The following is a 66958-nucleotide window of genomic DNA, read 5'->3' as shown; positions in this document are numbered from 1 at the left end:
TTATTTGTTACGTTGAGTGTCACACTTATTACTTCTGGTCATACGCCGAAGACTAGGCCGATCAGTGTCATACTTAATTGTTACTTCTGCTCATACGTTGAAAGCGCGGCCCACTCTGAACAGCCTTGAAAAACGCCAGAGGGAAACGGGCGCGTAGACCTCTATAAACACGCGGATTTACAATGTTGGAAATTGCTGGGGTTCGTATACGCTGCGCAAAAAACCTTACTTAGAATTAAAATTAAGCAACGTAATCACAGTAAAATAAATGTGATAAATCTTAAAAGATACCCCTGTTAAATTTCTATTTATAATAGTTATCTAAGAAATAACTGAGATTTTAATTAATTGCTTAATAAAACAAATTTAAGTGCAGAAAAATTTAAATCAGTGAAATTAAGCTATCAACATTAAATTTAAATTTTTAATTACGAATTTAATTAAAGAAATTATACACGTGTATACTTGGAATTTGACTATGTTTTATGTTGGCCTGGTTGATTACCATAGCAGATAATTTCGCTCGCGACGGCGGCCAGCCAAAGATTATTATTATTGTTATTAATTATGGAATAAAATGTACAAAATAATCTACGCTTAATAGTAAAAATATGAAAATATTTTCAAGAGATATTTGGTCAAAGTTTTCTCATTGGTTCAAAGAAAGTCACTTGAAAGCCAAATTGAGTTTTCCTTACGTTTGTTTGAAAATGCGATTACCCAAACCAGAACAACATTTAAAGAATCAAGAAAGTATTTAGAGTATTGAGAAGGTATGATTCCACTTGTTTAAAAAAGCAAGGGTACTAGTTAGTCGTAACTGAAAATTGCAATTTAAATTTGAAACAGCAACGCCATCTGATGAAATATAGAAAGTCTAGAATATCTTTCTTGACGCAATAATAAATAATTTACCAACTATTTTGCTACTTAATTAAATTAATTAAATCGTTATATTCCGCTTTTATTAGAGTTGGATAAGCTAAATTAATAGTTAATTTGAGATATTTTATAACTTATTATACAAAAATAGTCTAAAAATAAAATTAAAATGTTCGAACATCAGATACTACAATTGTGGGAGGAGTTTAGGTAGTAGATCATGCTAACGAGACTGGTTACGTTCTCGGTAACCTAAATACGTTCTTGAGAGTAGCAAAATCATTTTACACACGAACGAATAGCTCTGAACATTTTCATCTAAACGTAATTTACCAAGGAATATACAAAAAAAGTAAAGATATTAAGTACGTTTATAAAAACGAGTACGGTGAACGGCTGTATAGGGTAAAATGAAATATACGTTTCATTGTACGGGCTTATTATCTTCCACGAACGGCAGCTGATTTTTTGGGGAAAAACGTAAAAATCATTCAGAGAAAAGGACTACTAAATCTACAAGTTTAATTTATCTCAGCTTCTACTCCATGAAGTAAACAACATTATCGAATTTTTGTAAGTTCCTCTGCCAAAATCTTTTTGGCAGAGGAACTTGCGCTACGATTCACAAATTATAATTTTCACGGGGAAATTGACAAATTTCTTCGAAGTAGGTGTAGAATTGTTTTCATCCAATAACTACTTATTCTTTTTTTAAATAAGATTAGTATTAATACTTATTTTAATATGAATATTAATTAATTAATCATTATCATTATTCATTAACATTAGAATTAATAATTAATTATTTATTGTTATTAAAATTAAAATTAATAATTAATTAATTATTATCATTAACATTAAAATTAATAATTCATTAATTATTAGCATTAACATTAAAATAATTATTTATTTATTAGTATTAATAAACTGATTATTAATATGAACATTAACTAACTAATTATTAATATGCATATAACTTAACTAATTATTAATATGAATATTAAATAACTTATTATTTATATTAATATTAATTAACTAATTATTATTATTAATATTAACTAACCAATTATTAATATGAATATTAATTAACTAATTATTAATATTAATATTAAATAACTAATTATTAATATTAATATTAAATAACTAATTATTAATATTAACATTAACATTAGAATTAATAATAAACTAATAAATTGATTAGTTAACACTATCATTCATTTTATTTTTAATTCATCAGTGGCGCACCCAGGGCAGGGGCACTTTTATGGTAAACATTGGCCTCGAGCACAAATGTGTTGAAGTATTCCAATAAAATCCGGTCTTACCCTATCGTTTTTATCGGGTAACACTGTCAGTTGCTGACGTCACGGTATTTCTTTGATCGACCAACGATGGTAAAAAGCAAACTTCATATTGTCAATTTCGTTTACCCTTAATTACATGTTTTCAAACTTTTCAGTTGAAAGTTTAAAACCTTTATTTCAGCCGTTCGATTTCAACACATTCCAAACCTATTCCAGTCTTTTTAAGAAAGATACCGTGTGTCAATTGAAAGGTTTGGAGGGTCCTCCTGACACAATACTTGGATAACTAATTTCGTAAAATTCAGGTATTTTAACAAAATATTTTTCTTACGATAAATTACTTTTTATTTTAACCTATGATTTCACATCATTATAAATATTTTCTGCAATTAAACTGGTAATTAGCGTTTAATCTCATATACAAGAAAATCGTGTCTTATTAAACTGCCATTATAAAATAAAATTAGCTATTAAAGAGATTAAGCTTGCTCACTAAAACGTAACGTAGAAGGCGGATAATTTTTAAAATATTTTTCAATTTTAATGTTAAACATAACAACTAAATAATCATTCGTGTCTTGGCCTAACAATACATTAATAATAGTTGATATTGTACTAATGAATTTATTAAGTAATACATTCATAATTTTTATAAAAAAGGAATTTACGAGCAAAATGTATATATTTATATTATCCTAATAAATTATTTAAACCATTTAATTTGGATTGGCTTCCATTAGGATTAGATTTAATCTATTTTAGCTGGATTCAATTTGATTAATTTAATTAGGATTGCACTTAATCCATTTAAGTTGGATTCGATTTAATTCATTTAATCAGAATTGCACTTACGAGGTGATTATCACCGATTTGGTTGAAACTAGGTGGGTATGTAGACCTCATGGTAACATGAAATTTCACCAAGGGAAAAGTTGCAATGGGCATTAGTTTTGCAATGGCAACCGAAAATGTTTTTCACAACACAGTGTGTAAATTTTCTCATTGAAAATAACATGGGAATCTGAGCACTTCTAAGGGTACCCCCCCCCCCCCCTGTGAAAAATTTCAAAAAAATTTAAAATTTCAAAACCAAAAAAAAAATAGATCAAAATTGACAAATGAAATGAATTTTATGATATTTTGATGAATTTTGGTCAATTTGATCAAAATATGTAAAAATTGATCAGATTGTTATTTGCAATGAGATAATATACATACTGTGTTGTCAAAAACATTTTCGGTTGCCATGGTGAAACTAATGCCTATTGCAATTTTTCCCTTGGTGAAATTTCATGTTACCATAAGGTCTATACATAACCAAATAGTTTCAACAAAATCGGTGATAATCACCTAGGGTAGTCTCTTCGTTAGTACATTTAATTATTATTTAACTAAACTTATCACACAACGCACCTGATGATGCTACCGAACTGCAGAGAAAGTAGTCGTGTCTAATTATTTTTAATGAAATATTTTTAAATCTCACTATGTAATAGTAGTCGTTTTCTTTAATTTCTCTATATTTCAATGCAAAGGGTAGTTTTACCATATCAATTAACATTAATTTATAAAAAAATAATATTATAAATAAATTTATAAAAAAAATTATATTATACATAAATTTATCAAAACAATTATATTATATATAAATTTATTAAAAATATATTGTATTAAAAATAATTTATTAAAAATATATTGTATTAAAAATAATTTATTAAAAATATATTTTATTAAAAAATAAAATAATTAAAAATATATTGTATTTAAAATAATTTATTAACAAAATTATATTATAATCAAAAAATAAATTTATAAACAAAATTATATTATACTAAAAAATAAGTTTATAAACAAAATAATATTATACAAAAGAGTTAATTTATTAACAAAATTATATTATACCAAAAAGTTAATTTATTAACAATATTATATTAAACCAAAAAGTTAATTTATTAACAATATTATATTAAACCAAAAAGTTAATTTATTAACAATATTATATTAAACCAAAAAGTTAATTTATTAACAATATTATATTAGACCAAAAAGTTAAATTATTAACAATATTATATTAAACCAAAAAGTTAATTTATTAACAATATTATATTAAACCAAAAAGTTAATTTATTAACAATATTATATTAAACCAAAACGTTAATTTATTAACAATATTATATTAAACCAAAAAGTTAATTTATTAACAATATTATATTAAACCAAAAAGTTAATTTATTAACAATATTATATTAAACCAAAAAGTTAATTTATTAACAATATTATATTATACCAAAAAGTTAATTTATTAACAATATTATATTAAACCAAAAAGTTAATTTATTAACAATATTATATTAAACCAAAAAGTTAATTTATTAACAATATTATATTATACCAAAAAGGTTTTTTAATATATTATACTAATAAATATATTTATTATTATTAAATTACAAATTATCTGAGGTTAGTCGCCCGAAAGCTACGTAGTGTATTTTCTCTAAAAACCCGGGACAAATTTCGAGGAGGTTTATCAAAATTACGTCTTAATTTGATGGTGTAATTGAGCATGTGGGCGACGACCAAGCTTTTTAAAAGAAAGATAAGCGGCAAGTGGGAACTCCAAACCCATTTATAAATCACGACTGCTGACAAGATAAACTGTCAAGTTGAAACGTTCCGATGCAGTTAAGCGTTATATACCAATCGCCAACGTAACTTGACTACAATTGATAAAACTTTACAAGCGAATCATTTCAACGTAATGTATAGCCGAAACTCGACGGAAAAATGTGATCCAATGATTCAATGCAAATCCGATAGAGGGGGATGAAACCTCAAAACTATTCCCTCCCCCCACCCATCTTCTCGTTCTTAAGAAAAGCAAGCCTCAGTGCCAAAATATAGTAACTCCCAAATGATATGTAGGAAATCAATCAAATTTTGGACTAGTTATATCAAAAGTTTGGGAATTCAGTGGCGTAGTCCAGGAATATTTATGGGTATGGACCTCCTTTGAACTATTTCAATGATTGACGAATCGACTACGTTTTTTATTTCAAAGTTTGAATATTTCAAAAGTTTCTACATTGTTTACCTCATAATTTTATGCGAAATTGTTTTATTACAAATATTGTATAAATGTATGTTTATAGCAATATATCAAATTTCTAAATGATATAATCTCATTTGTTAACTATCTAGTATATTTGGTTAAGAAACTAGTATACTTTGTTAACAATCTAGTGTATTTGGTTAACAATCTAGTATATTTGGTTAAGAATCTAGTATATTTGGCTATCAATCTAGTATATTTTGTTAAAAATCTAGTATATTTGATTAACAATCTAGTATATATTATTTTCTTAATAATTGATAAAATTATTTTCTTAATAATAGATAATTTTTTTTTTAAAATCGACAATCATTTTCTTAAAAATCGACAATCATTTTCTATAAAAATTGATAATATTTAATGAATACTGTATATTTAAAGTTATTTCTTGCAAATATGGTCTCTCGAATTTCGCCCTGATATTTCTTCTTTATTTAATTTGAACTTCAATAAAACTGTTCCCATGTTTATCTCAATTTTAAAATAAGAATGAGAATAAGAAAAAATATACTTTCTTAATAATAATAATTTTCTGAAAAAATACAGATGATTAATTTCTTAAGAAAATAAGAAATAATTTTCTAAAAATATAGATAACTTTTTTTAAGAGGTTATTTCTTTCCAAAAAAAATGGTACTTCGAAGTACGGTTTATATTAAAGTTACAATATTTTCCCATTTTGACTGCCTACCCAGCCAAACAGCTTCTTCGCCTTCACGAAGAGCCTGGAGCGATTGTCTTATCGTACGGCTATATCGTTAAACGGAGGAATTAGTGATTATAGACCCAGAAAGAGAACCGAAGTTCGGCAGGAAAACCCCTTTCGGAGACGGTAAAAAACTCATCAAACTCCCAATTTCCCCCTTCTCCCAAACAGAGCACGTCATGTTTCTCTCTTACTCCAATCAAATTCCCCCCCTTCGTTTCTTACCCCCCGTCTCAAACAAGATGGCAGCCTACCGGCGCGGTTGCCTAGCAACGACCAGTCACGAGAGTCTCGTCGAAAGAGGCGGTCTAGTTGGTCCCGGAGACTATAAATAAGTTTACTCTGCGGCGGAAACGAACAGAACTCTTTGACGGAGCACGACAATAGCGCGGTTTATCCGAGACATTTGATCGTTTAAGTTGAAAATAGTTAGCGTCGAACCAAAGTCGAAATCATGGGTCGAGTTAGAAAATTTAGAGCCATTTTCGGAATCGACGAATTGACGAGTAATTCGTCGTTGTGGAAAGCGATGCTGGCCGAATACATCGGGACGGCGTTGTTGGTGTTGGTCGCTTGCGGCTCTTGCACGGGCTGGGGCGAAGAGGGCAAGGCGACCATCGTGCAGATCGCCCTGTCTTTCGGACTCATAGTGGGCACCATCGTGCAAGCCATCTGCCACATCAGCGGGGGACACATCAACCCAGCGGTCACGGCGGGCATGCTGGTGACCGGAAACGTCTCGGTCATCAGGGCAATCTTCTACATCGTCAGTCAATGCGTCGGAGGCATCACCGGCGCTGCCCTGTTGAAGGCCTTGACGCCGGCGGACATCCAGAACAATCTGGGGGCCACCGAATTGGGCAAGGACATGACACCCATCCAAGGCTGCGGAGTCGAGGTTCTAATCACCTTCATTCTGGTCTTCACCGTTTTCGCCGTGTGCGATTGCAACAGGTTGGACGTCCGAGGGTCCGCGCCCCTGGCCATTGGTCTTTCCGTCGGTGCTTGCCATCTTTTCGCGGTGAGTGCTTTTCGTAATAACAGTAGCGCCTTTTTAAGTCCTATTGTGGTTTAATTTACGACAATGCTTTCAATGGGAGGGTAACGTGGCTTATAAATAGGGGTGTCTAGGGATATTGTTCAGCCTAGGGAACAGACTGGATGGGTAGGAGTCGGGAAAATGGTGTTGGATTCATTTGCAAATGGTATAGCTTAAACTGAGACTTTAGAATATGATACCTTCTATACGCCTATATTAAAAGGTGCGTGAAAATAAATGCCCAACCACCCGGCAAAATTTGAATTTATATATAAGGCCAATAAGAAACTGCTATTTCGTTACAAGTCGTCTGAAACGCGGATGATTTTAAGCCGAAAACACGAAAATTCGCTTCCATATAACTTCAAATTTCGAGGGTGGTTCGACATTTTAACCAACCTTTTAATATAAACGTATTGTCTGGTGCAGGGCAGATTTAATGAAAAAATTATAAATATTAGCTTAGCAAACGTCTAGACAAAAATTTGTTTATGAGGGCGATTTATTTAAATTTAAAACATCATTTGATTTAAATCAAATTGAACAGTTTATTCTTGGACGTTCGAGTTTTCATTAAAAACTAATATTTATTTGTAATAAACATAACGTCATTTATTATTTCAATTATTTAATATTTTTTAAATTAAAATATTAGTTTATCGCGGTTTAATTTCGTCTTTCTGATCAAACCAATTTTAAATCATTTTAATGGACAATTTAGCCATATTGTTTATGTTCACAAACGCTACACTTCGGCTATCTAAAATATCTTATAAATATGAAAAGATATTCATAAATAAGAATGTTAAGTGAATACCACTTTAAGTAAAGGAAATGTTTGAATAATTACTACAACATTTAAAATATTATTTTGATAAAATTTATCGTATTGATAAATTATCATAATTAGGAAACAAAATCAGCTATTGAATTTCATTTGAAGAACCCTTAAAAACTTTTCCATAAAAATGTCTATAGAAAAACTAAGAAATTTTAATGGCTATAGAAAAATGACCAACATTTCTACAGATTCTATAAACATTAAGGTCATTTGTTCCTACAGTATTCCGATTCCAGTTTGTAGAATTTAAAAAATATATTGCTATTTTTAGACAGCATGTCGATAGCATTTCAAAAGAAAATTAGTATTTTTTTCTATAGCATTCCGATTACAGTTCTATAATGTGTCTATAGAAATTATTTTTTTTTCTATAATATACCTATTACAGCTTTACACATTAAAAAAAAATAGTTTTTTCTATAGAATTTCGATTACAGGTCTATAGATAATTTGGACATATTTTTAAATATTATTCCGATAACAGTACCATAGAATTTTATAGAAATATTCCTTAAGGCAACAAAGATAAAGATAATTATAATTATAATACAACGATACAGTTAAAACTGTTATGGACTCCCTTATTAAAAGAGAAACAATTTTGTTTTGGGAAAGGTAGTAATTTACCTGATTTTTTAAAAAAAAAGGAGGATAGGGGAGTACGTTTCTCACATCCGGTGAATTGGTTACGACTCGCCGGAATTAGAAAGCTCGGCTTCTTAATCACCCCGAGAATATTTTGCCTACTCATTCAACCGCGATCGGCTCAATGAGGATAAAAATGAAGTAACAACCGGTATCTCAATTTTCCCTCAATTGGCCACGTACCTTATGGCGTGTAAGAAAAAGGGGCCGAAGAATATGTAAACACTATTAATGTCCGCTTATAGTTTATGGGGAAATGGACTGAACGAATTGCCAGGTTTTTGACCCTGATATTACGCCATCTATCGGTAAATCTGGCGATGCGCTAAGTGGACAAAAATGTCTTCGTAATTACGAAGTATAACCATAAGTCTATAATTGCGTTCCATAAGTGCAGGGTCAGCTTACTTTATGATTTTTTCGTTTAAACGTGGTAAAATGTTCTTTATTTCAATGGGTGTTTCCATAAAATAAAATAAACAAAATGAAAAGTATAAAATATTTTTCTCCGCGTCACGAGCTTAAGCTTTTCAGTACTGTATTGGCACGCGCGTTTCGCACGTGGACTTCAAATTCCGAAATCATTATCGACTGCAGCACGTGCTCTCTATCATTACACGTGACCTCCCGTATTTTATAGAAACACTATGGCTCTTTCGTAGGCACACCAGGCACAATGTCCTGGACATTGTGCCTGGTGTGGCTTGTACATCCGACCCTGCGAAAGTATGTCATTTCGTTAAAATAATTACTAATAAATTTTTGTGGGTTGAGGTAGAAATGACGTAATACCCAAAAAGATGAGAAAATAATCGAAACATAAATAAATAATTATTAATAATTATTAATAATCTGCACGCGCTAAACTATGACAACGAGGCAAAAAACGCCTATTAGACTTCATGACGTAGTAATAAATTAATATGCCCAAGATACAAAAGTAAAACCTTTTCGTGTTTTTAAATGATTAAATATTCATGTAAAAAATTTTACCGCCCTAAATTTACCCACTGATAAAAATCTTTTATTTCTTCGAAAAATGCAAGAAGGGGGATGGGAAAGGGGGAAGCAGCCTGTTGCGTGAAAATAGGAATCGTATTTTCCCCCGAAAAGTTAAACGAAATAAAAATTGATAATAAGGAGAGGCGAGACAGCACCGTAATTAAATTTCTATACAAAAACTGGAGTTTATATTTGAGCCATGCCATCAGGAGCGTCCAAACGGATTAAATTAAATTTATAACGCTGGGAGGCGCTTGCTTTGAGATTACACAAAATTTAAATAAATGGGAGCTCTTCTGACGGTGGAGTAATTAGTAAGATTAGTAGGTTCATTATGAGGCCACTTGGTGTAACGAAAAAAGTAATTAAAACTTTCTAATCTGGGCATAATTGATTAGCTACGTCGCCAACGCTTTTAGTATAGAATCTGTAATATGAGATAGTTTTATTTATTAATTTTTATATAATTCTTAGATGGTGATAATCGTTCTTAATTATGACTTTAGTTAGGGTTTGACTCTGGTACAATCAGTGCCGGATTTAGGTGTTCGTAGGCTCTAGACACTTAGCTCTAGATTGGCTAGCATCTAGAGCTGTCTATCTTTCGTAAGCCCTAGGCACTGTGCCTAAAGTGCCTAATGGTAAATCCGGGATTATCCGGCACTGGGTACAATAGGCCATAAAGATTGTTAGACGTAGGAAAGTAGTTAGTGTCAATGAAATATTACTAATTGGAAATTTTCAGTTTTCGTTTTAAGTGAAATTAAATAAAATGAAGTGAAATGAAGTGAAAATCGCAAGGTCACATTTCTACCTTTTGACATAGCCGCATTCTTTTCTAAATTTATCGTGGAATTTTCTTATAGGTTATTTTAAAACACGTATTATAATTATATTAAAATTAAGAAAAGGCACATAAATAATTAAAATTATCTAAATAATGTTTTTATCTTTAACTAAAAATTTAAATTAACTTATTGTTTTAGATTCTGCGAAATAAAGGTTAATTCTTGTCCAAAATTTAAAAACAATTCTAAAATGGAAGATTTTTTTTGTTAAACAATTTACGTTATCATCAATTCTGCATAGAAAATATAAACCAGAATTAGTAACTCTTCCGATTTAATGTCTCGTGGTTGTTTGGGCCTACGCCTTAAGCCTGTTCTATTGAAATATAAATACTGGAAATACCCCCTAGAAACCCTTAGCTTTTTGAACTTCGATATACATTTTACGACATTGTTAAAGCTACAGTTGCAATTCCTCTTGTTTATTTTCTATGAATTTGGCCATGAGGTAGCCACGTACGAAAAAAAAAACATATCAGTTTTCCCACCTAGCGAAATCCTACATTCTTTCTGTCGTTAATAAACTATTAAATAAAATAGCTTCGAAGTTTCGACATCGTAAAAAGGAATGTTATTTGAATTTTCGCCCAGTTTGTCGTGATATCGACCAGTGGCAGGCGCAAACACGTTGACATTTCAAAATGTCCAGAAGGCCGAATGCGACTAGTATTTACCCCCAAACTACTCTCGAAATGGCTCATTTTCCTTCAGGAATATAATTACATTCTATAAAAACTCGTTGGCCAAAAATGGTTGGGCCTCTATAAACGCGAAAAAAATGCTTTTTTTGATATGAAAAACTTTCTATCGTTAAAATTTTCGTGAGAGCAAAAATGTTTCGATGTTAGCGGAGAATGTGTAGATATATATTTTCGTGATTTCCGGTAGATATTCTCGGCATACATACCTGCATACATTCTTGGTAAGAGCTATAAAATAAACTGAAAAATCCACGTAAGGAAAACCTTTCATTGGTTGCAATTAAAGAAATTTATTTTCACGTTTCTCTCTACGCGTATTGACCCACTTAAGCTCTCTAATTTAATTGAAAACGTGTACATGTACGTCGAGAAAAGCTCTAAACGTTTAAACTCAATCCAACAAATCTAACGTCGAATTGAAATGAGTTTAGTTAGGCTGACAGGTGTTAGCGTATTTCGGACATCTGGTGCCGGTGAAGAGAATTTTCACAAACTATAATCAATATTCTAATATTACGTATTAATAACGACTGAAAATTTTCAATCTATTCTAACCGCAGTAATATTTCATTATTATTTTTTTAAATATTATCCATTTGATATGATATCTGGTATCAAAGGTACATTTTTAAAATCTAATAAATTATCAAAGTTATCTTCATAAGGACTGAAAAAACAAATTATTTATTTTAAAGGGAGTATGTTAAAGGTGGATCAACTAGTTACGTTAAAAACAAGGCGTAGCGCTTGTTACTAGTCAATTTGTTTATTTAGTTCATACTCCCTTTAACCAACCCAGAATTATTTTATTAATTGATATCATACAATTTTAAAATTTCGTTATCAAAAATTTAAACTAATAATCAGCTAGGCTAATACCCAAAGCAACATCTTAGGCCCAAGCCATTTAGCGAATTTTAATTCCATTAATTCAGGTGGCCGGGTTACAATACGTATTAGGGTGGTGACAAGCCCTTCATGCCACACGAGCCAACAGCTCCCTACACTGTCTCACTATCACCGTTAACCTCAGGGGTGTAGGAACGTTCTAGAAGTTGGAGGGGGCAAAGGGAAACGAAAAGGGGTCTGGAGAATGGTTTTGAATTTTTAATGGGATGTAGCTTCTCCGAATGCATGTGTACTGTTTACTACTATGTAAATTGGCAGAAAAAGACTGAAATTTAAACACAGTTGAGGTTCTAAAAACTGTATATGCTTTTAAAATGATAATTTGAGTCTTTTGAAAATTTCAACTGACCAAAATGTTGGAGGGGGCAATAACATTAGTTGCCCCTCCCAGCAAAGTTCTAGGGAGGGACATTGCCCCCCCCCCTGCCCCTCCCGGTTCCTACGCCCCTGGTTAACCTCAACAAGTTGTTATGGAAAGGGGAAACCGAATAACTGAATTACTCTCCAAAATAATGACAAACCAATATTCTACAATGAATAAAAATTGTTTTTCTAAAGATCGTCGTAGAATTTAAAAACAAACGTGGTATTAGTATTTTGCAAATAGGCCTCGCAACTTCAATGTATGCGTATATGAGTCCCCCGTGGCCCACAGCGCCGCAGTTAATCAGAGCTCTTACGTAATTCAAGTCTGGGCTGCTCCTGCTCCAGAGGAAATGGACGGAACGGGGTTCCCAGGAGGCTTATGGGCGCGTTTTCAATGGATGTCACCTTGCCCTCAAATTTGATAGAGTGGAGCAGCGCTGTTAATCAATTGTGGGTCATTCCTACTAATCCCGTACGCTCCAGATCAAATACTTAATAGATATTAAAATCCTCTTTAAACATGGCGCAAAAGACTTTTCAAAATCATAAAATTGTAGAAAAAACCTTAAAATACTTTAAAAACTACTAAAAAGATTGTTAAAAAAGAAAAACAAAGGTTTGAAAATTTCTTTACTTTATTTATGGAAATTTGAATCCTATTAAGATTTTTAAAATTCAAATCGGAGGGCTTGAAAATTTCTCAAATTTGTGGACGGAATTCTAAATCCTAAAGCAGATTTTTAAATCTAAATCCGAGGACTTGATAATGTATCTACTTTGCGGACAGCATTTTGAATCCTAATGCCCTTCCCTCTTAAGATATTTTAAGATTTTCAAGTACATTTCAAAATATTAATATATCCTTAAAAATACAAAAATCTAGGTACCAAATTTACAAAAACAACCATAATTCTATAATATTGTTTCATATGTTTGTCACTTTGGGGAATATTTTACTGAGATCTAGTAACGGAGTGACGTCATCGCAAGATGAAAATCTCCCCCTGGCGAGGCGCTGTCAAAGGCTACGTGTGACGCGTTAGCAAGCGGACGCAAAACGGCGACGAAGCTTGTAATGCAGTCTGTCTCGTGAAGAATAGGAAGTGTCACACTTATGTAACAATATTATACACTTATGGTTTAACTGATTTATCCGACACTTTGGTTTTTATATTCTGTAGTTTGACGTGAAACCCCCAACGCTTTAACATATCTAATACTATTCCATTCAAATTCCTGGCGCTGTAAAACAAATGTAACAAAAACCGAAATACGCCAACCATTGCGTATCTTGTTTTCCAAAATATAACAACGCATTCGTAAACACTATAATGTTATATAACCACTCCAGGATATCGACCAGCTCGGTTCTTAGAGAGAGAGCAAAGCTGCAAGTTTCTTGTATGTTTTTGTTGATCGTGTGTTTCCATATCACGTTTATTGGGGAAATACTGCTTCTAAATAACCGTCTTGCTACCAAACACGTCGTTTCGTTTTGGCCTGCTATCCTCCTTCTGGTTGTCCGGTTACTTACTGACCAGATTCTAACGATTTTATGTCCGTGGTAAGTACTTTTACTTGGAAAGCTCCTGTTTTGTATCAACCGCCGATAAAGCAACCCAAAAAGTTTTTCAGTGGAAAAAACGAATACTGTACATATACAGAGAATATATATACTACACCTGATTTTAAGGGATTAGTACAACGAGAGACGATTAGCCTTTGATAGTAGTATTAGGTGGGATTTCATTCGTATAATAGAAGTTTTTATTTAGCTCACTCCAAGTTTCCAGCCCATATTAAAGTTGGCTGACAAACGTAGTACTAAAATCTGAGAGAAGAGAACTTGCTGGAGAAAAGAAGTTTTAACGATTAATGGTTCTTAGGAAGCAATTAGTTTCGGGGGATTTACAGTTATCTGCTTCTTACATAAAACAGAGGGTATAACACCAATGCCGATAAGAACCGTTTCACCAGTAATGGAGATTAGGTTTAAATGGTTTCAGATGACGAATTTTAAGTTTATTATCGAATATGATAGGAATGACTAATAAAAATTATTAATATTAAAGAAATATTAGCAATATTAAACTAATATTAGTAATATTAAACTAATATTAGAAATATTAAACTAATATTAGTAATTTTAAACTAATAATAGTAATAATAAACTAACATTACTAACATTAAACTACTATTTGTAATATTAAACTAATATTTGTAAAATTAAACTAATACTAGTAATAATAAACTAATATTAGTAATATTAAAGTAATATTTGAAATATCAGGACTATAGCCCTGGTAATATTAAACTTAATAATATTACTAATATTAATTTACATTGTAATTAAATACCTGAAATAAGAATTTCTCAGACTGTTAAATAATTTTAAACGTTTGGTTTTAGAATTTGAGGTAAAATTAGGATCCATTAAAAAGACCTAAAGACTTATCGAAAGATTCCTTGAAAATTTTTATCACAAACCACACATAACTGTTTGATAAAGAATTTATCATAAAATTTACAATTACTATATCATAGAAGACGCAAATATTTAGTTTCAGCTGATAGAGAAATCTTTAAAAAAATCCGGCCCTGAGTCAATGAAGTATGCGAAAGAAATTAAATACAAGAAAAACCCACACACGGTTTTAAGAAACTTGACTAGCCACAATGAAATGTAGAAAAATTCCCACCGCATAAATGACATTAGCATCTGAGAGCGCAATTCAATAACTTCGTCCGATTTTCATGGTTGACTTATTTAAATCAAGCGATTTAAAAAAACATTGCTTTAAATCATATACATTGAAAATGTCCAAAAGAGTTTTTGTAACAATAAAAATTCGTATCGAAGTAGTAACATATTTTTTATGTTGCTGGTTCAAATAATGAATAAATCAGTTGGAAAAAGGAAATAAATAATAAAAAATAAATAAAAAATATATAGATACATATTATTTTAAAAATACAATATATTTTTTATATAAAAATTAAAAAATGAAAATGAATTTATGAACAAATTCCCACCAAAAGGTTTTCCCAAACAAAAAATCACCTTCAATAGTTTTCTAAAGATTAATAAAACCGTGAATAAGGTCAGACTATCTCGGACCACTAAGCAATTGCCTCGGACCACTGAACAAAGGTCCTTGAATAAATATAAAAATATATATCGAAGTTATTTCCCGTTAATATTACGTAACCGGATATTTTGGGCAACCAAAAACAAACTGGTCAAAACTTGACCACAGAAATCTGTCTTGTGGATTTCGGTTTTGCAAATTGTTTCCGAAGCTTAATAGTTTTCGAGATTAGCAATAATTGATGACTAGGAAATGACGGACGAAGTAAGGGAAATTCCGCAATATGCATATTCAAAATTTGCCTTTGATAGAGCCGTCTTATCTCTGGCGCCTATGAAAGATTGAGTTCACGTCCGCCACTTTAGGGCTTAGTCTAGAAAAGTTTAAAGTTTCCCCTTTTCTCTATAAACTGTCATTATATGTGTATAGTCATTGGGTTGCTTTTTAGAGGATATTATTTTGAATGGATATTAATTCTTCTTTGATATTTATCGATTCTTAGAAACTTCTTAAAACTATAATCATTATCGAAGAGGTAAATATACATTGTCCAAATATGGAGCTTTGATTCAAAGACCAAACGGGAATTTACCCAAAGTATATTTTGGGGATATTTTTATATAATGATAAGTTAGTGTTATTTCGATTTTAAATTTAAAACTTATTGACGACACTGTAATTCCTTTGAGCTCTTATTTGAATTGACGAGTTGAAATTATAAGGTACACTTTTTTGAAGCTCAGGTTTTCACGGGAATCATTTAGTGTTGGGTCAATGTACGATTTGGTTATGTTCTAATTTTAGAAATTGGTTAAAGCCACTCTTATTAATAATTCTTTTACATTTTATTATTATTTTGACATTGAAGTTACTTGAAATAGTATTCGTGGTTTAATGTGAATTGTAAGTTATTTAGGTCGTAATTTTCTGGTATCTGAAGAGAATCAGTTAGTTATTTCCACTCACACCGCAATCTGATCTCAATTTGTTTTTGATTCATTATCCAAACTAATCGATCTGAACTTATTCGTTATCAATAATAGATTCAGTTAGATATATAATAAATAATAATAATCAGCTAGGCTAATGCCCAAGGCACCACCTTAGGCCCAAGTCATCTAGTGACTTATTAAGTCTTTAAACAGGTGGCCGGGTTACATTGCGTAGGAGGGTGGTAGCAAGCCCTACATGCCACGCGAGCCAACAGCTCCCTAAACTAACTATTACCGTTAACCTCAACAAGTTTTTATGGAAGGGGAAAAAATCGTAAAACCCCTTTAATCAGTGGGGAGAGAACTTGCAAACTCAACGCGGAAGGAGTAGTTCCGAGTTCTCACTCAGTGCCACAAGCTGGGATCGAACCCGGCTCCTCTCGCTGCGAGGCGAAAGCGCTAACCACTCCGCCACCCCAATTATATACATGTTAACTGACTAATAAATTGAGTATTTAAATAATCTTGCAAGTAAATCAAAATAAACAATAATTTAAATATTAAAAGGACTTTAATAATTAAAATATGTAAAATCGATAACTGTGAGGCATTTTTAACCATATCAACTTATCTGAGAATATCTGGGGTTAAAAGCGGATAATCTGATGTCTGATCTGTAATCTGGAAGCACAAATTGAGAGGTAGTACACGTGGAAACTTGTTTTAGGTTAAAAACTTCATTCATAACTGTGCCTTAAAATAACGTAGGAGACCTAGTAAGGTCTTATTCAAAATAGCGCGTACAAAATGTACTAGCAATTTTGATCATTAACTTTAAATTATTTTGAAGTTATGGTTGAGAATAATATTATAGAAATATTATGATTTTAAATGACTAGATACTTCAATTGAAGTATTTCGTCTTTTAAAATCCTATTATTTCTAAAATACTAGATATTTTACCATTCTTAACCTGCAACTGACAAGGAGAGTACCCGAGGGGTTTATTGCCGATTTTGTTCAAAGTCGGGCGTAATGTAGACCTATATGAGATATAAAATTTCCAAAAGGAGACTTTGCACTACCCATTCGATTTGCCATGCCAACCGAAAATGTTTTTGATCACTTAAAACAATAAAATTCCATTTTATCGGTTTCACAGGGTCCTAGCTACGAATTGTTTTTTTTTTAAATCACGAAATCGGTAATTTGGACCACAATTAGGTAAATGCCATCAAGTTTGGGTAAATCGGAACATTTTTGATGTAAAATGGTTACAATTTTTTAATAAAATCTAATTTTTGTTTTAAGTGGTCCAAAACATTTTCGGTTGCCATGGCAAATCGATTGAGTAGTCCAAAGTCTCCTTTTGGGAAATTTCATATATCTCATATTATGCCCGACTTTGAAGAAAATCGCCAATAAACACCTCGGGTACTCTCCTTGTGAGTATAGTACGCTTATTATAAAACTAAGAATTAGAACAAAAGAGAGTTTTATAGACCTCTGATATTACGTCGTACATATTTCCCGAAGTATTTCGGCAAACTCTCGGTGTAAAGACTATATAGAAGGCAATTCGGGCAAGCACGTCATTAAAAGACGGGTGGCGGCCTCACACGGCGACACTATTTATTAATTAGGGTCAAACCGGGGAAAGACGGAGGCTGGAATTTAATTTACACCTCTTTGATTATATAATACCGCAACCACCAGAAGCGTCCGCCCCCGACAAAGACGCGTGAATATTCAAATTAGAATCCACAACGTTTAGATTAAATATGATGAAGTTCCCCCCTTCCACTTTGTAATTATCGACGAGGAAAAAGGGTAGAACGGCAGCTATTCGATAAATCGAAGGCTACGACACCGACGGCCGTTGTATAAATAAATCGTTTACATTCAGACATTCAGAGTTACGTTTCGACAAAAATTGCGTAACAATAGAGGCTATTTATTATATTGTTTTAATAGCTTCGAAATAACGATAAATTCGAAGGAATGTGTCCTACAGAAACCATTTAAAAGAAGGGACATTTTGGATCTTTGTCAAAAATTTCTAAAGCTCCCACCTCATTGTTCAGACGATAATAGCACAGGTTGTATGCGAAATTGTTTACCTTTGACGACAATTAAAAATGAGCTACACACTATATCAAATATTATGGGAATTTCTTAAAGGGAATATAACCTTTTTTAACTTTTTTTTATGTTAACAATTTTGGCGGGAAATCACTAACCAGCGCCAAAAATATCTGAAGCCATAGAAGGGAGCGGGAAATGGTCGAAGTGTTGGTGTTCCACACCAAAAAACCTGAGGTTATATTCCCTTTAAGTTATCGATTGATTTAAAATTAATTTTTGTATTAAACGTAGCTTTCACGTGACGTCATAATTCTATAATGTTAACCCCATTTCTTACAATACGCTTGACTTTTAGCTATGATCAAACTAATCACAGAAAAATAAATTTGTTTTAAATCATGGTTTTTAATTTTTTACGTGATAATGTAAATTAATATTAAACTTCTTCTTAAGATTTCTTTAAATTGATAAATCAATTATTTTGGTCATTTTAAATTTATTCCCTTTAAGTTCATTAAATAATCCGAATTTTAATTGCTACGTAAACAATTTTGGACATTTTAAAATAAATTCCTTGAAATACGTTAAATATTCTTTATTTTTACAGAATATATTTTGCTCTTAGTCAGTTAAGCTAAGGTACCACGATCGAGCAACTTTTAATACCCTTAAACAGATGGCCGGGTTACAATGCGTAAGAGAGTGGTGGCAAGACCTTCATGCCACGCGAGCCAACAGCTCCCTACACTCACTATATTACCGTTAATCTCTACAATTTTTAAAATTATTCAAAATAACTCCATTGAAACAAGCTCATGATATCAAAAGAAGATAATTAGTTAGAAAGATACATAGATTTCATCCAATGATATTAATTAAATCAAATTAATTTAAAATATATTTTTCTCAAAATTTTCTCGAAATTAAAATTTTGAAATTCCCGCAAAATAAAATCGCTCAAAGGTTTAGCAGGAACAAACAATGGCGAAGCTGAATCAATCTGAGTAATAAAGCGCGGGTCGGTGACACTCTTACATACATCAAATACATAACAATCGTAGTCATTAACTTCCCGCCCTACCCTGGTCCTTCTCCTTACAAATCAACCATTTAATAAGGGCAGTCGAAAGCAGACCCGTTGTCTAAAAAAAATGGCATGGTGTGTTTTTGGCAATTACTATTTGATAATGGAATATAGGGGACCAATCTCTATCTCTGGGACAGATGTGCGCGACAGACAGGGGAAAAAACCCTTTTTACTCGTAGCGCTGCCAAGATAGAACGTCTTCAGAGGCTCCTAGAAGCCGATCAAAGGGACTACTTAACTTGAAAGTATGACCTGGATGAGATAAAGTCGATTTCGTCGCTCGCGGCCGTGGATTAATAACTACCCGAATTTCGTCAAGTTAACTTGGTACCGCTGTAAAAGCCTTACGAAATTCCCCGAACAGAGCGATGCTTAACCTCTTTACTTCATCCTTTTTCCAACTGTGAACCCTGAAATTAGCGAGGTTAAGCGTGGTGTTGTAGAAGATTTAATGGTATCTTCAAAACGTCTAGCCTTGCCGTTCCCGTTCGTAATGACGTTGGGTACTTAACCTCGATATTTTATTAGAATTTACGATTGTTGTTATAGCAATGAATAAAATGGGGTAATTTTGTTTCGCTGTGATTTGGTTTAAATTGGACAAACGTTTGATTGCTACGAATATGTTAAACTTTTATCAATGAAACAATTCAGATACGTTTCTTTGCTGTATAGCATTTGGTGTAATTATGTAAATTGCCTTTTGAAAAACATAAATAAAACATTTATGTTTAGATAAGCACCTCGGAAATAGTTTAGTTTGCACAAAAAAATGATTTAATTTAAAATAATATTAAAAAAAATAATAATATGTGTTTTTGTCGTTTTGACTAAGATCAAAGTGTAGTATAACCAAAATAGATAACTCTGTTTTTGTTAATATTTTCTAAATCGAATAACAATTTTTTCATCCTTGAAATTTAATAAGCTTGTTATTCCAAGATCAAGATTCGCCTCATACATACTTTATCGATTCAATATTCATATCGCGGATTCAACAAAAGCCTAGTGTACATTTTTCGCGATTACATGATTAGTCAAATGATAATTTATCCGCGCAAAACGGGGCCCCTGGGGCAACCGTAACATCGGTCTATAATCCACGTGACAAGATGATTTAATAGACACGTTTCAATGTAAAAGCAGTCCTCGTTGAACAAAGCCTGCGGTGTTTGCGAGACCGGCGTCAAAATTACAATTATTTCAAACGCGAAAAATGAAAATGATGTTTAGAAAAAGGGGTGTGACAGATCCCTGCATCCTCCTTTTCATAAAAATTGCCGTTTTTCCCTTTGGCTATCACGATCCGGAAAGTCCCGCTCTATCAGCATAAGTAAAATATTACCCATAAGTATGAAACTTCTTATTTTCAAACGCTAATTGTAATAATGATAGCCTGTTTCTCCCGTTTGTCTGTATATCGATTACGCGAAGATTACGCCGAGATAACACGAAGATTACGCCGAGATAACGCTAAGATTACATCGAGGTAACGCTAAGATTACGCCGAGATAACACGAAGATTACGCCGAGATAACGCTAAGATTACATCGAGGTAACGCTAAGATTACGCCGAGATAACACGAAGATTACGCCAAGATAACGCTAAGATTACATCGAGGTAACGCTAAGATTACGTCGAGGTAACGCTAAAATAACGCTAAGATAACGCCGAGATAACGCGAAGATTACGTCGAGATAGCAGAAAGATTACGCCGAGATAACACGAAACCTGGGATTCACCAATGGCCATTTAAATTATTACATGGCTGATGAGTAAATAGTATACCTCTAGTCTTTCGAACTATGCTCAGTAACGATGGCCGATATATATCTTCCGTTATCGTTTTTTAACGGAGCAGCCATGCTTATTAACAATCGCAACTCTTTTAAAAAATAAAATAACGCTTTGGCAAAATAAGGATTAATTGTGAAATCGGGAAATAAAATTGACTATTTATCGCATTTACACTAACATGGTAGAAATTTAGCCAACGAACCTCACAATCACGCCGCAACCGAAATCCTCAGTGTCACACTTACGCTTATTATTTTACTTATGGCTTAGATGATACAGTCTATTTTCAACGTACGCCGAAAGAACATTCAACAGAGATTTGCAAAACAAAACGTCGGGTTTTCAGATTATGAACGACTATTTCAAAAGATTACATGACATTTAGAAAAATTTGGTTTAAAATTTTCAGATCTTTTCCGATATTGTATTCGTTTCTTTAGATGTAATTTTGTTAGAATTGATTTTCGATTATATTCAATTATTCATGGTTTGGAACGCAGGTGTATTCAGGGTCAAACCTTCGGCTTTTAGAAAAGAATAAAAATACAACCGATAAACATAATTTAGAGAAAAAATATATGTTCAACTTACTAAACTGGAAAATTTAATTATACTTTTTTTAACTTAATTTGATAAATAATTAAATTAAATCAAATAAGTTCGGAAAATTATCGTTATAATTTCTTGTACAATTACATTTTTGTAGAAATTGTTAGTTTCGGAACTTTTTTACTTTTTTATTAATATTATCAGATGTAACATAATAACGATAAGTATGTCAATTAGCAAAAATTATTGGTCGTAATTATTTTATGGCGCAATCGTGGGATAGTTCCCAGCCTTCCGGCTATTTTGTAAAAATCAAAAATGACAAAAAAATATCGATTTGTCAAAAAGGGCAAAGTGCATGTGGAGAAGGGTCGGATATCGAAATATCAAACTAACGATTGTGTAAGTTCAATTTTAAGTAGTGGCCGTCAAATCATAAACTAAATGCTTAAGCGGACCTGTTTACTCTTTTAGTGCCCAAGACATAAATTGGCACCATCGACCGTATGTCGAAGCATTTCATTAAATTCACTGACGTCGGCATTACAGACCGCCACGATTTTGAATTTGACCAATTCTATCGATAGTTTGATATTTCGATTTTCGGTAGCAGCCTCTTCTGCACACATAATTTTTGACTGATCATGATTTTTTGGTCATTTTTTATTATTACAGAATAAAAATTAGCTTTAAAACAATAGGAAATTTATGTATTATTATTATGTTATTTATTATTCTTTTTTTTTATACTTTTTGGTATACTTGCTCTAAATTCCGTGCTTAACTTTTGATATCATTGGCATTACTCCAAAATGGGTGAATCAACATATTTAAAATTTCAGACCCTATAGGTTTAACAGAGGCTAAGAATAATTGGCGCTAGTTACGTTAAAAACCACCGTAGCTTGGGTTGGCAGATGCTTTTTGATTTAGTCCATACTCCCTTTAAATGATTCTTTATTTGGTCTTTGGAGTCTACGTCTTATAGGGACTTGGCAGCATGACGTATATAATACGTCACCCATGCTTTTTCCAATTGGAAAAAAGATTACCAGCATGGCGGCCATAGCCAAAGGTACCGCGTGACGTCAAACTGCTTAAATATAGTATACCAAACAAATCATTGAAAATAACATTACCGCGCTCCTAGAATATTTTAAAATCAGGGAAAATAACGCGATTTTACCCAAAATTTTAATCATTTTGAACAAAATGACAAAAATTAAAGTACCATTAACCGAATTTTGGAGGTAAACACATTAAAAGTAGATGGCGTGTTGGTAATCGCGCTCACGTCCCGAGTGACGACATTGATTGGGGGTTGTTTACGTTAAAAATTCGAGTGTCGCGGGTCACAGACACAGATGTCAATAAATCGATTCGGCAAAAGACTCCGCGAGTCTGCAGAAATGCATTAAAAATAAAAAACGTGACGTTTACGAAATTCGATCTGATAAAGCTCGCTTTCACAGATTCCTGAAATAATACATGATCTGAAACATTACCATGATCTGAAACAATACATGATCTGAAACATTACCATGATCTGAAACAATACATGATCTGAAACATTACCATGATCTGAAACAATACATGATCTGAAACATTACCATGATCTGAAACAATACATGATCTGAAACATTACCATGATCTGAAACAATACATGATCTGAAACAATTCATGATCTGAAACATTACCATGATCTGAAACAATACCATGATCTGAAACCATACATGATCTGAAACATTACCATGATCTGAAACAATACCATGATCTGAAACAATACAATGATCTGAAACAATACCATGATCTGAAACAATACATGATCTTACGTAATACTATACGTTGATGATTATGAAATGGTAAAAAGTTCATGAATCTGACGAAAAAATAGGTATTGTGAAAATGGTACTTTATTAAAAATTAAAATTTTATTTTATTATCAAAAGAAAGTTTAATTTTAAATTGTGGGAAATATTACCAAATTCTGCTTGATAAAATCGACAACAGGATTAAAAATCTCATAAAACATTTGGAAATGAAATAATTACCAAAATAAAATTTCAGAAAATATTCAGAAAAATAAATTTTTTGTACATTTTTCAAATTTATTTTTGATATAATTTTTAAAAAAAGTTCAAAATTCTATTTGACAAAACTTTATAAAATATTTCGAAATTGTAATCGTTAAAATAAAAAAAAAATCAGAAAATGTACGAAGATAAAATAAATATTCAACAAAACTATTTTAAATTTAAATTATAGCATTTATAAACCTTAATTATGGAGATCAACACGAATATAAAATATGATATTACATAACGCGGAGAGTTACAATTGTTTCTAAGCATTAATAAACATGACAAAATTATCGACTGTTCCCAAAAAATCCATAAAAAGATTCGGGTTTTCATGCCAACGTTAAAAAAGAATTTGTTGGCTCATCTGTGTTTCGATTGATTATTTTGACGAAAAACTCGATAAAAAATACGTTTCGAAGGTCGTTTTGTTTTGGAAATAACTTACTACCTCGTGGCCTGAAGGTATCAAATGAAATACGGAAAATTTACGAAGAAAGAAAAATGATAAATAATAGTTTGCACGTGCTTAACCCGCAAATAATTAACTCAATAATAAGCCAAGACATGCCAAGATTTTGTAGGTATTTGGTCTCTGTTAATAATACGGAATTTGTATTCCAAGTTGATATCGAAATTAGAGGCAATGCTACCAGGAAAATTATTGGACAATGTCCCAAAACATTATCGATTTTAGGAAAATAAATTACTATTGCACGCTTGTAAATTTGAATTTGGTCGAAATATTGGGGTTAAAATGGTCAAACTGTTTTATTAGACTTAAATAAAGTTAAGCCTGTTTGAAAAAACCTTCACTAAAACGAAATTCCATTATTAATAGTTAAAATTTTAACTAGTTTTAGCTAAATTCTAAAAAGATCTATTATATCGTAATCGCAAACCGAATTATCAAAAGAATAATACACAAGTTTATACTGTAGGCAGTGGAAATTATCGCACTGAATACAAATTGGATAAAAATTATCGACGTTTACAATAATTATCGTACGTCTGGCAACTATGTCCGAGAATATAATAATGCAAATTGGGCGCCGAATAAAAGACAATGGGTCTTTGCGTGAGGAAAAAACCAAGCGTGGCTTGGGAGATATTAAGAATAAAAGAGTGAATAATGTTGTTATTTAATTCTTTGCAAGACTTCATCTTAATTTTATTATTTTACTTTAATCATGCAATTGTTTCCGGTGAAGAGCACGCTTTCGTTAAATTATTTCCAGACACGCTCGTGCATAATCGAAATTATAACGTACAAATTAATGCAAGTTTAACTGTAATTTTTTTCGCCAAGGCTGAAGAATGGACCTTATTAATTTAGCATTAAATTAGGGGATCTTAAAATTCATTTTGCACGTGAAAATACGCCGCCATGTTAGGGTATAAAAGCGGGTAAATAAGTCTGGTATACCTCACAGCCTTCACGGTAAGCGCTTCCTATTGTAATTTCACATTATTCTCAAAACTGGAAAAATATAATGCTACTTTAAATTATGGAGAAAACGTCTAAAATTAAATCTATTATTAATATTTTTCTTAGTTAGGCAAAACTGTATTTATTTATACTTAGGGACAACGATTTTTAGCCTGGCTCAAAGGTCAATCAAATCAGCACGGTATATCTTTGAGTTCCTACAAATTAACCATATATTAGGGTTGACGCTCATAAATTAGAAGTAAAACATTAATTTTAAATTCTGATGCAATTAATCGCCGTTACCTATAAGTATTTAATTTTACCTAAGCCTTGGTTCAATTGTAAAAAGCTACCAAAATGAAATTTCTGAAGTATAATTACCCGCGAGAAACACACAGCGCCAAGTTAATTTATGGCGTATTAGTTAGTGTATAGTCTATGTTCATAGTCTCTTAGATAATTATAATAATAACTCGCATAAACAAAGACAGGATCGTTAATACGGAGAGTATCGCTTTAAAATTCAATATCACTAAGTGAGTCTACCGAATAAGTAAACAAAGAACATCCAAAAATTGTGTTCTACAATGGCAGATTATAAAACCTTTTACGTTTTCCATAACAGAGGACCTGCCGAAAATGGCCCTAGCCAATTTGGGAGAGTAGCGCTTACGTTACAATGCAACAATTTGCCTAATGACTTCATTTTTGTTACGAAAACCGTCATGAAACCATTCTGCTAATCGCCAGTAGAGCCGAGTACCCCAGTCGAATTCTTCCTTTAGCCTGTACTTCCAATTAGTGGGCCTCGGAAGACAATAGACCCTGCTGTGTATATAATACGGCTATTATTAAATATGTTCCGGTTAATTTTTAAATGTACGAGACATTCAAAGACGACCAGGAAGTGTAGGGATATGAGCATGAACAATATAAGACCTATAAGATATGTCGGGAATAAACCTTAATTTCTACTGCTATCGATGGCTTTTAATTATGCCTTAATTTTATTTATATATAGGTTATTCTTATATTGAACTTTTCCAAAAAAATATTCGCTCGTGTGAATAACTTAAGGAAAAACTATCAGATTTAACTTTAAGTTCTGGCAAGAATGGTAAGAATTCTTGTCTAGTCTTGCAAGAACAATAGCTCCTCTTTTTTTTTCGGGAATTGTTAAAAATATCTATCTCCTAGTGACTCAGGTTTAAAAAGAGGTTCTTTGCAAAACATTTTAAGAATTATTGCGGTTTTTCTTACAAGAACGCTTAAATAATTTGTAAAAATTGACTCTCTAGCCTCTAAAACATAATTCTTACGTCACCTAGCTTATTAGTTATTTCACTAGAATGGATCTGCTTTGAAAAAGTTCTAGGCTAATACCCTTGACACCACCCTCAAGTAATTTAGCAACTTTTAATGCAATTGTTTCAGCTGGCCGAGTTTCAAGAATGGTTAAAAATGTCTACTACGCTTTTAAAGATTATATATTCTAAGCAGAAAAATTATCTGCTAAACGTAACTAACGCCAGTTACCACAAGCTTCTGTTAAACCTGGTGAAATTCAATGATTAACCATAAATAGAGTTTAGTTTATACTCCCTTTAAATATTGTCTTACAAGAATTCCAACTGCCTTTAAGAACCCACGATGCAACAGTTTCTAGCTATAAACGAAACCTCACTAGTTATGCCACCTACGCCAAAACGTGATAAACCATTTAACTTTCTTCGACATATTAAAAAGGCGAAAAAGAATATAATAACCATAATTATGACATTAGCCTCGTTTTTTTCCAGACGGAAACCGCGATTATAAACTACGGGACATTAAATTATCCTTCGAGAAGGTGTCAATTACTTTTTAGGGCCACCATCATTTGAAAGTCGTCTTTAAAACAACGTTAGCAAAGGGTGACAAGGTTGGTTTTATATTGTAGCTTCTAATTAAGCGATAAGTCTAATTAGGAAACCCCCGTGTATAATTTTAACCCTTGGCCAACTTTTGCAACTTTTATATTTTTAAATCGCGAAATTAAAGACACGCGTAAGAACCATAACCTCCGTCACGCAATTACTAAATTATGCTTATTTAAAAAAATATTATCGCTGAACCTGAAAACGGAACACTAGCCCTTTATCTTAATTACTTTAATTATATGATAAACATACTTTTGGCCAAAAATTTATTTATTTATGTACAGACTTTATGGCAAACTGTTGATCCCAGACTAGTGTCGTGTCTGTTTAAAATTTCATTAAATTTAAGAATTAGGTTTCAAACTTTCCCGGTAGTCTTAATTTCGAAATATTTTATAAAATTGTATCAAGAAGAATTTCGAAAAACTTTCCCAAATTTCATCAAGTAGAAATTTTAAATAGTTTCTTAAATTTTATTGGGAAAAGTTCGATAAATTTTCTGAAATTGTACTTAATTTTTATTTAATTTCGAAATGTTTACTGATTTTTAAATTTTATTCTCAATTTTATCAAGGCGAATTTTAAGTTTTTACGAAAAAGCCCCCCCCCCATTTTTGGGTATTACATGAGTTAACTTCAACAACAAACCACTAACAATGTAAGTGGCTCCGAAAATGTCCGAAGCCATTGGAGGGAGCGGCCGATATTTGAATCCTTTAGTTGGCAACAGAAATATTAGAGGTTATATGAATGCTTTGAACATTTGAGGTTTATATGCGACAAACTAAATTGATATCAGAGCCACCTACCGTTAGAAAATAGTGTTTTGGGCAAAATGTTAACGACATAATGTAAATACAGACATTTATACTTAAACCTAATATAATTAAATGCTAAATTACAATTTAAACAAAAATAGGGTTAATAGCTGTTCTATAGTCAGTTGCAACCTTAGAAAGAAATTTTAGTACATTTTAAAAATATATACATGCTTAATTGGGAAATTTGGAATTTTGTCTGTTGAAGTTACTAGTATCAATGTTATCTAAATTTGGTTAGTTAATGTTAACTGTATTATTTAAAAGCTATTTGCCCTTTCGGAGGTTGCAACCGAGTATAAGCAGAAAAACACTTTCGTACCTAATTTCTAAAAGCAGACGTTTAAGAGAACATAAACTTAGAAAAAAAGAATAAAATGAAAACCCATGTAAACTTCAACGGCCGTTTACGCTGTTTAGTCGCTCGCTGGGTTTTTGAAGTACAGTTTGACACAACGCCAAAGAGCGGTATCCTTTGTTCTTCTTCCCCGATTGCGCTTAGCTCAGCTAGACTGTGATATAAGCTTTTTAGGCAACCATAGGTAGTGCCGAAGAACGTATTTAGCTTAGTGAGAACGTACTAGTCTCCCTTTTTTGCCCGCTCAAACGGTCACTTTCCATTTCTCTCAATTGCATAGCGCGCCATCTAGTATACGTTGTTAGAACATTCTCTTTTAATTTTTTACAACTAATCTATAATTAGTTTTGGAAAAGATTAATTAAAGTATATATTTAGATCTGGCAACTTTAATTAGAAGTTGTATTTTATGATATCATTTTTAAATTAATCAAAAATAAAATAACAGTAGATTATCAATTATTGCGTCAATAAAACATTTTAAAACAACACTGGCCGACAGATGGCGTTACTGATTCAATTTGAATTCCGATTTTCAGTCAGGCCTAGCTTGTACTTAATTTTGTAAACGTCGACTCGTACGTTCTCGGTAACATAAAACCGTTCTTGATAGGACTTGGTGCAAAATAAATTCAAGAGAACCTTTTATTTTCTCGCTCCATAAAAGATTGGCTCAAAAGAAATGGGGAATTTTAGGACTGTAGCCTCCGAATTCCTTCAAATAAAGCTGGCAGAAAATAGATCTTTTGGCCTGAAACTCTCACGCGCAGGTTCCTTCTAAACACGGTAGGTGTACGTAGGTAAAGCACTTACCGTTCTGACGTCGGAGATAGTTATTACGCCCACGGTGACGTATTTCAGACCTATTCAGGACCACTTTTGAAACTGTTTTGTATTTAAATAATTTTGCAATTTGAATAGTGTTGTAAGTCGGAAAATTTTCCGGAAAATGACCGAGGCCTTTTTTCCGGAAAATTTTCCGTATTTAAAAGTAGGTTTTAATTCCATGATTAGTCTAATATATTGTTTGCAAATTTAAATAAAGCGGAATTTTCTCCTAATTTTTTCGAATCTAAAAGTAAAACTAAACCTCTAGACTAGCTTTAAACTGATTAACAATGTAACACTATTAATGTTTTGTAGTATGTTTACTGTTATTAGACATTTTATATCGATAAAAAGTTTAAAAAATTAAAAGCCCTTAAAAAGTAAATTATGTTTCAATTTTTTATTTTTCCGGAACATTTTCTGGAAAATTAACAACACTAAATTTGAATTTATAGATTCTTGTACGTATTTATTGCATTTTGTTATGAGAGACTAAAGGTGCAGGGCCGGTTAGAACAGGTGCGGGCCCTGGATAAAACAATATTTCTTAATTTTTTTAAATTTCCCTGTGCAGTGGCGCCAAATATTTTAAAAAGCTAAAGGCAAGAGCGGCCAGAGCTGCAAAAGTTGGTGTTCCACACCAAATACCTAGGGTTATATTCCCTTTAAGTGTCTTTGAATTAAATGAAGTTAAGACATGATGCAATTTGGGGTTTCTACATGTTTGAACTTGTAACAGTTTCATAAAATAAAAGTTTCTGATGAAAGACCAGGGTTCACGGTTCATTGTAAGGTTAAGAACAAATGAAAAATGTCAAGATTTTCTGGCTAATCACGACTGTCATAAAATGAAAATATCTTATTTTCCTAAAAGAAATATCAAAATGGGACCAAATAGAAAATTAATCATTTTTCTTTTTTTAATTTAAACCCTTTTAATAATAATTTATTTAATGATGTAAAGAATATGAAAAAAAAATAAACTTAAACGGTCAATTAGTTTCAGATGATTTAATCGGCGTGTTAAAAAGCTTGAAATAAATATAATTTCTACAACGAAAAAACAACTTAATCGTAAACTCTACGGTTATAACACGGGTTTCAATTTATTTTTATGGTATTCAATGTCAACATAGCTACACATTACGCTGCCATACAAAACCTTGGACGCCTTAAAAAGTATATAAAAGTGTGGTCATGATTTTTATTTTATTTTCACGACTTTTGAAGGCTTACAAAAGAAGCTCAACGGCGCGTGTCTCAAAATCGCCATGAAAGGGAAATGCAAAATAACAAAAAAAAGGAGACGATAAATGACTAGCCTTTAACTTGCCAAACCACATCGAGAACATAGAACAGTTATTTTCACAGTTTTTTAGGTCTATTTTGAGCTTTTTAACGCTCGCCAATAAACGTTTAAAATCTTATTTGAGTGTTTTAGGGAAACACCTTGTCCGTAACGCTTTTGAATAGACACGGAATTGGACAAACTCTAATTTAGAGATAGGAAATGGCGGGTGAAACCCCGTAAAAAGACACAAAAAGCCTATAATTTAAGGCTTCAAATAAGAATGACAAACGTAATGACACTATTTGCTTCCTTTGTTTCCCTGATGACGTCTATTTTATTTAAATAAGAAGTTGATGTTTTCGCCACTTATACTCGGGTAGTTCTAAATTTAGAAATCACAGCCGACTTGAACGCATGATGACGTTACTAAAGAGACATTTGTTAAAAAGGCCTTGAAGAGTAACAATAGGTTAAATTACTCGTGATCAAATATCATTCTGGGAAATATTTCTTTGAAGTCGATTACGTGACAGGTATATCTCATGACGTCACCTCGTCAATTATCAAACTGGTCCTTCTGGTCAGAGAGTCACTACATGCAGTTTCATGGAATATTTTGTGTTAATTATCTGAACTTACAAACAATGCATTTATCCCCTCGTTTTTAAGTAAATTAATAGGTTCAAGCAATTGATAAAACTGGTTCATGCAATTAATAAAACTGCTTCATGCAATTAATAAAACTGCTTCATGCAATTATAAAACTGGTTCGAGCAATCATAAAACTGGTTAATAAAACTCGGGAAAGCAATTAACAAACTGGTTCAATAAATTAAAAATAGCATAAACAAATAGTAAAATTTTAAAAAACCAATGAACAAACTGATCCAATCAATTAAAAATAGCATAAACAAACAGTAAAATTTGTAAAAACCAATGAACAAACTGATCCAATCAATTAATAAAACTGGATGAAACAATTAACAAACTGGTTCAATCAATTAATAAAATAAGTAAAACCATAAAACTGGATAAAATAATTAAAAACTGGTGCAATCAATTAATAACAATTAGTAAAACCATAAAACTGGATAAAACAATTAACAAATTCGTGCAATAAATTAATAAAAATTAGTAAAACCATAAAACTGGATAAAACAAATAACAAACTGGTGCAATCAATTAATAAAAATTAGTAAAACCATAAAACTGGATAAAACAAATAACAAACTGGTAAAATCAATTAATAACAAACTGGTAAAATCAATTAATAAAAATCAGTAAAACCATAAAACTGGTACAACAATTAACTGATTTACTAATGAATAAATTGATAAATTAAGAATAAACTGATAATTAAAGAAAAAACTGATAAATAATGAATAAACTGACAAATAAAGAATGAACTGAAAAATAATGAATAAACTGTTAAATAATGAATAAACTGATAAATTATGAATTAACTGATAAATAATGAATTAACTGATAAATAACGAATAAACTGATAAATATTGAACAAACTGATAAATAATGAATTAACTGATAAATAACGAATAAACTGATAAATATTGAACAAACTGATAAATAATGAATAAATTGGTAAATAAAGAATAAACTGATAAATAAAGAATAAACTGATAAATAATGAATAAACTGATAAATAATGAATAAACTGATGAATAATGAATACACTGATAAAAAGCAATGAATAAACTGGGCCATGAAATTAAATAACTGACTTGTTGATTCATAAATTATAATTTAAAATGATGAGAAATCGAAATATATATTTGTTACGTAGAATCTAAATGCCCTCTATCGTTGAAAACTTCGCTCAGTAAACTTATGGTGAAACGCGAGTAGCGTGGCCAATAGAAACGCGGTGTCATTTTGAAGAAGCGCGAATCCAACAGCATACATCCTGTTTGTATAAATTGAAAAATTGACTCGATTTGAGGACGAAGTCCGTGTTGGGCGCGATCAAAATAAACAATGGGAAAGTAATCTCAGTTCTAAGCATTCTTTACTGATCAGGAAGACGACACTTAAAACAGATTTTACTTTGATTTGATAAGAGCTAAGCGTGCGACATCGCCAGTCTTTCAAACCCAAAGCGTGTCCTCACCACCCTAACTTTTACAATTCCACACTCCACAAAACATTATTAGGGTCAAATCCAAATATTTAACACGATAAAATTGTACTGTAAATCTGGTCTGTTCCAAATTAGGCATTGGGAAAAAGCCGATCCCACATAGTCGGAAATGTAATTACAAAATTTTATCTGCATACAGGGTTGGCACAATTTTGCCAAGGGTGGAAAAACCGCGATTTTTTCTAGGAAAAAACCGGGTTGAAAAAACTAAATTTTTCCACCTATTGTTTTCCTGTTAAAAACCGTGTGGAAAATCGTACTTCCATGGGTTTTTCCACCTCTAGTGGCCAAATTCAATAAAAAATAAATAATAAAAGCAGTATATTCTTCTATTCTATTCACTCTTCTTCGGGCATTTTTTCCATCTCTCCTATTTGCAATGACCAAATTTGTCACTTAATAGATATACCAAGAATGTATTGAAGTTACTAGGAATATTGGACTACAGGATTCTGATTCCCATCCTTGCAACCTTTGGAGCTTAAATTCGTCTGCTTTCCCATTCAAGTTTGCTAAATGGTATAACCTTGAATGCCCCTTAAATGCAGACGAACGTTCTCCACAAAAGCTGTGAGGATGGTACCAGGGGTTAATGCTTTGCTCAAATATTCTTAGTAACTTCAATACATTCTTGGATATACCAATGATTAATTTAGCATAAAAAGAATTTTTTCCATTTTTTCCAGTTTTCCCCACATGTCCCGGCAAAACCTGTCTGCATATATCATTTTAAAGATGTGTTGATTTTCAGTCTAGTATATTTAACTAACCTAGTCTGTGGGATCTGCTTATTACTAAGAAATTAATTTATAAGTAGATCTATTCTAAGTCCAAATAGAAATTACACTTTTTTTTAGAAAAATATATTTAATGAGCCGTTTTCATTTCAGATTCGCTACACAGGTGCCAGTATGAACACAGCCCGATCATTCGGCCCGTCAGTTATGGCAAATAACTGGGATAACCATTGGGTAAGTTAGACACACATCAATCAATGCCTTATTATTTTGTCTCGATTGAAGACTACTGCTCGAAAAAGTGCCCTACGGTAGCGACCCCGATAAACCACTTACTCCATTAGAAGTATTAAAAGACACGGATAATTTTGCCTAACAGACTTTAGTTTCTACCCATTTAAATTTATCTTGTTAAATACTAACCAAGCTGATGGAAGGGTAGCGAGAATACCTCTTGGGCTACGCTACTGATGGAAAAAGTAATTAAATAAAATGGCGTTTGGGATCAGTGAACCTTAAGAGTTCCTGACGTCTACCAATTACCAAAACTGGTCCCTACAAAATATTGGAATTATCTGATCACTGGAAAATATTTGAATTATCTGGTCACTAGAAAGTATTATAATTAACTGATTCATTATCAAGGCTTTTGGACTAAATTAACGTTGAGTGTTCTACGTCCTTTCAATAAATAGCAAAATTTTAGAGAGAGGTTTGCAGATGCACTAAAGACGTTTTTGCGATTTCTGTACTTAAAGCATGTAACGGCTCGACATGAAGTAGCTCTTTTTTCAATAGATGTTGCTTGCGTTGAAATAAAAATGGCGGTACTTATAGGCACCCCTCGCGTTGATTGCATCGTTTGTAAATAACATAAATTCCAGCAATTATTAACAATATTTTTACAAGGGATATATAATTTAGGTTAAAGTCCACTAAATAGAGTATAAGTTGTCTAACTATAATTCTCTATAATAACACCTGAAGACGTTATTATTTGGCTATTTTAAATTTTAGCTTCCTTTGCCATAAATAGAGGGCACCACGCTCTGCAGTAAAGTCGTGTTTTTTAAGAATCGGCTAGATTCATAGCCATCTCTAATAACAGGGGCCTTTTCATAGTACATGTGGCAATAGTAGAGTTAGTATATAGCCGCCACTTTAAACCAGTCTTAGTCAATAACTAAATTCAAGAAAGTTAATACCGTAATATTTAAAAATAAGGTTGTTTAACTGGTCGTCAGGACCAGTGACCGTTGAAATCGTCAATTATGAAACATACCAGCTCTTTTAGGCAGTGAGTTCCATTTAAAAAAGTGGTCCGGTCTACCAGTGAGTCCGGTTTTCGAATAAGTAATTGATCCTTGCCATAAATAAACTGGTCTTTGTCCAGCAGGCAGCCCTTATTTCCAAGAGTCTACAAACGCTTTAACCCTTGGCTTAATATTTCGATTTGTTTTTAATATTTTTTCTATCTTTTTCAGATTTACTGGGTTGGTCCCATCTTGGGCGGAGTGATCGCGGGTGTCCTTTACCAACAAGTCTTCAACGCCCCTCCAGTTGACCCGGAGGCCTTGGACCGCGTACGATTGGCTGAATTGCACCGTCTGAGCGAGAAGGAAAAGGAAATCGTGGCTGACAGGACGACGTCGATCTGAGGTCAGAGGTCAACCTGTTTTAAGAATAACGTCGTCGTTCCGGAACACTCTTGTTTCCTCTGAGCTACATCGTTAAACTTGGAGCAGGTTGATTTCAGGACGACCCCCAAAAAAAAGAGACCAAAAAGAAAAAGCTTCGCTATTTTTTCTCAATGGCGGTTTTTAAAAAAACTTTATCAACTGAAAAAAGGAGGTGCGAATCTCGATATCGCCTAAAACTAGAAATAGCTTTAAGTAATAAAAAAAAAATTGTTTTTATATAAAATATTTACCACTTCCCGTATTGTTAACTGAGAAAAGCTTTGCGGAGATGGTATCGCCATCTGGTGGAACCATACGTAACACGATCATTATTATATTATTATGTTACATATGGTGAAACTAAATGGTAATATCAGAAGTATATAATGAAACTATTCGGAGGAAGTATCTAACTACACATTTTCCTTAAAAAATCTACTATACACGCTGTGATTGGCGGACTTCCACGCTTAAAAAGACTGAAATTCGGCCAAAAAATTGTACCTTGCTCGTTTACCGTTTAGAGACAATTCAATGCAAAAAGAACCGGCTCAAAAGTGACAACGAAATGACTAATTTAGAAAACCTTTTAGAGTAGCGAACGAAAGTATGATTTACATTAAAAAATATCAATAAAGACTAGGTCCAAATTTATCACTCCCTTCTCAAGAAGTGCGGTCATTGCCGCAAAAATTGTGTAAGTCGTTTTAAACATAATAAGGAGTTAGATACTTCAGCCCCATCAAAATAGTTTTGTTAGAAACTTCTAATACTATTTAACGGGAACCTACCCAAAAATAGTATCAATTTTCATGACTAAATGTCGAATCCTACTAACCAAGGCTTAAAACCCTTAGACATGTAAAATAAAAGTGTTTTTAAAATAATTAACAAGGAATAAGCTAATTAACGAAGAATTGTTCATTAGGTATAATATATAAAAGGATTTTTGATATCACTTTATTATATTTAAAGAAAGGAAATACAAAGACTATCATAATTGGGCCAAAAACTATTGAATTGATAAATGTTTAAAAAATATGAAGATTACTTTTAAAATATCAATGTTTACTTCATTACTTCATTTTGATTTAAAAAATGGTTAGATCTATGTATTAAGTTAATTAAATTGTAACATCTGTATATTGCTCACTAATGCTCATATCAAATTACCCTATTGATTAATTAAATACTGGAATATGAATAATCATCATCAAACTGCCTTATAGTTATTGTATTTTGTAAGAAGCTCTTTAATCGTTGTAAAAACTGTCAAAATGACTTTAAAACTCGTAACGCATATATTTAAAAGGCTTGTATAAGATTAGCTTTGAGCTTCCAAATTCCTGATTAAATAATACTGATCAAATTGAACGAATGACGGAACAAATGGGACCATTGAGAACATTTAAAACCTCTCAACTTAAGGTCACGGTCTTTATTTGACGGTTTACCAGATAAAAAAAGCTTTTTAAGTGTTTCACTTCGAAATATTGACTCCATCTGTACAATTTTTGGCTTTGTAAAATATTCACCGAAGTTGTGATTAAAATATATACTGTGGTTACCAATTATTGTCGTTGATTTTTTGTACGTTATCACCATCAGAACACGATTGCCAAGTTTAGTAAACCGATACAAACCTACGTAACTTTGTAGTATCAACAGCCGAAAATTATCCAATTTTTGGAATATTTGTAAGATAATACCCAAGGGCCAAGGAACCACACAGGTCTAAGTCTATAGTAGTGACTTGTGAATTGTTATTGGCGAAACCGACTATCAATTAGAAATTTGCATTGGGTGAATAGGAAGTGTCATACTTATGTTATTATCCACTTATGCTAGTACCAAAAGTGACATAAGAGCCAAGTCCACTCTACCTATGCGCCTTTTGAAATACCTACTGCAAGCTAGTCTCACCATCGTCTACAAAGCTAACTAGATGTCTATGTCTCACAATAGATGGCGCTTGAGTAGGGAAAATTTTAAATTTTGATGACGTATTCGTTACCCACTCTCCCATACCATAATGCCCATACTCTCTATTTGCTTCGCGACAGCGGACAGACTCTCAGTGGCCGCACTGGTCGGGAAGGCAGCCGTCACTGCCCGTCAGAGATAACTTTCTGGCGTCAAAGACGGCCGTTAGCGCGAACTTCCTTCAAAGAGCGGGAAGCCAAAAGCAAACTCAACTACTTAAGACCTTTTCACACGAGCCAACTTTTCAAATCAAAATGCTGAGTCAGCAAAAATGGATCAGTGATCCATTTTTTTCTCGCTTACTTTTTTGATGGATCAACTCATCGAACTTTTATTCACACTAACCAACTAGTTAACTCAACTCAAGTTGACTCATCTAGTTGGATCAAAAAGTTGGCTCGTGTGAAAAGGCCTTTAGTCAGCGGGGGCGATCGGAAAACATTTCGGTGGGGGCACGAGCAATTAATTTTTTATCCAAAAATCCATATACTTAAAACTTAAGCAAGGAAATGTACAGCTCAAAATGTTTCTTACTATATATATTTTTGAAAGTGTTCTTTCTAATATCAAATCCGTCAATGAATACATTGATAACAAAAGTTAAGTCAATATCTTTAGATAGATAATTAAGCCTTTTTTGACCAAATACATTACGAAGGTATTTTAGCTAAAATATGGTACACGACGGGTACATTTTCTGTTTGGACGAATCTATCGAAATCAATTTTACGGTTATATCATCTTAATGCTACTCGCATCTGCAATCTCAAAAAAACTTTTGTAAAAAGACTGAATTCGGACCCAAATAAAGGCAGTGAGATTATAAATTTTTCCCTGATTGTTATTTTCCTCAATTTTATTTCTGTGGGGGCTCTGCCCCCGTTTGTTTTTCCCTGTCGGGGCTCGAGCCCCAGAGCCCCCACGGGATCGCTGTCACAGCTACTTAGGAAAGTTAGGAAGGTTAATGTATATAGAATTTATAGATCCCGACCGAATTGCCAAGCGCGTCTTCGACTACGTCCGTCTGTCCGGCTTCAATTATTCGTGTTATAAGCGGCTCTCGTTTCTCGATGGTCCTTATGGAAAGGATACGAGCGGATCGAATGCGAAATCGGAGGCGGAATGGCGCTCCATCGTAGAAAAAAAGGTCTTAGCAGTGCCGTCTTTCCTATTGGGCAAAAAGGGCACTGCCCTAGGGCCCCAAGATTCTGAAGGACCCCATTTTTTAAATTGTGAAATGCAAAAGAAATTTTAATAAATAAAATTTTTTAACATTGCTCAAAAGTCCTAAACTTCGTATTTAGTCGCGTCTATAGACAGGGTAAATCTAAAACGAATAAAAACTTTTGGTTGTTAGTATTTTTAAATTCAGAATAACCTTCTTCTTTAGTAACCTTTAGTAGGACGAGTGAAACTATTTGAACCGATAGTTGTAGATTAAAGCGACGATGGACTGGAGGCTAGAAACTTGGCTGGAGTTACAGGGGATCGCCAAAGCTTTGCCCAGGGGCCTCCAATTAAGTAAAGACGGCCCTGTGTCTTAGAGGCCGCGCAACAACACTCTTAAGACGACGTAAGCAGACATACCAGTTTGGAACTATACAGCGCCAAAGAACGTCCCCTTTTCGAACCTATCTATTCCAATGGCCTCGCCAGCCACCTGCTGTTTCAAGCGCCTGACAGACATATTCTGAGAAGATCCTTCATATCCTGCTTGCCAAGATGCGGAAGAAACCATCGACCACGTATTGATGGTCTGCTCGCGGTCATCCGCGGTCAAGGGTCTGCCGAGGTTTCTCTTCCAGGCCATATAGTTCTGGACACTGAGCGTACACTGCAATGCTTAGATAACACGAAGGACATTTTAATGGCGTGGTGGCTCGATAGTTGTGAGCGGAGGAATAACCAACTTTAGTGTTGATTAATGTTTGTACATCAGCTAGTTGTTGTACATCAGCAATAGTTCCACACCATGGCGATAGTTTGTTTGATGTAAATAATTTTTTTTTATAATTCCTTTTTTTTAATTATCATTTACTATGTACAAAAGTGTGTCAACTGTACCTTTGCGCCCGTTAAAATATTTACTGGGAGCTAGTCTCACAATAGACTACATAACCTACTAGTTGGAAAAGTACTAGCAACGGTATATTAAGTCTATGGTATACTGCGATTTTATCTCTTCGATTTATTCTCCCGTAGACATACTTTCTAAAACGCCTCACTCGGCGGCGCTGAAGTGGAGGAAATTTCAAATTTTGATGACGTATTTTCAACCCCCTCTTTTTACTTCGCGACAAGCTCTCATTAAACGTTATACCGTACTGACACACTTTTGGGTCTTATGTCGCTTTTGCTATGTATATGCATTCTTTAATGCCATCATTCCTGTGAGCGTAGCTCTTCCCTGATTTAAAAGGGACCCCAAGTGAAGTAGGAAAATAAACCATTCATTCATTTAGTGCAAAATGGCACACTTTTGGATCTTATCTCGCTTTTGCTATTACGACCACAGAATCCATCTAGGATTCTAGGTACATGTTTCAAGCGAATAACATTATCAGTATAGGGAGATGATACTTCTCTCGTTAGAAATATGTTATATATCATATAACAATATTATACACTTATGATATAAGCTTCGCGCGTAGTTTGAATTTTGGTCATAAGTATCGCCGCCTACCGACCGAGTTTTAAATTAAATATATGAAAGCTGTCTGCTCTTTCAAAATTGTCTCTGCATAACAGCTGAAAGTTCAACCGGAAAACCTAGATATTCAAAAGGTGTCTGCCATTTCTTCACATATTTAGTTAAGGCAGATGGCGCTATATTTCTTTAGCTCGAAGCCTATACTCATGATGTAATTGACAAATTTCTTATATCATTAGAAAAATACAAGAAAATACGTAATTTTTGCCAATTTGGCATAATTTTAACGTTTTCCAAAGTTTTCCACGTGGTCTTTATCCAAAGAAAACTAAATTTCAACAAGGTACCTGGCTAAATCTTATTCTTTCTAATTATCGTACACTTTTCAATAATGTACGGTAACTTCGGTAAGATATCGTACTTAGTACAGAATGTAAAATTATCGTAAAAAACGATAATTATCGTATAGACTGTCAACGTTGCTCCAAACCAAGGTCGGTAAAAACCGAGTAAAAACCAGGCTGAGAAATAATTATTTTTTTAAACTGGACCTGTGGCCAGTAGAGCCTAGGTAGTTTAATTAAAAAATTGGCCACTGGCTACTTAGCATTTTTAACTTTCAAAGTTCAAAATCAGACTTTCATAATTTAGGGTCAAATTATCTGTTTTTGACAATATGTGCTAGGGCATAGGCTTAGTAGGTTAGTGCTTGGCAAGCACATAGCATAGAAGCAAAGACCAAACACTTTTAGGGATTAGTATAGAATTTTTTTAATGAAGTAAAATCTTGAAGGGAAAAAACTTTGAATTAATTAAGTGGTCACCAGGGCCACTAACATTTAATTTTTAAGCTGGCGATTGGCCTGCGATAGTGCCTTATTTATCACACTGGTAAAAACATACTAAGGATTTTTGTAGTTACACTACCACCATGTGAAGATTCGTGGCTGACCAACTATTTAGGCCCTCAATGGGTTAGTGTGCAATAACTGGTGGCTTTACCGGGGAGTCGGGGTCCGGCTCTTGTAACCCACAAGGGCGGTGGCGCACTGGGAGATGTTAGCTCTGGTCAAATGGTCCTATCTCCACCTCCGACTTCGGTCAGGTTTGGCCCGGATACTGGGCTTCGGCTCAGGCTAACGGAGAAGGTCCGGGCAACCTGGCCACCTCGGCGGATTGGGTAGCCTCCTGTGGGGCGGCGGGCCTCCGTATGTGGGCATGGCGGTCCTGTTTCCCGGCCTTTTGGAGCCACACCGGGATCTCCGGTGCCAGCTGTGCCGGGTTACTTGGGCTTCTGTGTGCTCGTCGTTCCCCTTTAGGAGCTCTCTCCAAAGGGCTTGGCTCCCTGCCTTTGTAGGTGGGGTGTCGGCTGGAGTTGCTACAGCATCCACTCTTAATCCCACTGCTGTGTGCGAAGTGGGAATTGGTCCACCCATTGCTGCACCTTCTGCTGGGTTGAGTGGCTTGCGTCAAAGATGCGACCATCAGTAGTGGGGTACTACCTGTCCGGGCTAGGTGGACGCTGGCGTAGGGCACTATGATGATAGGCCTCCGGTGGTATGGTCTCCGTTACTAGGTACACCGGGCTATAAATTCTGACACACTGACCAACTATTTAGCAGAAGACGAGAGTAGACTCCCGGAGCTTTGCTAATTAATAGTTCTTCAACAAATTTATAGACGGTACGGCGTAGCGATAGTTTTCGATCGCGAATATTTCGAAGAAATATTCATCTTTCCTTTAGCTTTAGACAAGAAATCAACCTTCTAGATTCCGAATTAGAAAATTCCAAATTAAGTGGTACTTTTCTGGTTAAAGTAGCTTTAATCTACTGATACATCAACGCAACACAAAACATCAACTTCCGAGGACAAGCGAGTAGTTTATCGTTTTTTGTTTGTAGAACGATGAAATATTATATTATCATAGACCGTTGAAGTATGAGGGGTTTGAAAGTTTAACCAGATTTTCGAAGATAAAATTATTTATCTGGCAAACCAGTGGTCGGTTTCTAAAAAAAATAGCTAGAAATACCTCCAAAAAATAATGTCTGGCCCACACAAAGACCGAAAATAAGCTAATGTTTTGAAACCAAGGAATAGATAGAGACAGGTTCCATTGGTAGTCTTGACAATATTATATTTATTCCATTGGTAGTCTTGACCATATTATATTCATTCCATTGGTAGTCTTGACAATATTATATTTATTCCATTGGTAGTCTTGACAATATTATATTTATTCCATTCGTAGTCTTGAAAATATTAGTTTTATTCCATTGGTAGTCTTGACGATGTGTGTGTATGAAAAGAAAAAAACAAAGTCGTTTATACTTAGAGGACCCCTAGCTCGGTCACGCCACTAGCGGCCAGAGTTTCTACTTAGATACTCGAAATTATTGTAAGCTGCGACCAAAGAATATAAAGCTTTAAATTCTTTGCTGCGACTATTACCAAAAGCAGGGATTTTTCGGTCTCTATTGGAAATATAGTCCCATGACAATGCTTTTATTTAATGGAAATATTTTCAATCAAATTCTAAGTAACACAATACCACATTGTCGTAAATATTTAGACTGTAGTCATTTATAATAACATTAATTTACAGAAACGGCTTCATTTCTTTACGTAAATGAACATATTTATATTTCTTCGTGAACATGAGTGCAAATTCCGTAAGTTGCGAGATTGTAGTTGTTGTCATATTTAAAAATACCGCCACTAAAACCACAGCAGACGACTATCGCCATCTATAAATCAGTTAATGAAGTTCTACGAATGCTAGAAGCAGAATATTTTGATTACTTCAAATAACGCTGATTTTCGATTAAACTGGGGGGTGTTGAAGCTAGTAAATATAGCCGGCTGTTAATATGAACCTCATTTTAACAGATTTTAAATTAACTTATTTACTACAATTTCGGCTAGATCAAAATATTAAGGCGCCATCTATATACAGCACTTGACTACCTTTGTAAAATCTTTCTCATTAAAAAAATAAAATGAAAACTTGCAATGCCTTAAAAGAAATAAATAGTTAGTTCAGAACTATATTAAAACAAAAAAATAACATTTCATTTTCAACATTTTTTAAAATTTTTGAACATTTTAGTACACAAAACTTTGTTGGAGGCTGTCAAATTTGAATTTCCTTCAAACTATATAAACAAACGCTGTAAAATATAAAAATTACAATTTGTTAGAATATTTAAATGATAATATTTTCCGATGAAATAGTTTAAGAACATTACTATTATATCGAATTTCTCCTGTATTATTAATATACTTCTGGTTTTATCAAAATATGAACTACACGAACATCTAATTAAATAAAATGTAGAATATCAAACCAAAGAAAAGTAAAGAAACTTTGTGTGTATTTAATTTTAATTCAGGGGTTTCATGTTGTTTTACCTTATTATTATTGTTGTCCTTGATGTTATTACTTTATTTATATGACACTGGAGAATGTATTTACAGAAAATTACATAGATTCTATACTGGTAGATCTGACTTCAGATGATGGGTGAATTCGTCAAATCTTTGGGTTTTGGTAAAAGAGTTTCAGTGTTGCAAGAGTTTGTGGTAATTCTTGGTCTCCAGGGAATCATATCATTCGAAATTACAGTTGCTACTATCACATCATCTTTGGACAAAGGGTTAATTAATATATACTGCTAGTCATTTGTTACATCTTTCGTTATCAGTACTGTATTCTCTTCATTGGAAGAGATAGTGTTCAATACTGGTGTACATTCAGAATAAATCTTTAACTTTAAATCATTGTGAAAGTAATTGCGTAGCATTGGTACTGCATACGGGTTATCTTTGTTAGAGGTCGGTGTTTGAATAAGAAATTATATGATTGTTTATATTTATCCATAACTGAAAATTATTCAGAAATATTCGAAAAAAATGATTAATTTTGCATGTTAAATCGTTGTTTAATCGTATAATTTATTCGTATAAAACAATGCTAATTTTAATGATTAATTGAAATTTTTGCGGTTAATTTATTTGTTCCGCCGACCTCTAATCTTTTTCTTTGTGAAAATGGTGAGTACATACATAATGATAATTTTTAACGTTATAGTTTGTTAATGATGATACATTTATAGCTTTAATCCAATGATCGCAGTATTTGAAAATGTCTTTGTTCAACTTCGGAACTGTATTAAACGTCAAATCCTGGCTATATCGAGAATCACTTTTGTTGTATTGGAAACAGCAATTCATAATGAAGCAATAAAGGTTTTCTATGGAAATTACTGGTTAGTTTCTGTAATTGCACAGGGACTGTCAATTCCACATGACTTTAAATGATACACTATTGCTGTATGTAAATATCCTAGAAACAACAAAAAAAGGATATTGCAATGAGAAAAGCGTTCCCTCAACATATATATTATATATATATACTTAGCATGTAATTAATGTCAGAAAAATTAAAAAAATAATGTAAAACTCCATTAAAGTAGGATAAATTATTTCGGTTTCAGGACGAACCTATTTTCAATTTTGTCCCTGGTTTTTTTGGGAGCTTAAAATCAGCGTTGCCAGAAGCCTCAAAATGAATTATCGTACGAACTTTGTAAAAATATCGTACATAATGAAAAATTATCGTACACTAGGTATATGGCGTAGCTCGCAACCGAAACGGTTCTAGGTGGCGCTGAAGGTTTCATATCACTTCTTGGGTGTGTAGCGTCTGCTAGAATGGAAAATGCGTAAATCGGGTAGTGAATGCTTTTCTTTATTGTATTGTAATAATAAAGTAAGTTATTTCAACGGATAAAAATATATTTTCATATATTTCCGCGAAAGTTTTAAAACTTTGATTGTCAGTAACGTCTGCTTATACGCTAGCTCTTACTGTAGCTAAAAGAGGGCGTATGCGTAGTAAAATCGTGCAGTCCAGGGTGAGAAATATCGATTTTTTTAAAACTGGACCTGTGGCCAGTTACCACTTTTAACCTTGCAAAATCAGGCTTTCATAATTTATGGTCAAATTACCTATTCTTGACAATATGTGCTATAGACCCGACCCGAACAAGCCTACTGAGAGAGAGACTGTTTATATTTCTTTTTGCTTACTGCTACATTCGCTTCTTCTATAATGTAGAGTAGACAGACTCCCCTAGTCAACCATGCATACACACAATTGACATAAGGCCAAGCACACAGCATAGAAGCAAAGACCAAACAATTTTAGGGATTAATATAGAATTTTTATAATGAACTAAAATCTTGAAGGGAAAAAACTTTGAATTAATAAAGTGGTCACCAGGGCGATTGGCCTGTGATAGTGCCTTATTTCTCACACTGGTGCAGGCACCCACTGACCGGTGTTTGAAAAATTCACCCAGAAAATCAGGTAGCAGACGACGTGTCGAAGCTTTCCCTATGTCCGTAATTCGCGGGAAACTGACGAAATACAAACGCCGGTGGAGCCCTTTAAGCTTGGCCTATTCGAAAGTGTCCAAATTAAGTTTATAGTGTGAACTCGGCTGTAAATTAACCTATAATATGTGGTCCACGTTCAACATTGTTAAAAGGAAAGGCACTACCAGGAGTTTCGATTGGTGCTCTAAGTGTTCAAAGAGGCTGGCCACGTTGACGCCACTCCATAGGTTTGCCCATACAGGACCATCATGACTGTATTTTTTTTTCATTAAGAAAAAGTAATCGCTACGTTCTCTGACGACCTCATGCCAAGTAAAAATTACGGAAAATATTTAGAAGAGGTTCCCTCTCGAATATTAGATAATAGAACTGGAGTTTCGATTCCATCTAGACCAGATTTGTATGAAAGTTTCAAACTCACGACCAGTGGAATTATTCGAAAAAAAATTGAAAATTAGTAGGTGCGAAATTTTTGGGGTGACATTTTTAAATTTTTCAAAAAATAAAACTTTCTACCTCTATAGGGTAACTTGCACGTGGCCTAGCGAACACTAAAGCCGGCCTAACGTTCTAGGCGTAGGCTCGTCGAGATTTGCATTGTAAATGTATATTTTAATGTTATTGTTAAAATAACTAATAATATACCGTTTATCTTATTGGTTTAATTATCTAAATAAATGTTTTACTTCTTAAACGGCTTCTATGACGTTATATATGATTAACTTACCGTTGCTCAAATAAAATAGTCCGGATAAAGATCCAAGCATGGAAGTTGGGGAATTTGGTGGGGCGATGTGTAAGCCAAAACATTACCCATAAGCCTTTGGTATCCGGTAGGCGCGTGTAAGTGGCGCCACGTTTCGGAAATATCCGTACATTACCGTTTCATAGGGGTCAGCTAAAGCGCTAGGTATTCTGGGAGTTCTTCGGCATTCGGCTTCTAGATGGGGAAAGAGTTCGCGATAGACATATGGAATTTTCCCCTGCAGGCTCCATCCTTCACTGCGCGCGTAGAAAATAACGGCAACGGCAGAAGAAACACGATTATATGCCCAAGCCTTTTCTACTCCTAATTTTATCATATGTGGTGTTGTAACAGCGTAAAAATAATTTGGAAAATATAGACAAAATTATCGTACTTTCGCGTACGATAATACATTTTACATCGTACATCGTACCTGAAACGGAATTCGCGTACGTGTACGATAATTATCGTACGTCTGGCATCGCTGCTTAAAATTTCAATTTGTTATGTAGTCTGCTACGAAAAGCTAACTTTAGTCTTCTATAAGGCTGTACATAAGCATATCTTGAACTAAATAGGTGCTTAAATAAATCATCCTCCCAGGAAATCGCCCAGAAGTAATATTTCCGAAAGCCAGGACCCGCAAGTTATTGTTCATATAGTGCTTGTGTAAATAATGTAAACTTTTCATCTGCAAACAGAACGTCGTGCTTTTGCCAAGCCTTAATATGTCAAAAAAGCTACCTGGTTAAAAGGGAACACCATGGGGAACGCTTGTTGCTGCCGTAAAGGTGAAAAATTTCCATTATTTTAACAAGGACCATATAAACAGTGACTTGCAGGTCCTGGCTCTCGGAATTATTACTTCTTGTCGATTTCCTGGAAGGATGATTTATTGAAGTGTCTATAATTGTAGGGATTTTTCAATGCCACTGAAATTCCCAAGCAACATAACAAGCGCACAGACTAAACCTAATTATGTTATTTAAGCCCATGGGGCCAAGCCGTGCTCCGAGTAATAGTTTAAATATGTTGTTAATTAGTCCATGGTTTAACACGAGTTTACCTAGCGAGTTATGTGATATCCGTAAATATCAATAAATGAGTCAGTCCCATGTTTGTCGCACGTAAAATCTTTTCTGAAAGTTATATCTAGAATGACCGCGAGTTTTTAAAAAATAATTGGCAATTTTTATTTAATATTTATTAAAATACTTTTATAACAATAAATGAGTCCCAACGCGAGACTGGCAGCTAAGAGCAACAAACAAAAGGAGAACGCAGCTAGCCAGGTATAAATGACGGCCCGCAGCCCAAATGGAGATTAAACTAGCCCAAAAACCTCCTACTGTCAAAAATATTTTTTCGAAAAATAGCCCAAATTCTATATTGCCAAATTTTCACGAAATAGAGTGTAAAATTTTATTCGTGACTGAAAATTATCGCAACGCCCCCTTTGATAAATTTATTTAAAAAAAAAACGTTCTGATGAGTTTTCAATTTGACTGTAGCAGACGCTAGATCATAGGCGCTACGTCGGAGGCTTTTTTCTAGGAACCTTGCGTTAAGCCACCTAGACTCGTTTCAGTCGCGAATAAAAGCGATCATTTTTGGTCAAATAACTACTATACATAAACAATAACAATACCAAAACAAGCATAGTATTTGTTTTAAGCAGAATTGCGGTCTAATATTAGGGTAATCAATAAATAAATAAATTTAAGTATCTACGCGTAATATTTACCCCTTGGACTTCTGCGATGCCGCTATAGAGTAATGGCCGTGCTACGTCACACGACATCTCCCATTCTCTTTCCTATTCATAAAAAATTCGCGCCCACAATGTCGGCTATAGCCAAAGCTAAGGAGTGCTACTACTCTATTGCATCATTTTCATTCAACTTTCCCCCAGTTTTAAACATAGACTAATAAAGCTACGCTATATAGATAGGAACGTCGAATACGGCGAATCATTCGCCGCAACGGCAGCGCTCCTGGACATTATTAGATTTTTTTCTCATTCGGAGAGTGTGTACCTGCCTAAAGTACAATAAAATGGTTTTTTTCGGTTATAAATGTTGAATATTTTTTTTAAAAAATGACTAATTGTTTAGGAATATTAATAAATAAAAATGTAAGACTATCCTAGATTTATCCTTCTTTAATTTACAATGTGTGTATAAAAAAATTAGGTCCTTTTTAGGTTTAAAAATGCTAAATCTTTTTAAAATAAATAGAAATAAAAATGTTAAATCCATTATGTGACTGTAAAATTTCTAAAATATAAAAATACTCTGATCTGAGAGCAGTGACAAGCTCTATAAAAGTTGTCCAGGTCTGACCACTAGATGGCGCCACCACCCAAAACGATCAACAGTTTTTTAACATTGACGTTCCTGTCTATGTAGCTTTATTAGTCTATGGTTTTAAACTTTTTAGGTTAAATTATTCCGCTAGTGGGTCTCCACCCAATAATCTTCTTTTTCTCTCTAACTAAGAGACCTTCTTCCAAGAAATGCCTTCGAGGAGTAGTCGAATTTACCTGGTAAAGGGCTTGGTGTCACGCAATACGCCGAGCACCCGTATAAGGAAATGTCTGGATGACCAATGGGAAAGGGATCTCTCATCGACTCAATGGACTTCTGCTATCAAAATGAATTCTAATCAGTGGTGCTAGATTGTGGGAAATTTACCATATTGTGGGAATTTTTGGGGTCCATTTTGGCTCTGTGGGAAAAATGTATTTTTTTTTCAAAAACCTTGATTTTGTGGGAATTTTCATGTCTGCTGGTATTTTTTTTAAATTTGACTTTCAATAGGAAGCCAAAAATTATCCAGAGCAGTGTATTTTCGTGAATATTGAAATTGTATTTAAAAAAATTAATTTCAATAAAATTGTATTGAAAAAAATTAATTTCAATAAAATTGTATTGAAAAAAATTAATTTCAATAAAATTGTATTGAAAAAAATTAATTTCAATAAAATTATATTTAAAAAATTAATTAATAAAGATAAGAAAGGTTATATGGACGTGTGTTGGAGTGAGAAACTATCGGTTTATATGTTGGATCTCGTGGATTTAATTAACGACGTAGCTACATCAGTCTTAGGGGACTCGGTGAATCTACAAAATTTTCATTTATTTTCTTCCAATACGTCTTAATTTTTTTTGGAATTTAAATGGTATAGAACTACTATTATAAAAGAAAAACTAACGAAAGATATGTTATCCGAATTAACTGAACGGTAAACTGTTGTAGCGGGTAACGTTTGTACGAAATATAATTATAAAAATTATAACTTACGCTATGAGCTAATAGAGAAACCCAAAATTAATTTATATCTGGAATGTCCTATCCGGACACGAAGGAATGAACTCACGCTACCACCAAAGAGAAATCGGGTACACGAATGGCTTTAACACTTTGTCTACCTTAACGAAAGTAGTTAACTTTTATTTATCTCAAAAATTACACACCGGGCCTTATTCCACGTTTTTTTTTAAAGCGCGCGCCTCGATCGAGAAACTTCAAATCTGTGAGCGAGTCTATTTAAATCCTCGAACATCTTTTTAGAAGTTTTCCATACATTACTAACAATTTTGTTGCTAAGGGAAAGAAAGGTTTAACATTGTAAAGGGTCGAACAATAGATAAAATACAAATAAAACAGAAAACATTGGCAAACTTTTATTTACAGTAAAATTAAATTAGGAAGATGGGCTAGAGGGAGATAAAATTTTCATGAAAGCCCTAACTAGATGGAAATATGCCACGGCCGAGCGGAGAATTGACCACTCCTGGCCAGACAAGCACTAATTTCCCAGAACTACCAGCACCCAGAAACAGAAGTCCGAATCTTTGGACTTAGGAATGTCCAGAATTCCTCGTTACACTGTGCGGAAGCAACTAATGTATTGTACTACACATGCAAGTTGTATTTTTTAGTAAAACACATCATCAAAAGGTGGGATGGCGGAGTGGTTAGCACTTTCACCTCACAGCAAGAAGAGCCGGGTTCGATCCCAGCTTGTGGCAATGGGTGAAAACTCGGAACCACTCCTTCTGTGTTGAGTTTGCAAGTTCTCTCCCCACTGGTTAAAGGGGTTTTTCCCCGAGCTCTTCGGTTTCCCCTTCCATAAAAACTTGTTGAGGTTAACGGTAATAATTAGTGCAGGGCGCTGTTGGCTCGCGCGGCACGAAGGGCTTGCCACCACACTCCTTCGCATTGTAACCTGGCTACCTAAATTAATGGCTTTAAAAGTCGCTTGATGACTTAGGCCTAAGGTGGTGCCTTGGGCATTATTAGCCTAGCTGATTATTGTCATCATCATGCCTAAAAAACCTAGACCACTGGGCAGCAATCCCCCTCGCTCCCGCTCTCGCAGTAAATATTGACTTCCCCCCCCAAACGCTGGTGGGTGTACGTCCAGTCATGTTAATAGAATGCGCCAAACCAAATCCACCATTACAGCGATGAAGGCCTCTGATGGCCACCTTGTCACTGATCCAAGTTTGATGGCTACTATCCTCACTGACCAATTCATCTCGGTTTCCTCTACGGTCAATCAATCATTTTCGCCCTCTACTGTGCATCCCACACCTGGCAGTGCCCAGCCTTCTCTCGACTCCTTTTCTTGTGCTGCGGCTGATGTACACAAACAACTGCTGTCGTTGAACGCTACCCAATCTGCTGACCCCGATGCGCTACACCCGTTCCTGCTTAAACTCCTAGCCAATGCGCTCGCCTCTCCGTTATGTATCATGTACAATTAATATGAGTTTCACTACAGGAATTGTACCCCAGCGATGGAAGAGCGCCAACATCACTCCGTTTCAAAATGCGCCCGTGACAACCCCGCCAATTACCGCCCTATTGCTAACACCTGTCACATTGCTCGAATTAAAGAACGCTTGGTTGATAAACCCATCCGTGCCTTCCTGCGATAACACCAGTTTTCTCCTTCCCTCTCAACATGGATTTCGCGCCAAACATTCTTCCACCACAAATCTCTTATCTGCGACCAACGACTGGACCTTCTCTTTGGATGTCTATCTCGACTTCCGAAAAGCGTTCGATACCATCCCCCATCCTGAATTGATTGCGGCTCCGCAGAAAGCTGGTATTATGGGAGCTGCTCTAACATGGCTCTCCAACTTCGTCATCGGGCGTTGGCATTCTGTTGTCCTTCAGGGGTATGCTTCACCACCACATACTCCTCTTATAGGGGTTCCCCAGGGGAGTGTGCTAGGACCGATCCTTTTCACCGTTTTCATCAATTCCATGCCGCCGGCGGTCCCTCACTCTGGACTCTACTTATTTGCCAACGACTCAAAATTAGCAAACCAGGTTTCCACCTCATTGGATCAACAGCGCCTCAGTCAAGACCTCCAGGCTGTGATGGCCTGGACTAAAGATCACAAAATGGAGTTCCATGTCTCTAAATTTGGAGTGAAACACCTTGGGCGTGCTAACCCCTGTGCTTCGTACTTTTTGGGTGGTTCTACTATCCCGACCAGTGATTCTCCGGTGCGCGATCTCGGAGTTTGGGTGGACTCCTCCCTCAACTTCAGTCACTGTCACCACTGCACAAAAACTGTGAAAAAGATTCTTCTATCACCGGCTTGACGAGTCGCTCTTTTTATTTTCGCTCTCCACGGCTGATACGTACCTTGTACAACTCCTTGTCTTGCCCTATATCAACTTTGGATCCGAAGTGTGGAGCCCGCCCCTTCAAGGTGACCGGGATAACCTTACAAAAGCCCACAACCGTTTCACTAAAATCAGTAAGGGCCTCGAGTTCCTTCTTCCGGTTGCGCGGAATGAGGCCCTCAAGCTGGACTCCCCGCTTCTCAGACACGCGGTTAATGACCTGGTGTGTATTTGGAGCATGTGGTCGGGTCAATCTGCTCTCCAGTTGTCCGCTCTCTTCAAATTAGACACTCTTCGCAAGACCAGGGGTCATGCAGCAAAAATACTAAAACCACGGGCTTGGACCCAACAACGTCAATGGCCCCTTGCTTTCCGTGCTATCCAAACTTGTAACTCCCTCCCCGCAGATGTACTTTCTGCTCAATCTCGTTGGACTTTCCGCTGCCGCACTCGGGAGTTTCTACATTCAACCGTTTAATTCTGTGTTTTTTGTTTTGTTTTTCCACCTGTGGGTGGTATATAAGCTATTCTAGCTTCGTAACTTGTACTTTTCTTAATAAATAAATAAATAAACCCCTCTTAGGAATCTCTCCCAATTTCCAAAAACGGAATTGGCCGGATCTTTTGACTCGACTTAGTCGCGTTTTAGGGCGTTGGTACAGGCTTCAACATCTTTGTTCGGCCTACGGTCGATCACATCCTATTAATTAATCAATGAGCCTCCTCCGTGCTCTGGCATAGACTTTAAGTTCTTGACCCTCCGAAGGATTTCGTTTCCGACGTCCAGAGGTCCTTGTCCAAATTCTTCTGAGACAGTTTCCACTGGATCTCGGCAAAGAAACTTACCTTCGATAAGAGTGGTGGTGGTTTTGGTCTCGTCCACATAAAAACCAAAATTAAAGCATTTCGCTTAGCCCTCTGCGCTGACCTAGTAAACGCCAGCCCAAGCTCCCACACGTTATAACCCTGGAGACCGTCTTGATGGATCTGAGGCCTTCTTTAAACACAATTTCCGACGTTTTTCTTTCCAGTTTACCGCTGGGTTGTCTTGGCCACACGATTGACGCCTCGTCTCTACGTACGTGGGCCGAGTCGCCGATAATGTTGCAGCCTGACGGTCTCTCATTCGATACTGTCGGAAATCTGCCGATTTTCGACAACCGCTTCATCCTTGACCCTGGCGGTGATCCTTTTAACGCCGTCCTTAATTCTAGTTTCATTTCCACAGATCGCTGTCGCTTTCGAGACCTCATAGATCCTCTTTCCAACGCGTGCTTTCGTCTAAAAGAAGCCATTCCAATGTCACATCCTTCTCGTTTTATCATTCACGGCTATAAGTTTGATCGTTGACGCCATCTAGGAGCAACAAACACACACAACCCGTCATAAGTCGTGCAGTTTCATTTTCTTGTGTACAATTTTCATTGGTTAGACGCTTTAGCTCCTGCTGCCATCGGAAGGGAAAAATTCGGAAATTGTCTTCCCCCCTTTCCGTAAAACGTTCAGCGCAAAGGCCAGTCCAATGAAATTTGTACACAACACTGCGTTAGCGTGTTTAAAGGCTAGCTGCGTTCTCCTTGTGTTTGTTGCTTCTAGGCGCCATCGTAAAGGCTTTCCCGAATCTCTTCAACGCAAATGGCTGCATTCATGCCACTAACGACCCATCCTCCACTTTTAAATTTAACCTAAGGGCCTCTACTTATTTCGGGATCAAATCGTAAAGACTTACCGATTTTACACTGACCCGGGCTATTTATCAACTTCTAGTTCATCACGACTTTAATCCTCCCAAATCTTTTGCCCCTATAAATATCGCGAACGGCTTCTACCTAGGAAGATGAAGACTACGCATCCTGGAAGAGAAAATTGTATTCCCAAAATGTGGGTTCCCCGATCTCTCCAAGGCGACTCAAACCTTTGGACACACGATTTTTAGCGTCATCCCATGACAGCCATAGCAACTACTTTTTTTGGGAATTTTTTCTGCCAGTTGTTCTAAATATTGAATTTCTCAGGCAGTAAATGATTTTAGTTGCGAAAAAACTCCAAACGGATTTTAGTAGTGGAAACAAATTCAATACGAGAATGCGTTTTTAATTAATAATGCGTTAAAAACAAATAAACATTCCTACATGTTCCAGACTCCCAGCCCGATTAAGAGATCCGAAGCAGAAACTTTTAAGAAGTTGCTAATTTTCAAATCAAATCAAAAATCAAATAAAATTTTATTTCATATTGCCAAAATAAAATAAAAAGAGACATATGACCAAGTCTTAAAAGACTTTTAGGCCTTGAACCCGACAGAGAACGGCTTTTGGGTTACATTTATTCTATATATATCACTAATAAAGAATACTTTATTTAAAAAAAAAGAAAAAAAGACTCGTTAATAGGTAGTACATATCGTTTAGTTTAAGGATTCTGTGATTATTATTATATTTCCAATTTAAATTGTTATATTTTAATTTTATAATTCCCTGATAAAGTTTTTATTTGTTTTTTTGAATACTGTTATGTTTAATGAGTTTTGAACTTTTCTGGGTAAAGAGTTCTACGCTAGATACCAGTTTTTAACTTATGTCCCAGAGTTTGAAGTTGGCATTCATGCTGCACCCCGATTTCCACTCCAGAAGTCCACTTTCATACTCCTAGATGGATTGAAAACTTTTTTAATTTTTTCGGAAAAAAGAACTCGGTCATTTTCCGCGGAAAAATTTCCGACTTAAAAGCCTGGTTTTCACTGGGCTAAAAAACGGCGGAAATTGTTTTACGCAAATATATTTCCGGCGGATTTTCCAAGGCTTTTCCGCACCTGGATTTCACTGGGGATTTTTTCAAGCGGTTTGTAATTTGGCGGTTTCGATAGCGCATGCGCTGAAAATTGTATCTTTACTGACTCACAGAATTAAAATGGACGCCATAGATAGCTCCAATAGCAGTCCACCTATTTTCTTTCATTTCATTGTTTTTAAAACATCTATTTGCTTTGTCATATAAATAAGGATAAGCTCGAACCTCTTCAACTCCTGTTGACTACCATTCATTATTTTTTGTTTAGAAGTCATCGTGACAAACTGACTAAATTACAATAACAATGTTTATAAACTAAACACGTCGCTTTTTAGGCATAACTAATTGAATCAAACCGAGAGTAGTGAGCTAGTGACGTCAACACATGATCTTCACTGATTGGTAAAAATTCGGAAAAATAGAACTTCCATTCCGCGCTTGTTCGCGGAATATCGCAAGCTTTCCGTAAAAGTTTGCGGAAAATATTTTCCCGCAAACGGCGCGGAAAGCCCATTCCGCTGTTTTTTAGCCCAGTGAAAACCAGGCTTTACACTATCTTTAGTCTGGCGCGAAGGGGACCATAGCGGCTTCGAAAGTGTTACTCTAGTCAATACTAGGCTAGTGTAAAACTAAAAATTGGAGCCACTAGTTAACAAGATACCTGTTTCAAAAGGGTGTCTTCTCGACGGCTTAAATAAAAACCTTTATACCTAACACGCGCATGGGCTGATATAATTACACATTTTTTTGCCGGTATAGGGTAGGGTACTTTTAGAGGAACCAAAAGGTGCTTGTCGTTAATTAGCCCATGGGCATAGATGCGTAAGTTCGAAATAACATTGATTTAAATCTAACACCTTATTAGAGGGTTTCTTTCGCCATTTTTAACAAGGCTAATTTGGTCATTTTGCTGTTATCAGAAGTAACTCATTACGCACAAGTGTGTCATTTGGGTACTATTTTTACTATCGCGAATACATTAATTTCTACCATAAATGTATTAATTTCTACCACGAATATATTAATTTCTACCATGAATATATTAATTTCTACCACGAATATATTAATTTCTACCATGAATATATTAATTTCTACCACGAATATATTAATTTCTACCATGAATATATTAATTTCTACCACGAATATATTAATTTCTACCATGAATATATTAATTTCTACCATGAATATATTAATTTCTACCATGACTATATTCATTTCTACCATGAATATATTAATTTATACCATGAATATATTAATTTCTACCATGAATATATTAATTTCTACCACGAATATATTAATTTCTACCATGAATATATTAATTTCTACCATGACTATATTCATTTCTACCATGAATATATTAATTTATACCATGAATATATTAATTTCTACCATGAATATATTAATTTCTACCACGAATATATTAATTTCTACCATGAATATATTAATTTCTACCACGAATATATTAATTTCTACCATGAATATATTAATTTCTACCATGAATATATTAATTTCTACCATGACTATATTCATTTCTACCATGAATATATTAATTTATACCATGAATATATTAATTTCTACCATGAATATATTAATTTCTACCATGAATATATTAATTTCTACCATGAATATATTAATTTCTACCATGAATATATTAATTTCTACCACGAATATATTAATTTCTACCATGAATATATTAATTTCTACCATGAATATATTAATTTCTACCATGACTATATTCATTTCTACCATGAATATATTAATTTATACCATGAATATATTAATTTATACCATGAATATATTAATTTCTACCATGAATATATTAATTTCTACCATGAATATATTAATTTCTACCATGAATATATTAATTTCTACCATGAATATATTAATTTCTACCATGAATATATTAATTTCTACCACGAATATATTAATTTCTACCATGAATATATTAATTTATACCATGAATATATTAATTTCTACCATGAATATATTCATTTCTACCATGAATATATTAATTTATACCATGAATATATTAATTTCTACCATGAATATATTAATTTCTACCACGAATATATTAATTTCTACCATGAATATATTAATTTCTACCATGACTATATTCATTTCTACCATGAATATATTAATTTATACCATGAATATATTAATTTCTACCATGAATATATTAATTTCTACCACGAATATATTAATTTCTACCATGAATATATTAATTTCTACCACGAATATATTAATTTCTACCATGAATATATTAATTTCTACCATGAATATATTAATTTCTACCATGACTATATTCATTTCTACCATGAATATATTAATTTATACCATGAATATATTAATTTCTACCATGAATATATTAATTTCTACCATGAATATATTAATTTCTACCATGAATATATTAATTTCTACCATGAATATATTAATTTCTACCATGAATATATAAACTTCTACCATGAATATATTAATTTCTACCATGAATATATTAATTTCTACCATGAATATATTAATTTCTACCATGAATATATTAATTTCTACCATGAATATATAAACTTCTACCATGAATATATTAATTTCTACCATGAATATATTTATTTTTACCACGAATATGTTAATTTCTACGATGGATATATTATTTTCTACCATGAATATATTAATTTCTACCACGAATATATTAATTTCTACCATGAATGTATTAATTTCTACCATGAATATATTAATTTTTACCACGAATATGTTAATTTCTACGATGGATATATTATTTTCTACCATGAATATATTAATTTCTACCACGAATATATTATTTTCTACCACGAATATATTATTTTCTACCATTAATGTATTAATTTCTACCATTAATGTATTAATTTCTACCATTAATGTATTAATTTCTACCATTAATGTACTAATTTCTACCATTAATGTATTAATTTCTACCATTAATGTATTAATTTCTACCATTAATGTATTAATTTCTACCATTAATGTATTAATTTCTACCATTAATGTATTAATTTCTACCATTAATGTATTAATTTCTACCATTAATGTATTAATTTCTACCATTAATGTATTAATTTCTACCATTAATGTATTAATTTCTACCATTAATGTATTAATTTCTACCATGAATATATAAACTTCTAACATGAATATATTAATTTCTACCATGAATATATTAATTTCTACCATGAATATATTAATTTCAACAAGGAATATATTAATTTCTACCCTCTGAGACTAGGATGTGCGATACCATCCTGCGAATTACTTAAGCCAATGAGGGGAGACAGGCAGGCCCGGACTGGCTCCTTTGGGGGCCCTTGGCTAGACAATGAAGAGGGGCCCCCTTATCTGGCGGTGTGGGGGTATGGAATAAAAATCTAAATGGTTATTTATAGGACAACAAATAACTTTTAAAGTGTACTAGATTCTACGTGCACATTAAATTGAAAGGTCAAAGGCATCTAAACGACCTTTAGGAAAAATTTGTTATAAGTAATTTGGGGTGATCGCCGACCAGCCGACCTGGCTAGTCCGGTCCTGGAGACAGGCGTTGGTCGTTGACTCGATACAATTGTAATTTCTAGAAACATACTACAAAATCAGTTGCTTATTTGAAATCAAGGTATTTGATTTTAATATTTTTTACTGTTGTAGTTGAATCAAAAAGATAAGTATTAAAAATTTAAGGAAATAAATTTGGCGCTAAGCCTCGACTATGAATCTAGCAAAATTTAAAAGCCCCGCCCATAGGCCAACTGACTAAAACAGTTCGGTAATTATGATTGAAATTCGTATTCCTATATCCTTCATGGGGACGCCATAAAATATGAAAATAGCGACTTCATGAATTATACTTTCGGGAAATGTAATCGGTTCAACAAGCTCGTTTATTATTCGAGATCTAGACTTAGCGAAATTTAAAACCTTTCGAGATAAAAAGTAATCTATATAATTTTGCAAAATAAGTTATTGAATCGTAACTGAAAATTTTATATCAAAACATACACGTGAAATATGGAAAATTAATATAGACGTATGCTTCTAGCCGGGTCTTTATTAAATACTTTACAATAGTCCTTTCCATTAAATAAGCTACGCTTGCTGAACTTGTTATTATGTAGCTCATTCGTCACGAAATACGTAGAAGTTCAGTTCAGTTTATACTTAAAAACAGGATGCCTCGTCGAATTTACTCTCATGTCCAGGGCTTTTCGTAGTAAAACGTCATCGATACGTCACCCATGACGCAGCATCAACATCAAAACAAGGCGGCTATTAAAAAATAGGGTAGCCCTACTTAGCCCAATGGTAGAGATGGCCTGCTTCTACTAATCCCCCATGACCAAAAAACTCTTAGTAAGAAAAATACATGCATGGAAAAGATTGCAAGTGTCTTATAATGTTACTTATGCTGTTATTAAATTTTAACAGAACTGTTTTAGTTTGTTCCACGAAGCCCTGACCCATAGAAATACGCAGTAAAACCATACATTTATTCGCTACTACATAAATGGTGAATCCAAAGTTTGAATACTCCCTAAACGTTTAACAGGATGGTTTCTATTAGCAGGTCTGTTAAGTTTATCACTAACCTTATATCTTGATAAAATTAAAAAAATTAAAAAAATAAATTGTCCATATTATCAGTCCCGATAATGGACACACTAATTCCGGTGTAATATTATTCGTTGGTCCATAGAGCACTAGCCACCTAAGATTTTATTGATCTGTGGTTGCCTTTGAAAAAGTAGATCCTTAACTCCATCGTCTGAATTTGGTTCCTTCAGAACTATTTTTATATAAAGTTAGAAGATACGCCGTAAGCGAATTTGGCGCTGTGTGACAGTGCCATGTATCGACGGTAATGGATATCCTTCGAAATCTTATTTTTACTTGACGTCCAGCCTTAGGGAAAATTAACACGCTTTGAAAAGTAAGAAAAAAGCATACTTAGTCACAATAATAATAAATTATAATATCGGAACTTAAACAATACAGTATTTTGTTAATTAAGTAACATCTTAAAAACTGGTCAGGGCACTTTTCATTAATTATTTTATAAACATATTTAAAATTGACGTTATGATCCAGATACTTTATTTCTGTTTTAACATTTCTAAACACGTATCAACTGTTATTTTTCATTTTCTTAGTTAGCCCCTAAGATATGAATTAATTAAGCGCCTTTGGTTAAATATTATTTATTTAAGACATACTCTACTCAATACAACTCGTAGATCGGAAAGTCCTTATACCCCATCTGGTGCAGAAAACGTTACTAGACTTTCGTAGTGTTTCACACTAATAATATTATTAATCAGCTAGGCTAATACCCAAGGCACCACCTTAGTCCCAAGTCATCGAGCGACTTTTAAAGCCTTTAATTCAGGTGGCCGGGTTACAATGCGTAGGAGGGTGATGGAAAGTCCTTCATGCCACGCGAGCCAACAGCTCCCTACACTCACCATTATCGTTAACCTCTACAAGTTATTATTTAAATTAATACAAAACCCCGAACAGGAAATTAAATTAAATTTTAAATGAACTAAGCTACTGTAGAAATATTTTTCCAATTTATTATTTATTTTACAAAATTTTATTTATAATTAGGCCTACCGGATTTTGGCCTTTAATTAACATGTAAAATTTTAATAGAAAATTTTAGATTTGTTTTACCAGATTTCGAACGAACCTTGAGGCACTTCACTCCGTTCAATAAATAATTATCTTTTAAAGAATTCGAAACGAGAAATTCGTGCCATTATGATAGTTCTTTTAGAAAATCCAAATGATTGAAAAACAATATAATCGCGGAAAAGCACGTTTAATTCGTTAGAGTTTTAAAACTATCACTGTGTTTTAGTAATTAGGCAGTTCCATATTTAAGTATCTAACTCTATCCAAGGCTATAAAGAGTTCCAAAATAAACTTCTAATGCGTTTCTCGTGATTACAACAAAACGCATTAAGTATATTTAAATCCTAAATGATTGAAAATGTTTCTAACGATAACGAAAAGTAAAAGTCAGATACGACGCTTTCCAATTTCTGGAAACAAAAATGTTATTTCCAGTAAAGTGGATGCCACTTATGAATGATGATAATTAATATAACAGCCCGGAGGGGTCAAGACCGCGAATTACCGGGAAATTTTCCAGTTTTGAAGAAGGGTTAGAATCGAAAATAAATTATCCAAGATTTACTCGGAAAAAAAATTAACGCATCCATTGAAGAGAGTTGGAAAGATTGATGTTCAAAGACCTCCGACTTCATAAACACCACGTTTGACTCGTGTTACCTTGGCAATGAGGGTTTCATACCTGTAGATAAGTATTAAACCGGTTACGGATTACTAATTTCTACCGCGAATTCCCTTGCAGGAAGACTACGCAATACCCGAATGAAATAATCAACTCGTATAACGAAAAATGGGTGGGTTTTTCATCGCGTTAAAATATATATTTTTCCAAGGGTAAATTTACTCGGAATCAATCTCAATTTTTTTTATAGTTTTCTAGTTAATTCACGAGTACTTTGAAAGAACCAATGGTAGCTCTGGAATTAACGATACCGAATGGTGATTGTTTTTTGGTATAAATACACCGTCGATCACCACCAACAGCATCACAAACCAACTCCACTCTCATCCTAACCAGTTCGCCAAGAGAAATTCGTCAAGATGAATAAGACTTTGGTAAGATGTTTTCTATTCTCCTTTAAATATAATATAATAGAAAGAACATTGGTTACTATAGTTTTCTTTTAAAGAAAATAACCGGTGAGATTTTAACTAATATAATACGTCTATTATGAGGGTATTTCGCTAATACTTCGCTGAAAAAAAGATTTTCTCTAAAGTGTCGTACTTATGAAAATATTTATACACTTATGACAATACTAATGGTTTATTCCTGAGCTTAACTGCTTACTAACATAAAGGAAAGCCAAATGGCAGATACTCGTGCTAGAGTGCCATCTATCGTGAATACGCGAAAAAACTCCGAAAATATACTTGAAATTGAGAGATACAGGTGGCGCTACATACGCGTTTATCGCTTTTTTAAGAGTGAAAGCTCAAAATGCTTTTTTCTTTTTGAACAATAGGTAGCAGCACTAGCTGTCGCTTTTTGCGTCGCTTTGGTCGTCGCCGATGACGTCGAAGCCAGAGGTGGAAAACGCCGTGGAGGCGGATACGGAGGAGGTGTTCGAGGAGGTGGCTATGGAGGAGGAGCTCAAGGAGGTGGCTACGGAGGAGGAGTTCGAGGAGGTAGCCTCGGAGGTGGCTACGGAGGAGGAGTTCGAGGAGGTGGACTCGGAGGTGGCTACGGAGGCGGACCAGTTCGAGGAGGTGGAGTTCGAGGAGGCGGACTTGGTGGACACGGAGGAGGAGTCCGAGGAGGAGGACTTGGACCAGTTCGAGGAGGCGGTGTTGGCCACGGAGGTGGAGTAGGAGGAGGATACAGAGGCGGCTCATTGGGAGGTGGAGCTCGAGGAGGAGGACTCGGAGGCGGATACGGAGGTGGATACGGTGGTGGAGTTGGAAAGGCAAACAAATACTAAAAATAAATCCGTGGAAGAAATAGTAGGAAATCTACCATTAGAATGGTATAAAACCTACAGACCACGGTACGACTATAGTGAGAATTGTAGATAAATTAGTCCTATCAAGGTTGAATAAGATAACTATTCCAAAATGGAAATTATACGAAGTGCCATTAGAAAAAAATATTTTTTTGTTGAAAACTATCCTTATAAAAAGACTGTATAAATGGGCATTACAAGCTGAATAAAAAGTTTTAATATTAAAAAAAAATTGTTTCGTTACAAAATCATTGAAAAAAGGTTTTATAATTACTCTTCGTCCGGCGCTGGGAAGTCGAAATTTCTTATTCAGAAAGCAATTATATCACTTAATTAAATGAAAGAGATGAACCGAAATGCGTCACTAGAAATTCTCAAGGTTTCTCTTTTATAAATGAGATAGGGAATATTAAATAATTGCTTTTGCGGTTAAGACTAATTTCATTTGATTGGAAGTTGGTATTTTTTAAGGGAGATCGGGCAAACAGGGGCGTTCGAACGCTTTTTGCGAAATAAATTGTACAAATCATCAGATAAAAGTTTGACGCAAACCTTAATTTTAATCTTACTATTAAAAGCAATAGTGTAGCTTAAGGGACCTTGATCGAAAATGAAGAAAAACAGAAATTTTAATTTAAATGCGAAAAAATTTATGGCTCTAAGAATTTTTGCAAAATGCACAATTTCTAGCGATAGATATAATATTTTAACTAAATATAACCTACACATGGCGAATTACTCGATAAAAATCGGTTAATCGGTAAAGAAACCGATTAATAATAGAAAATTTGGTCGATATGCGATAACAAAAAATAACTGCACTACAATGTATATAAATCCATTAGTCTATGTATTACCGTAAGTTAATGATACCTCTAAGTAGACAAATGGCTATGCTGCCTATGGCGGATATGCTTGTCCAAATTGACCTATGTCTCTCCGTACTGCGTATCAAAGTAGCCTTAACATAGACTTGGAACTGCCGAAGCTGACGTTTCTTTAATCCCGTTGGGTGCAAGGCTAGCTTGAACTTCCCCAAAAGAGATAAATTTCGGTATTCCCTTAGAAAATTCGTTCCCCCCGCAGAGGACAAAGAACGTTTTTTTGCTACACTCTTTTTAGAAACGTTTACTGGGCGCCGCCATTATCGTACAGACAACCATCGAGCAAGCCCTCTACCGCAGAAATTTCTTCCCCCCAAAACTGGTTTTTTCATCACCCTCCCCGTAGACTGTAAGGTAATGGCGGTCGATTGCGGAGGTGCGTTTAAGAGTATAGTTTCATTCTCGACCGCACAGCGGCGCTGGGTCCGAGATATTTTTCAAAACTTTCATTTTCGCGGGAATCGGAGAGACAAGATTTGACATCACATTTTCTGGACAAAGATTCCACCTTGAAAGGGCTTATTTGTCTACTTAGAGGTATCATTAACTTATGGTATTACAATGTAAGACTAATCCCAATTTCTATCATTAACTCAATATAATAAAAATGTTACGGATTACTCGATAAAAATTGGATAATCGATGCGGTAATAATGTACTCAGATGAACTACTTCTCCCAATTATCATAATTCAACTCAATATAACCGATATATTATTGATTACTCAGACTATAATACGATATTCGATAACGTAACCGATCAATTTTTATATAACCGATACATTGCTGATTACTCGGACAAAAATCGAATAACCGATAAGCTAAGGTAACAGATAAATAATTCGAAGCTCAACCGATAACCGATAAGATGAAAATAACCATATTAAAATGTATGGGTTTTTAGCAAAAACTACCATTTTAACTAAATATAATAGCTACACTTTCAATTACTCGATAAAAATAGGTTATTCAACAAGGAAACCGATAAAGAATTGAAACAATACCGATAATATACTGTATGAGTTCTTGCTTAAACTCTACTATTTAAACTAAATATAATAGATACTGTTCGATTACTCGATAAAGTCGGTTATTCGGTAAGGAAACCGATAAATAATATAAAAAATACGGTTAACCGAAATGTTGAATTTAATAGTATGCGAAAACTAAAATATATTAAAAGTATCCGCATTTTCCAGTTGAATATCTTGACTTACGTAATGAAATTGAAGTGATTTTGTTTAAAAAATATCATACTGTAGAATATTCTTTTGCACCAAGAACAAACTAATGATATCTTAATTTACTTATTTGCTTTGACCTACAGAATTTGTAATTCAGCGTTTTTCAAAACAACAACAAACGGATGATGCAAACTGAAATAGCTGATAATTATCGTTTTTGTAGCAGAAATAAATGAATGATTTCACGAGATATTTGTTCAAGATGGCGGCCATTGCTTAAATGTAGAAGCCAGTGCAGCTTTCCACAATTGAGTTGATGACGTCACGTGAAAGGGAGGAAAATAATATCTTTCCAGTGTCCACGAAGGGTGGTGTAGTAAGTCTTAATCGCTGCAGTTTCATGGCCATTTGAAGTGAGTATTCATTTTTGGGTGGCCATCCAAAGAAATGTAGAAATTATCACCTCGACCTTTTTCTATACAGACAAAAAGACACCCTCAAAGAAAGAATGGATAATAATTACTAAAGCCGTTAATGACTAACCGAAATAGAATTTCATGAAAGTAGGGGTTTTTTATACTTCTAACGGCACGATTCTAACGGTACTATAAAAACCAACAACTGTCACTCATGTTGATTCAAAATCGATTCGCCTTCCTTTCGAGATAGTTGGATCTTTTGCGATATTCTTGGACATGAAAATTCAGGTGATATTTAAATTTCTTCCTTAAAAATATTTAAAATAACTAATAAAAGTTTAAAATTCCTGAAAATAAAATTTAATTTTCTAAAATTTTAAAATATTTCTTAAACATTTTAAAATTTCTTAAATTTTTTTAAAAGTTTCTAAAAAAATTTTAAATTTCAAAAGAAGACTAATTTTTTTCATAAAAAATCAAATAAAAATTTCTTCTTTAAAATTTTTTAGATTATTCCATTATTTTTCTTCAATTTCTTCCATAAAGTCTTTTAAAATTTCTTCTTAATATATTCGTTTGAATCTTTATTGATACCAAATAAAGGGCTGGAAAATGTCGTTAAAATTGGGGTCAAATATTGGCCGTTCTTATTTATCTTTCTTAAGAGCGCGTAAAAGTAATTGTAGAACGGCTTTTGGGATAACCCGTCTTAAATTATTTTCAATTCCGAGAGACAACGAATTAAGGACGAGAAATTGAGGGTACAGTGACGACGAGTGTCGAGACCATCTTTTCCTTGACCATCACCATTTTTGAAATTATAATTGCTAAAAATAATAATTTCAATGCCTTGTATAAGTGAGATTTTAAGCGCATTAATTTAGTAGGTTTACGTGTATTAAAAAAAAAGAGTATGAAGCAATCTTTGCAGTAATGAACACCTAGTTCAAGAATAATCAATTACTTATATCATTATGTTATAAAATTTATAAAATAAATAAATTTTAATAGCGTTTACTTGTAGCTAGAGGGAAGATAAAATACACAAGGAAAATATATATTTTAAAACTTGGTACCAGGAAACTGGATTAGAAATATGCTTGGTCTTTCTCGTTGTATCCGCTTTCCCGTGATCCGCTTATAGTTGAATTGTGTTTATAAGTATATACCTTTAGGGAAAAAGCAATTGCGACGTAGGTAAATCTACTAAATCTAACGATGAACCCTTCCTTCAAATGTTAAAAGTGTATTGACATCAGAGACACCTCTAAGTTAAAATTTAAAATTCTTTGATTTGAGTTTTAGTTTCCTGTACCTATATTGTTTCTTTCTTAAACAGATTTTGTTGTTATGCTGTTGTTTCTTGGTGGCCACTGCCCACGCTTGGAGCCACAGTTACAGCTCTGGTTTTTACGGAGGACATCAAACGTCATACGGCTATGGAGCTGGATTATACAAAGGGTACGGCTACGGAGGACATCAACCTCACAGCTACTCCGGTTTATACGGAGGACATAAAACTCAAAGCTACGCGGGCTTATACGGAGGACATAAGCCACACAGCTACGCCGGTTTATACGGAGGACATAAACCACACAGCTACGCCGGTTTGTACGGAGGACATAAGCCACACAGCTACGCCGGTTTATACGGAGGACATAAGCCACACAGCTACGCCGGTTTATACGGAGGACATAAAGCGTACGGCTATGGAGGACATAAAGGACATCACGGATACTCTGGATATAAAGGACATGGACACAGCTACGCCACAGTTTTGTACAAACCAGTAGTTCCAGTAGCTGCGCCGACCTACGTTCCAGTACCCGCGCCGACCTATGTTCCAGTACCCATGAACTACGGACACGTCCAAAAAGGCTATGGATACGGATACTACCCTAAATATCCCCCCGGTTTCATTCCGCCATACGGCGTGGGCGTGACGCCTGTTGTGACGCCTGTCGTGACGCCCGTCGTGACGCCTGCAACCACAGTGACAGCCGTCACCGTCGCAACCGTAGCTACAGATGGAGGCGCCGGGCAAGGCGGAACAGGGACGGGTGGGACTGGAACTGGCGGCACAGGGACAGGGGGATCTGGAACAGGAGGTACAGGAACCGGAGGTACGGGTACAGGAGGAACTGGAACTGGAGGATCGGGATCGGGTGGTTCAGGAGGAGGCGGAAGTGGAGGAGCATCTGGAGGTGGAGGCGGAGGAGCATCGGGAGGCGGAGGTGGAGGTAGTTCCGGAGGTGGTAGTGGAGGTGGTAGTGGAGGTGGTGGTGGAAGCGGATCTTCATCCGGAGGCGGAGGAGGAAGCAGTTCCGGAGGAGGCGGCGGAAGCAGTAGCAGTTCGGGGGGCGGAAGCAGTAGTTCCGGTGGGGAACGTTTGGATCCGGTTGTGGAACCGGATGCGGTTTTGCTGGTAAATAACGAGCGTTTAGTGAAAACCACAGTCAAACCCGATTCC

The 66958-nt window shown here is 34.2% G+C and overlaps 2 protein-coding genes across 2 annotated transcripts; both read left to right on the top strand.

Moving 5' to 3' along the window:
- The first annotated feature begins 6361 nt into the window (after positions 1–6361).
- LOC149951451 (aquaporin AQPAe.a-like) lies at positions 6362–36747 on the top strand. The gene is made up of 3 exons (XM_090170028.1): positions 6362–7022; positions 33662–33742; positions 34993–36747. Exons 1-3 carry the CDS (start codon positions 6456–6458, stop codon positions 35164–35166), a joined length of 822 nt encoding a protein of 273 aa, XP_090026154.1. The 5' UTR covers positions 6362–6455; the 3' UTR covers positions 35167–36747.
- Positions 36748–61011: 24264 nt separating this feature from the next.
- LOC149951450 (uncharacterized) lies at positions 61012–62204 on the top strand. The gene is made up of 2 exons (XM_090170027.1): positions 61012–61115; positions 61526–62204. Exons 1-2 carry the CDS (start codon positions 61101–61103, stop codon positions 61979–61981), a joined length of 471 nt encoding a protein of 156 aa, XP_090026153.1. The 5' UTR covers positions 61012–61100; the 3' UTR covers positions 61982–62204.
- Positions 62205–66958: the final 4754 nt, after the last annotated feature.

Source organism: Leiobunum rupestre, chromosome 3, assembly GCF_980474605.1.
Source record: "Leiobunum rupestre chromosome 3, qqLeiRupe1.1.hap1, whole genome shotgun sequence".
Lineage (NCBI taxonomy): Eukaryota > Metazoa > Arthropoda > Arachnida > Opiliones > Sclerosomatidae > Leiobunum > Leiobunum rupestre.
Note: the sequence above shows the minus strand (reverse complement) of the source record. Positions and strands in the feature narration are given on the sequence as shown.

Excerpts from the sequence above, each read along its gene's own strand:
- LOC149951451 (XM_090170028.1), top strand. The coding sequence starts at position 6,456 with ATGGGTCGAGTTAGAAAATTTAGAGCCATTTTCGGAATCGACGAATTG. Across the intron at positions 7,023-33,661 it reads GTGCTTGCCATCTTTTCGCG|ATTCGCTACACAGGTGCCAG; the intron begins GTGAGTGCTTTT and ends TTTTCATTTCAG. Across the intron at positions 33,743-34,992 it reads ATAACTGGGATAACCATTGG|ATTTACTGGGTTGGTCCCAT; the intron begins GTAAGTTAGACA and ends TATCTTTTTCAG.